The sequence below is a fragment of the Salvelinus sp. IW2-2015 genome, linkage group LG4q.1:29 (genome assembly GCF_002910315.2).
Source record: "Salvelinus sp. IW2-2015 linkage group LG4q.1:29, ASM291031v2, whole genome shotgun sequence".
NCBI lineage: Eukaryota > Metazoa > Chordata > Actinopteri > Salmoniformes > Salmonidae > Salvelinus > Salvelinus sp. IW2-2015.
The window spans coordinates 37,005,049-37,072,755 of record NC_036842.1 but is presented as its reverse complement, the minus strand read 5'-3'; the positions used below and the strand labels follow the sequence as shown (position 1 = coordinate 37,072,755).

Sequence of the window (67,707 nt, the reverse complement as noted above, 5' to 3'; positions counted from 1 at the left end):
CACCTGCAAATACTTCACTCATCTTACCTTGTAAAAAGTCAAGTAATAATACCATTGTTCATTCTTCTGTATGTATGGGGCTTGTGTGGGCAGAGGACATCAGTAGGTCCATAAGTCTCATGGTACATTTGTCCAACACCTTTCTGGTGGGTGATATCCAGGATTTGTGGGCCAAAATGGACTGAATTGGACTGGTCTTCCAGGAATGACTAACCAACGCTTGTCCCTTCGGCCTGCTGTCAAATAAGTCATGCTCACTCTTGCTTTTCTGAGACGGTGTTGCAAAGTGGTTGACCATCGGCCTCGTGGCTTGACTCTGCCCACAGCACTCTGGGAGATGGCCAAAACAAAGACGTGCCCAGATTGATGGGCGGAAGACTTTGCGTCCGTATAGGAGGCAGTCCCTTGTAGTCCTTCGCCGTCCCGATGTCGAGTGGATTGAGTTTCTGCGCTGCTTCGACCGAAGGCCGTTTCCTGACTTTGGAGCGTTCGTTTTCAAGCTCCTGGCCGAAGAGGAGTCAGCCAGACAATCGAACATGGTGATGATGTCATCCATCCTCTGAGGTCTCCTCCCTCAGGTGTCCGCGCCCAGCTCTCTTTGGCGGGCGTAGTGCTCCTTCCTCTTGCAGGAGAAGATCTGGTTGAGCATGCGGAACTTGCCCTCCTTCTTCTGGGACGGGTCACTCCCATGAGAAGGCAGCTGGGATGGACACTCTGGAAGGCAGCTGGATGATCACTGCCAGAAGACAGCTGGGATGGATCACTGCCAAGAAGGCAGCTGGATGGATTCACTGCCCTGAGAAGGCAGCTGGGATGGATCACTGCCCTGAGAACAGTGGGATGGATCACTGCCATGAGAAGACAGCTGGGATGGAATCACTCCCTGAGAAGCAGCTGGGATGGATCACTGCCCTTAGAAGACAGCTGGATGGATCACTGCCCTGAGAGGCCAGCTGGGATGGATCACTGCCATGAGAAGAGCAGCTGGGATGGATTCACTGCCCTCAGAAGACAGCTGGGATGGATCACTGCCCTGAGAAGACAGCTGGATGGATCACTGCCCTGAGAAGACAGCTGGGATGGATCACTGCCCTGGAAGGCAGCTTTCTGGCTGAATTGCTCGTAGCGAATCCATCAATGAGAGCATGGAGTCTTATTCACAACTCTGGTTTAAAATGGATGGTAGGCATTTTCTTTTCCAAGAGATTTGGCTTTACTAATCTGCAAATAATCGATGTCCGACTGCACACAGAATTATTGCATGGCCATTTCCACTTGAATTAATGGAAACTCACACACACACACACACACCACACACACACACACACACACACACACACACACACAACACACACACACACACACACCACACCCACACACACACACACACACCACACACACACACACACACACACACAACCACACACACACACCACACACACCACACACACACGGAATGCAGCGGGTATGTCAACCTGTTGTCAGCTGAGAGGAGCTTGATGCATGCTGTGGCCACAGTACATTGCATATGTGACGGTGTGTTCTCGTTGATATCCCTGGTCCCGTCTCCACCCCTAGTTGCCCAGTAAGGCCTGGACACAGTCCTCCTTCCCCGCTGCTGCCGCCCAATGAAGAGGGGTTCGTGAGAAAGACAGATCTTATTCTATACTGAATGAAGTTATTCATGATAAGTTCGATGAATTTACCAACCAGTAATGGAAATTCCATGGTAACAGAAGACGGCACACAAACAGCACAAACCACATTTTGCATCTTGCACGTTCTTCAAGTAAATGCCTTGCTAAATGTTCAGTGGGAAATTGTTAAAAGTAGTCCTTGTGTGGAGATTTATGGTTTGTTTGACTTTACAATCAATGTTTTTTGTTTGAAAAACAGAGGACTAGAAACATAGACTGTGGCATGCAATTTCAAAGAAAACAATGTGCTGCCATTCTTTGTTACCGTTCGTCCACACTCCAGGGCCTGCAGGTTGGTCTCGGCAAAGCGCGCCAACTCATAGAGGGATGTCGCTGTATCCAGCGGCAGCGGCGATGTGCACGCAGGTCTTGCCGTTTTCGTCGTCGTAGTTGTATGACCGAGGAGCCCAGGCGGTGCTCCAGGATGATGAGAACACATGAATCTGCTGCCACTTGCAGAGTTGAGAGAGGAAAGAATAGGGGAAGATGAGAGAGGAGAGATGAGAGAGAGGGAGAGAGAGAGAGGAGAAGGAAGCGAGAGGCAGAGAGAGAGAGAGAGAGAGAGAGAGAGAGAGAGAGAGAAGAGAGAGATGACGAGAGAGAGAGAGAGAGAGAGAGAGAGAGAAGAGAGAGAGAGAGAGAGAGAGAGAGAGAGAGAGAACAAGAGAGAGAGAGAGAGAGAGAGTGAGAGACAGAGACAGAGACAGAGACAGAGACAGACAGAGACAGAGACAGAGACAGAGACGAGAGACAGAGAGAGACAGAGACAGAGACAGAGACAGAGACAGAGACAGAGACATGAGACTGAGAGAGACAGAGACAGAGACTAGAAGACAGAGATCAGAGACAGAGACAGAGACAGAGACAGAGACAGAGACAGAGACAGAACAACAGAGACAGAGACAGAGACAGAGACAGAGAGAGAGACAGAACAGAGACACGCAGGCACAGAAGACAGAGACAGAGACAGAGAGAGACAGAGACAGAGACAGAGACATGAGACAGAGAACAGAGACAGAACAAGAGACAGAGAGGGCAGAGCAGAGGCAGAGGCAGAGGCAGAGCAGAGCAGAGAGGCAGAGGCAGAGAGCAGAGAGAGAGACGCAAGAGAAGAGATCGAAGAAGAAGAGTAAAAGAGAGTTAGATGTATAATTAAATAATATATATATGTGTGATATATATATACGTTTATAAATTTTTTTTCGATATGTATACTTGACAATGTAAGTAAAAAAACTTGCCATGTCAATTGATACATGAATTGAAATGAATTTGATGGACAGAGAGAGAGACAGAGACAGAAGCAGAGAAAGAATGATTAGACAGGCAGGTTTTAAATCCATTGAATACGACTGTGTTAGCTGCAGGGAGCTAAGGCAAGTCTTCAGGTCTCAGTCAAGGTTACTCTTCAACGCAAGCATGTGTCACGAACCACCTCTGTTTCATACAAAGCCGGATTTGCACTCAACACAAAAATCGAATGACCTAGTGTGTATGGAGTGTTTTTATGAAGATATGAATATGGTTTCTTTAATGCAACAGGCAGGGGAAGTTACAGTAGATGTGTGCTGACTGAGAATAGGTCCCCGCAGTCCATTTTAATCTTATTCATGATTGTGATCAAAAAGGGCAAAACTACACTCATCCTAGATCAGCACTTCAACTTTATAGAACACTTGATATATACAGCCTCTGACCGCATCACTGCTATGGAATAATTGTTTTGCAGACTGACCACTTACGTAACAACCTAAATTAGTGTGGCAAATTGACAAAGCTGACTTAAGACAAGACTCTCCACATAATGAAGTATGTTGCAGGGTTCTGTCCCAGCCAAGACAGGACTTCTTGCATTTCAGAACTTTCTGGGACTTGCACATTCCTAGCAATAGGGCCACCTGGTGGCGGCACTAGTATCCTCAATGGGAAAAATGACATAAAAACAGAACCTAATGCCATATACTGATGGTTGCTCAGATGTGTGGAGTTTAAAGTGGAGTTTATCTTCAATGCATAGTATGTAATGCACATGTACCTGCAAAGTTTTCAAACTCTTACTCGTGTAGAAGCGATTAAAGAGCGTGAGAAGTAATAGCGTGCGTAAATCTAATGCTTTTATATCCACGTTTCAATTATGCGGATTCATGCAACAACACAGTAATGAGGGCTCTGAATAAATTCATATCAGACAGTCTACGAAACTTACCTAGGCTCAAACAAATTAAACATAATAACTCACGAGTGACCAGGCGAAGCTCAAGCATTACTGACATCAGTTAGTGGACACCTTCTTTGTGAGTGAGAGTTCTTTATGGAAGATCAGTTACCCAATGGACAGTTTCACAAGCTGCAGTACTGGCAGCTATTGAATTTCAGTGAGTCTCGGTACTTTGTTCATCCATAATCGTTAACCGTTTAGAATACTTACAGCACTTTTTGTTACCTTTACCTTCTATGGTGGGCGCAAGCTATTGGTACCAATCGCACACCTTCACGTTGTAATGTGTATCACAATAGTAAAAGAATTCATTCTATGGTTGCCCAAATTCCTAACACACAATAAGTGCATTCATAGCCTTAGGACTCTAACACACTTAGATGCACTTTGCTGGCGTGTCTACTTGCTTTAAGTTAGTGTCTCCGATATTTGGAGAGAGTGAAGAGATAGAATGTACTTCAACACTTTACCAGTATATGTGGCATTTGCATACCATGATTATGATAGTCCTGGAATGAATCTTGAATAATGATACGTGAGTAAACTATTGCAACATGGCACCACTAAATATCATACCCACCTATATAAACATATGACTAACCTCCCACTAGTTATTGTAATGGTGAGAGGTTAGCAGCATTCTTCTTTGATGATATAAAATGCCTGCTAACCTTCCCCTGTATTGTAATGGGAGAGGTAGCATCCATACCATTCATCTCCCGCCTCGTCAGCAGCTCCTCCCTATTGGCCGTCCGGGCAGCGTCAGGCCCTGCCTCCTAGCGGCATCTGCTCCTCTTTACCCCTCGCCACCAATTCCCTGCGTTAAATCATGATCATCTATAAACCACCGAGACTCTTCCCACCAAGTTGCTTCGTATCATCTTTGGGCTATGATATAAAAATGCTAACTCCCCTGTTATTTAATGGGGAGAGGTAGCATTTCTGGTATGATTTTTGTTTGTTTTTGGGCCGATGCTGATCTTTATCTATAGCGCCATACTCAACATTTACCAGACGCCCTTTCTAGCAGCCAACTTACAGTTAGTAAGGCATGCTCAATGACAATCTTCTATGTGAAATTCAATGCTCTCTATTTGGTGTCTGGGAATCTCGGCCTCCTGTAAAGGCCTTTGCGTTCAAAATCACAGTCATCGGCAGTAAGTTTCCCCTTTCTGCACTGCCCAATGAGGCTGTCTCCTACCTGCTACTGCCCAGGAAGGGCTGTTCTCCTACCTGCCATCCTGATCCCATATGAGGGCTCCTACTCATTGCAGCTGCTCTCTCTATATACGCGTCTACCGTTGCGCCAATGGAGGTGTCTTGCCTCACCTTCACTACTTTGCACACAATATAGCTGTTCTTTCCCTGCATGCTCAATGGAGGGCTGTCTAAGTATCTACCTGCACTGCCCAATGCGGAGGCTGCGCTCCCTGCACGCTGCAATGGGCTGTCTTCTTACCGTGCAAATGCCCAATGGGAGGCCGGTGTCGTGCGCTGCTACTGCCCAATGGCAGGCTGTCTCCTTACCGCACGCCCAATGAGAGCGTGTCCTGCGCGCCATGCACTGCCAATTGGCAGGCTGTCTACCTACTCTGCGCACTGCCCAATGGAGGCTGTCTCCTACCTGCACTGCCAATGGTGGCTGTCTTCACCTGCACTGCCCATGGAGGGCTGGCTTCTACTGCACTGCCAATGGTGGGCTGTCTCCTACCGGCACGTGCCCCCAATGGAGCTGTCTCTTTACCTGCGACTGCCCAGATGGAGGCATTGTCATTCCTATCTATCTGCCACAATGGAGGCGGTTTCTACCCTGCCCAATGGAGGGCTGTCTTCTTACCTGCAACTGCCCAATGGAGGGCTTTCTTCTAACTGCACTGCCCAATGGAGGCTGTCTCCTACCTGCACTTGCTCCAACTGGAGGCTGTCTTCTACCTGCACTGCCCAATGGAGGCGCTGCACTTCCTACCTTCACTGCTCAATGGAGGCTGTCTCCTACCTCACTAGCCCAATGGAGGGCTGTCTCTTACCCTCACTACCCCAATGAGGGCTGTCTCTTACCTGCACTGCCCCAAGAAGGGCTTGTCTTGAAGTCCTTGTCCACGAGTCGGCTGGATCCGCCCTTCCTGCAGAGAGACCGTTGCACGCACTGTCAGGACGGTTGGTGAAGATGGCCAATGGAAGACGCCAGGTCAGACACACGAGAGAGACCATATTGAAAAATTGGTCCAATGCAAACTAAGACATAGATTCTCTAGAACCACTGAATAGTAGCATCTCTTAGTTTATCACTCCTTACTGAGTCTTTAACCTGAACACATTCAACTTTAAAACTAGGGCGCCTGGGCCTCTTACTTTTCTATCTGTCAGAAAAACTCAAGCCCTACTTATGGTACAGAAAGTGTGGAGATGGTAATTCATTCTCCAATTTAGTCATTCATCCATGTTTCCCTCTCACGAGCTGTTATGTTGATAGATGCGATTACATCAGAGAAGCTCGTATATGCTATATATTCGCCCATCCTGCTCCTCCCATTGCCATACTGTGGTATTCCCAGTTACTATGTGATCGTCACTGATCACATACGCTCTCGTTGTCTTGTGAGTCTGATTTCACACGACAAGGCTCACAGATGCTGCAGCAGACTGCCGATGATGTCTGCAATAGTCGAGAAGTCAGATGTGATGTTTTTCCAAAACTCTGTTTCAAGCGTATATCAAGGTGATTTGCGTTTTGGGATATGTGACTACATTGCAGTTCGAGGGAGGGCTCGCACGGGACATCACAGATGCGTGCGCGCGAGCGAGGCGAGCCAACCAGACCCAGGTTATATTATTCATTATTGAATCAAGAATATTAGATTCTCTGCGCCTCGCCTTCAAACGCTGATCCTCTGAAACATTGCTGTTATTCCCGCACAATGAACCCCTTGTAAACATGTGCTGTTATTCTGCACTAACTGAGTCCTGCTGAAACATTGCTGTTAGTTCCGCCGACTTGAAACTGATCCCCTGAAACATGCTGTTATTCCGCACTACTGATCCCGCTGAACACATAGCTGTTATGTCTGCAGCTAACTGATCCCCTTATATATCTCCTATGCGTGCGAGCTAACTTTATCACACCTGCAAGACATCCTGTTTCTGCCACTATCTTATCCCCTGAAAAACATGCTGTTCATTCTTGCTGAGACTGATCCCCTGACATGCTCTATTTCGGCACTCAACTTATTCTCTGTATATACATTCCTTTGTATTCGTGACACTAACGGCTCACTGATAGGGGGGATGTCCAAACATACCGGAGGTGAACTCACATAGAGTGTACTCTATACAGACTTATATTTTGTTCGCGAGTCCGCTGTGGTAGTGTGTATGGTATTACTAAGCCGACACCTGCTGCAAGTTCAGACGAAGTTCAAACCGATGAAACCCCTCCATTTAGCCCCTCACTGTTATCAAGTCCGCAGCTCATATGATGCTTTGGCTCAGATGGCTTGGGGAGAGAAAGAAGCAGTGAAGAGAGAAAGTGGGCCTCTTGTTGTTGTATCGACCAGATCAGCACTGGCCTGCTGAATCCAAAGCGACAGACCCTTCTTCCCACATTCAGAGGAGATGATGAGGCGAGATCACGAGGGAAGAAGAGAGAGATGGGAGAGCGGAGCGGGATAAGAGAGAAAGTAGGAGAGAGGAGAGGAGGGAGGGAGGAGGGGAGGGAGGAGGGGAGGGAGGAGGAGGGAGGGAGGGAGGGAGAGGAGGAAGGAGGAAAGAGAGTGGGGGAGGAGTGAGAGAAAGAGAGAGAAGCAGAGAGTGGGGAGGGATGAGAGAAAGAGAAGAAATTAGGAGGGAGAGAAAGAGGAGGGGGAGGAGGAGGAGAGAGAGAGAAAGAGGGGAGGAGGGAGGGAGGAAAGAAGCAGAGTGGGGAGGAGTGGAGAGAAAGAGAGAGGAAACGAGAGTGGGGGAGGCAGTGCAGAGAAAGAGAGAGAGAGAAGAGAGGAGGGAGAGAAAGAGAGAGAGAGAGAGAGAGGAGGGAGGTAGGGAGGGAGATGAGAAGAGGAGGGAGAGGGAAAGAGAGGCAGTGGAGGGATGGAGGAGAGAAGAAAGATCCAGAGAGAGAGACGAGAGAGGGACGGACGGAGGAGGCGATATACGGGACAGCGGAAAGCGAGAGAAGTGCAGAGGATCCGAGGAGAGGTGAGCAGAGAGTGAGTAGCGAGGACGAGAAAAGAGAGAGAGGAGAGAAACACGCTGGAGCAGCTGCCGTCCTTAGGCATATCACAAAGGTGCTGTGTCGCTATGGACTACACCACACATACAACCGCCCTGGTAACCAGGCTTTCCGCTGTTCCCAGAAGATAAAGCTACTTAAACTTGCGCAGCACTGAGCCATAGCCTTCTTTTATGTATTACAAACATGTTCCAGTGTTAACATGGAACTGGCAGTGCTTCTCTGCAACAGTCGTGTGGGTAATTTTAGTCAGACGTGTCTTTCTATATTCGCTGAACTATGACATGCTAACGCACTTGTTGTTCCGTTCATACTATTATGCTATTAATGCCTATGACCTCATTTCTCCAATGTTCTTTTCATACACCATTGTTACCACATTGTCGCCTACAGAATGTAGGATCTAATTTGTTCTGAGACGTCTCTATACTAACACTCTATATATAGGCAAAGTACAAACTTATCGTCTGTATGTGAGCTTTATCGATTCGTGAGAGTTACTCTGGTACATTTGCAGCGTGATCATTAGTCTTGCACTTCATTATTCCCATAACGGAAAGAGAGCTGCTACCTCCGCCACACAAATATCATAATTATAAGTCACATCACAATAATTCACACTTTCCTGTTGCTTGCAGGAATCATTTTCCTGCGCTGTAAACAATATGACTGAGATCTTAAATTAATCATTATAACTTCCTAGTACTCTAGTCAGATAATAGCTACACATTGAAACAGTCATTAATCCATGATTATTTGTCTTAATGCTCTCACCTTGAAGGTCACTCAGCCTGGTTCCTGCTGTATATGCAAGCGACGCGTTTTTATTTCGGGGAATCCGTTTCTTCCTTGGTCTCTCTATATCGCTCTAGCAAACACACACAGCCTTCGCAAGCCACCACCTTCAAAAGACAAAAAAAAAAAAAATGGATGTTATCAAGTCACTTCTGTTTTTTTACGCAAAACATTTAATGTTGCTGTTGAAAGTGCGACTCAAAGACAGTGCACAAAGGAATTTCGTTTTAAAAAGAAAACAATTGTTTCTGTACAATTTGCAAGCACTCTAAAAGCTTCAACAAACTTTGGATGCTGTTGTTCAGTACAGTTAGACTCAACCTCACGCGGAATATGAACCATACTCCTGACTATTAGGACCGGCAACATAGGGTTCCCGCTTCAAACCTTGAACAATAGTCCTTCCCTTTAAGTAATCATATCACTGATGTGATGGATTTCTTTCCTAGTCACACTTTTCATGTTAGATTGCTGACGGAGGAAAAAAAGAGGAAAGAAGAGAGGCCGTTTCAAAGCATTCAACGGGCCTCAATGTAAAGTTCTCTACCGATTATGTCAGGTGCTGAAACAGCCATAATGATTGAGCCGAGATGAATTGGAATGTCAGTATAATGTTTTGGACACAGAATTAAATAAAACACTTGCTATATCTATATAATAATAATAAAGTAATAATAATTAAACATTCAACTTTACATTATTGTAGAAACTAACAAAAAATAGGATTCAAAACAAAACGACCGTGAGCACAGGGTGTTTGTGTTTGGTGTTGTGTGTTGGGTGTGGTTTGGGTTTTTGTGGTGTTGTTGTGTGGTGTGTGTTTGTGTTGTTTGTTGTGTTGTGTTGTGTTTGGGTGTCTGAGTTGTCTTGTGTTTTGTTTGTCTTGTGTTGTGTGTTTGTTGTACGACCAATATTGTCGGCTAGCAGAGCGAAGTCCTTCCACAGGCATCCTGTGTATCTGATGGAGTACCATCTTCAGCAGGAGTTTACCTGTCACCTGGCCTCCCCGCACCGCATGCATCAAAGGGTGGAGCCTACAGCCGAGAAATGGACTGATGGACATTAAAAATAGAGGTGGCCAGCTTTTAAAACTAACTTCCTCTCCTTGACTCCGTCCTGTATCAGTATGATGTGACTGCATCCCAATTCTCCACCCTTCTCCAAAAGGTACACTGGCCACATTTTCGCTATTGCATTTAATAATGTTGAAGTTCTGAACTCACTTCAGCATACCTGATGTGTAATTACTTACACCTAATCATAATCGTTAAAAAAAAATGTCTGATCAGTGCATCTGTCAAGAAGGATGGGACACAATGGAAATGATGGCCAGGATTACTAGAGCTACTTGAACCAGATCCCAGAACAAGGCTCTATAGCCATGCTGTACTGCTACATCAAGAAGACAGTTCCTGATTCTTGACTAAGAGATGATATCTGTTTCATTGAAAGCCAAGTCCCTTCTTAGTTAATACAATCAGCTTCATATCCTTACTGCATGGACAGATTGATCAGTGGGCCGTTGGGAGCTTGTCACTAGTACATCTTTGACATACTTTAGCCAAGTGAACTAATACAAACTAATATACAGTAACATATTATATAAATGGCTTCATAACATTACATTACAGGCTTCATAAGCACACTACAGCTTCATAAGTACTACAGTACATACAGGCTCATAAGCACTTCATACCAACTTTTTTCCAATTGGAGTTGGGGATTCACGATATCCTGCAATCCACCTTGATATTCTCCTCAGATGAGTTAAGTATTTCACAAGGTGAGATGAGTTAAGTATTTCACAAGGTAAGATGAGTAAGTATTTCACAAGGTAAGATGGGTTGAGTTTTTCACAAAAGGAGAGGATAACTTAGCAGAGGGGATGTGTGACTTACTGAAACATAGAAACTTGTGGTGCATTCTCATGAGTTATCAAGTGAGTCATCTCACTGTCCTTTCACCAGAGCTAAGCAGCAGTTAGCAAAAAAGCCACATCCTGCTAAGATAATATACTGTAGATAGCTACACTTGACTTCACTGTTCACACCTTGAGTCCGCTTCGATTCAAAACCAGTAGCCCTAACCATTTTTCTTGCCTGTCTAAAATAGCATGGCAGTGACGCATGAGAAAACGTGTGAACTWCTATGCAGTTGAGTTTTGATGATTCTTCTCAACAAGGGAACGTAACTTCTGCTTTACATCACCACAATGTATGCATCCAAGTGCATGCTAATAACATTATGTACTTCTCTTCACCAAAGCTCCAAATACACACCTGCTAACACTGGACAGGTTAAACATGAGGGAGACTGCCCTAACACGGAACTGCTTGGCCCCCATTCGTGACCACTGTACCCACCGGTGTAAGTACTTTTTTTCATGACTATGTAGCCTTGAAAACTTCAGAGCTCTGAATGCATGCATGAATTCGTTTACTTTCTGTGCTATAACTACAAMGCTTGATGTTATATTCTGTAAGGGAAACATCCTTGGCGATTTATTGTCATATCTTAGTATCACTGTCAGCATCGCAATCTATACAACATGTTCCACTACAATTTCAGTATAGCCAGCCTAGTGGTACTAGAGGTTASACATAGCGTTTGTGACGCTCTGGGTCAAGTCTTGAGGCAGTGTCTGTAGACGGTGGCTGTAGTGTTTCCCTCCAGAGCGGCAGAGTCACATTCAGTGCACAGGTAGGTATGTACAAATGTTGAGAGGTGGAGGTGCGTCCTCTTACTATAGAAAGCAAATTGAGGATGCAAAGAAGCTTATTCTTGGCCTTCTTGTAGACATGATTGCCAACACAACACCAAACACTTTACAAGCTTTTCCCTCTGCAGTCTCCTTGCCACCAGACCAAGTCTCTAAAGGGGTGAAGAAGTCCAAGTCCCTGCCTCTCAACACCCTGGGTCGGGGACAAGGGGGTCTCCCGYCGCCACTGACCTCCAAGTCCCAGAGGCCAGGGATCCCCCAAAGCCCGTCCTTGTGCTCCTTCCTGCCCATGCTGAATGGAGACCCTCTGAGGAGCGTGCAGGTGCTCCCTGCCATCCCATCCCAGAGGAAATACAGCCCCACTGTGGGCCAACCCAAAATGGACACCCTCAGTAAACTGGACAACAGAACCTGATGCAACCGCATTGCTCATTGGAGGCTTGGGGAGATATGTGGTGGAGTGGACCTGATCGGAACTGGACTTGGCTGGGTTAGCTAATTCTGTGGAATTTTGTCAGGTCTGAATGAAATTTGTCCCTAAGTGTAAAAAATGTATTTAAAAAATTGTCCCTGAGTGTAAAAACTGACTAAACTCATCAAGAGGAACTCTACTGTACGCCACAGTAAATTGCTCAAGACTTTGCAAACATTTGTTAATAAACAGCATCCTATTTTTACACGTTTATACTGTACTTGGTGGTGGAAACTCCACAATTCAAGGCATGCACTGTGTACTGTTTGATTTTCTTGCACTTTGAAATTGAGACTTTATGTTTAGGTTGTCATGTGACTGTTCCACTAAATGAATAAAAATATATTAAATTTTTGTTATTTTTGGCTGCGTTAGGATATTTTTCAGTTGTGTGAAGGAGACGAGGCACAGATACATTTGCCTATGCATGATCAACTTATTGATCCATTCCTGATCATCATACAGGAAATGTCCACGATCCTCCACTATTACTGGTCTGACTGCACCTCTTTTAATATGTTTTTAATTTATTCCCCTTTCATGTATGTTTTCTCCAAGCCGTCCTGGCGCTAGKGCAGAGATCTATGTTGACCGTTATCACTACTTTAACCACTCGGGAGGTCTGAGTATGTGGGAGTGGAAGGGGATGGGGCAGGACTTGCATTTTTTTGTCCAAAGAAAATCAAGCATGTTCACAGTGGTAGTGTAGTGACATACACTTACTACTGAGACCTGAAGACTTGAGTTAGCTCCCCCCAAGCTTATAGCCATAGGCTTTAGCTCAGTGGGCTGCTACAGTGTTGTTGTGGCAGGAGACCTGAGCACACAGTAGTTGGTCCCTGGTCACATTCATGGTGCTTTTAAGACAACTGGGTACTCGGAGGTCAAATCATGACATCAGTGATCTTCAGGTCGGATAGCCGACGGGRGGGGGGGGGGACATTACAAAAAAAGTTCATTAAAACCTGTAGTATTATTAATGAATATGATTTGTTTGTGTAGGATTCCTGCCAATGTAAAAMRTTTGTATGTATGCTGTTTTGTATGTGACTWTTCCTCTTTTGTTTGTTGATGTTTGTTGTTTGTTAAGGGGAAAAAAAGGAAAAAGGTTTGAAACCACTTAATGTATTAAATGTTCCATAGTATAACTTCCTCTGTTCTCTGTTAGGATAGTCATTAAACAAAGCAACATAYAGTGCTTGTTGTGGAGCTTGTAGTGTCAGGTAGCCTACATAAGATTCAGCCACAGACAAACAAGTCAAGCTAGGCTCCGTGGGTGGTCATGTCCTGGGGTATAACTAAGCAATAAGGCCCGAGGGGGTGTGGTATATGGCCAATATACCACCGCTAAGAGCTGTTCTTAWGCACGACACAACACGGAGTGCTAGGACACACACACCTTAGCCGTGGTATATTGGCCATATATCACAAACCCCTGAGGTGCCTTATTGCTATTATAACCTGGTTACCAACCCAATTAGAGCAGTAAAAATAAATGTTTTGTCATACCCATGGTATACTGTCTGATATACCACGGATTTCAGSCATTCAGCATTCAGGGCTCGAACCATCCAACCAATAATCACAGATTGAACAATGAGCCAGATATTTCACCTGATGTATAAAGRTGCATTCGTAAATTCACTCTGACTATCGACTCCGATTTCATAGCACTCTCGTCTGAGTGTGCCAAAGCGCAGAATAACCGATGAATTTACGAACGCCCGACACCCGTTGAATATGGCCGGTGTCARTAAAACTGAGAGCGAATCGCTCTGAATTGATGAACGGACAATCTGACAATCTGAATTTACGAACTCTATTTCTTGAACTGCATTGTTGGTTCAGGGCTTGTAAGTAAGCATTTCACGGTAAAGTCTACTCCTCCTGTTGTATTCGGCGCTTGTGACAAATAACATTTGATTAGATTTGATGAGAGGAAGCCCAATATGAGAAAATGGAGCAAAGATGGATTTTGGCTGAAATTATGATACTTTTCGCATTGATGAAACATTTGATTTCAATACAGTTTTCTGTTTCCAAAACTAAAATCTGTTACGAACAGAGTGGACTACATTTGATCAATTTTACCCTGTACCAACAAACATTTMAAAAAGTGTTGGTTAGGAGTGCAAGGGCGAATTTAGTTATTGGACACGCGCACTTCACAGTATAGGCGTTTCCTAACGGAAATATGCAAATATATGCGAGAACGGCGCCAATTGGATATCGCTATCTCGTGCTGTCTCTGCCGCCCTYCTTGCTTGTTGTGCCCACTATGACTCATTTGTTCCCATTGGGTTAGTTTATACAAATCTTTGGTGTAATCATTAGCCAAACAGTTGCATATGTTACAACTAAAACTAGGGTTTCTATTGGACAAATTCAAGTAGATCCAGCCCCGTTTAAGAAACGTTTTTCAACAGAATTGGCGTAATGAATACGCCCCTTGCATATCGTGGCGCATTTAGGGAAAGTGGGTGGATACTAACTGGAAAACAGTAACTTAATGTCTGCGTTTTGATTGGTAAGTATTTATGAGACAGACAATTCTTCTGGCAAATCACAAGGGAAACCATTCCGCGCAGTTAGTTTGCACARATCTCTAGACAAGTATTTGTCAAACTGGACACATACTTAGCTCAATGGTTATGTTTATATATSTGTATTATTTGCGCTGCTACCCGAAGTATTATAACTCGTGATGGTTATGCAATGTACTGCTGGTAGTGGCGACAGTAAAGTAAGGTAGCCCCAGAAGAGGTATCTTRTGGTTTTAGCTMAAATATGTTACATCTACATACTTTTATGTAGCTAAGTAAGCGTTACAAAAAAAGGAGGAACCAAACAAGAAAAGTACATAAAAGGTGAGTATTTTTGTTGTTGTCATATCTTGTCTGGGTYTTCTAGTTGGCTACGCTAGCTAACGTCGTTCTGACCCTATAGAACAATACATCCTTGTAACGCCAAACAACCCAATTATTTATATTTAGCTTGCTAGGTATATGCTAACGTTACTTCGCTAACGTTTATGTTGCTCGCTACTGTTTGCTCCCGAGTGGCGCAACGGTCTAAGGCACTRCATCTCGGTGCAAGAGGMGTCACTACAGTACCTGGTTCGAATCCAGGCTGTATCACATCCGGCCGTGATATGGAGGCCCATAGGGCGGYGCACAATTGGCCCTGCGTCGTCCGGGTTTGGCCGGAGTAGGCCGTCGTTGTAAATAATAATTTGATCTTAACTGACTTGCCTAGCTACATTTGATCAAGGCGTCAAATAGAACCACATCTAAAGCTGAGAGGTTTCTGGACATTGAGCAGCAAACACAATCAGCATTCTGGTATTTTCCTAGCTASCTAGTTATCTAAAATAATCACGTTTACAACCTTATTGATAACTCTTTCATATGATGGAGTTACTGTTACAAGTAACGTTAGCAGGCAGAGCAAGATAATATTGTATTTCTTTTGAAGCTGTCATATTATTGTCTGCCAAGAGTAAGTTAGCTAGCTACTGTTTGTTCCTAATAATATTGMTAGCTACAGTACCTATCCATGCTTTTGTGGTTTTAGCTATACCTAGCTGGCTTCATCATTTGTTTCATTCGCTAAAGGCCCTCGTTAGAGGGAAGGCCTCATAAAATTTAACTGTGACTTATTGGTAAAGTACTCAATATAAAATAAGGTGCCTAACCCATGTACCAGTGATGGGATAAAATGTAGGTTAGTCTTAGTGAGTCTGAATTTGTGAATCTTCCCTCAGGCATCATGGACCAGTCATCATACCGTTTGCTGCAGATCCTGTCCTTAGCATGTCTGGCCTGTAGGCTCACTTCTAGTAAGTGTACCACTACATTTTAAATTATATTTTTTGTAATTAAGCACTGCTCAGAAKGCGCTCTTATCCAGAGCGACTCAGTCTGATATGTTTGAATAAACCTCTACTGCACATAAACCCTTTAAAGTTTCTGTGCTTAAATGAAAGTGAGCTTTGTACTCTTACTTTTCCGTCGGTGTAAAATTCWCCGTACATTGTGCGCTCTGGTGTTTTTCAAGGTTCTTTCACAAACTACGGAACAATAATCCCACAATCTCCAACAGTGGAAATTGGGAAGGAATTCACCGCTACCTGTGTAGTCTATGGAGCTGCTAAAGCCACAGTGGACGACATCTACTGGACGAGTGGTGGCGTCACAGTGCCCAAAGAGCAGTACACCAAGATAAACGACTCAGCTGTTAACGTAACCATTCCTATCACCAAGGAAACTGGAAAATGGTTACTTTGTAAAAAGAATGAATCTCCCTCGTTCTTTAACAATAGTACAACAATCCATGGGATTCAATTGACCAAAGGGTGTAAGTATGCCAGGGATTTCACATCAATAAAGGGTTATTTCATGTAAAAATKTAACATAATGTCCACGTAATGTAAGTATTTGCCTGTAATTTAGGTTTGAATTTAGGTGTTCATTTGGTAAATATCTCTATTTCAATCTAATTTCTGAGTAATTCAAATGCTAACATTTAGATAAAAATGCTAACATTTAGTACAGAAATAAAATCCAAATTCCTCCAAAGGAATATTTAATGTGCAATTTTCTTTCATATTCACATTGAAGGACCCTAAAGCTTTCTCTGTGTCAGGGTTGGGGTCAGTTCAGTTTCAAATGACTTCCTGAATTGAAATGAATTGATCCCAACCTGCTCAGTGCAGTAGGTCAGTGGCTGTTGGTTTTGTTTCTCTYGCATGAAATAACAGCAGCTGTTTGGTTTCTTGGTCAGATCCTCCTGAGAAGCCWGAGAATTTGTCCTGCATGGCTGTCCAGTCTGACCGACAGATTTCCTCTAATGTGACGTGCACATGGCAGCCTGGGAAAATGGACGAGACGATAAGCACAACATTCACCTTGTTTGGAAGTGTAATGTAAGAGTCCCTATACACGTGTTTTATGTTGTTTTACCAGGTTGGTCTCATTGAGATAAACAAATCTATTTTACAACAAAGTACTACAGTTTTAAAAACATACATTTACACATTGAGCAGACATGAAGCATTGGGGAGGTATGGTGGATCTAGGGTCAACACATTGACAGCTCTCTCTTATACACATCTAGATGTGTACTGTGAACTCGTTCAGAGACAAGCTCTTGTAATTTCATGTCCTTTTGTAGCTCGTTCCAAGTGGATGGGGCAGAGAACTGGAGTGCTTTTTTTAACGCTGGTCAGTACGGGCCTTAGGCACAGTCAACAAGATACGGTCATGTGAGCGTAGCCGATATTTGTCATTTGTCTGCAGGACAATGTAGGTACTCAGGTAAAATGAGAGCTGTCTCCGTGTGGCCTTATGAATGAAAACGTACCAATGACTTAGTCTACGAAGAGCTAAGGAAGGCCAGCCAAGTCATATAGAGGCTACAGTGATGGGTGAGAAAGTTAAATGGGGTTAGATACATGATTGATATCAACATTTAGTTGTCAATAGCTCTCAATAATCAGTGAATGGAAAACCTGGCTCCAGTTTTGAGAACCCCATTTAAAAGTGTATGTGTCTTGTGTAAATTGCTGATATTCTAATTGTTTAAAAATGTACATCATTATTGTGATTATGTACCTTTTTTTTTCTTTCAAAATGGTGTGTGAAGATTTGTTTGTGTTCTTCTGCAGTGCCATAAACCAGAACTACAGCACAAAAGCTCAGAGAAGCAGTGGATGCATCTACTTCGGTACCTTTCCAAGCTATATGGAACTGGATATATGGGTAGACGTGGAAAACAATTTGGGGAARGTTCGATCGGACATTCTGTTCATAACTGATCCTAATGAAATGGGTAAGTGGAGGCAAACGGACATTCCAAATGCCCTTTTAAGTTRCATTGATTATCTTCCTCCAGTGTTTAATGGTGTGTGTGTGTGTGTGACCTTTTTTGCAGTGAAAACGAATCCCCCATCAGACGTCAATATTATTTCAGAGAATAACTTTTCCAGGACTCTCTTAGTGAGCTGGAAGCACCCTATCCATGAAACTGTTGTCAAACTGAAATACAACATCAGGTTTTGCACTGTGGGTGCTGGAGTCTGGACTGAGGTAAATAGCAACAATCTCAGTGCAAGTTAAAGGGATGATTCACTGCAAATTCAGTTTGTTCAATGTTTTTTAAACTTCAGAAGTTGACTAATGTCGAGATAAGTCTACGTCCATCTGTGTAGTCTTATCAAAATGAATGGAAAGGATACGTGCCATTAACAAAATGCCCATGAGGGGTTAGTTCAGGGGTACTCCGGGCAGAGCAAAAAAGTTTGCTGCAATTCTACACATTTTGCCATTGGGTGAAGACAAATGTTTGCAGTTTTTAATATATCATCTGATGATCAATGGGGACTCCCGATCAGTAATTCAACCATGCTTACTACAAGTTTAGATAGCTGGCTGCTAGACTAACTTACCAATCTTAAACAATTTAGCTGACATGGGCTAATTGAGTGACTATTAGTGACTGACATACCAAGAGAGAAACTCTGCTATTCTAACTCTCAACAGGAAGTTGAGACCCCGACTCAGTCTCCCCCCCCCAAAATTTATTTGGGGAAATTGATCAGCGGGCTAATAAATATATTTTCAGTAACAAAAATGTATTCTTTTCAGTTGTTTGAAGCTGGTGTTCAAAACCGAAAGTAAAAAGACGCAAAAGCGGAACACGGGGACAGGAAGAATAAAAATAGCGCACATCGTACRGTTCTACTGCTTATCAGAGTTGCTTTCATGAGAATCTATAGCTCACATTTCTATGTTAATTTGGTCAGGTCGCCCACAAAGATCCATACTGGGCCTTTATTAAGTCATCTATTCTCATTCTTAGGTGTTCTCAACAGTGAATCAAACATGTTACTCTCATCTGTGTTGTTGGCGCTGTTTCAAGTCAGCGTTCTGTACGCACAAGTTTGTTKCCCCCTCATGTCCGTCAGTTGTCATATCCATTTAATTTACTCTTTTAGGTACCCCCAAATGACACTGAAAGTAGCAAGGAGTCTTTCCGTCTCCAATACCTTAAGCCAGACATGGAGCACGTAGTGCAGGTCCGCTGTATGCATCACACGGGCTACGGCTACTGGAGTGACTGGAGCACTAACACTACCGCCAGGACCCCAGAGGACAGTGAGTAACCATGACAACAAGCAAATGTCATACTATCATCTTTCATTTAGCATTGTGGTCAACCATGTAAAGCTGTAGAACTGAAGTGGTGACAGTGTGTGTGTGTGTGTGTGTGTGATTTAAGTGCAATAATATTGAGTGTGATCCAGGTAGGTAGTCTATATGGACTGCCCACGTTGTATCATTATGTCTGAAATTGGTGAGTGATTTCCTGTTGTCTTCTTTACCCAGAGCCTACAAGTAAACCAGACCTATGGAGAGTGGTCATTCCCAGTCAAGGCAAAAGTGAGCGGCGAGTGGAAGTGATATGTAAGGTAATGAAGGCCATGCTGACCATACTACTGATTTATCACTAGCTATATGGCTTGAATAATTACTGGTGCAGGGCTCTACAGTGCAACCATTTTACTAGTATATGAACCTAAATATTTTGCTGTGCGACTTGGAATTTTAATTTAGGAGCGCCAGTATGCCTAGAAAAATGAAGGATTCTAGTTTTAATACCTCAAATATTTTGAATTATGCTCCTACATTTCTTTGTGTGCGCCTACATTTTTCATCTTGGGCGCACACGTSCTCCTTGTAACAAAGGTCAGCGTAGAACCCTGTGGTGACTTGATCGTTGCCGCCTTCCCATCATAGGATCCAGTGGAGTCCAATGGAAGGATACGAGGCTACAACATCAAGATCCAAGATGGAGCCTGGGAGGCTGTGCCGGTCAATGGYTCTGAGCTGAACTCCAGGTCGCAGGAGAGGAAAATTATCCCCCTTTACCAGATTCCACTGTCTGACAAGAGAAGAGGCTCCATTGAATTGAAGGCCTGGAATTCTGTTGGCGAGTCTCCCCGAGCTTCTTTGGGCATTCCTAAATTGGCCCACGGTGTGTGACCTTGTCAGCTATATGTTTTCTCATTTTTCCTTTGTAAAATGTTACCAATAATAATGAATGATATTGGGTAATATATTATATTAACGTTTTATGTTATTACAATTCTCAAAGCAACAACTGAATGTTGGTCAAAAGAGACAATAGTGACGTCATGTGTTCTGCATGTTAACACTGCCTTTGAGATGCTCCTATCATGATGTCATGTTGTWTCTGTGTGTGTGCTSTGTATTTCAGAGCCCCCTCCAGTGGCATCGCTCAGTTGTTTTAACCAGGACAGGAGGCTGTGGGTGGAGTGGCAGCCGCCCAATGGGGAGACGACAGGGGTGACTGAGTATGTCCTGGAGTGGGTTTCGGTCAGCGATGGCGTGATTGACTGGCAGAGAGAACCTAGACACAACAGRAAGGCACCCATTAAAGGTAAGACTGAGACACATGCTGATGGGTAGTAACTTCTAAATGTGAAATATCCTTATTCATGTTACCATATTAGAACTGAGGTTATGGAAATCTACTGAGTGAGAAAGGGGAGTGCAGGAAGAGCATGTTATTGAAGGGCCACAGTCTGATTTCAGTCAACAGATAAGGTAGGAAGCCGTGAGTTGGGGAGGAGTGAGGAATTTGTGCYGAGGTCAGGTAAGAGGAAGTGAGAAAGAACAGGCATTACTAAAGTCTTGTCTAGCAACAGAGATGTATTGGCTGTCCAGATGTGTAAGGAGCGACTCGGCATAGAAGGAAGGAATAAGTGCTGGTGTAAACATGTCTTTGTCGTTGCAGCTGTTTGAACCAGTGGGTGAATAAACTTGGTTGGGGCTTTTCCTAGTCCGTTAGTTTTTACTCTGTTTAGTTAGAACCTAACAATGCCATGTTTTAACTGATGATTATCTTGTAGTTTGGCTACTCCGTGTATGTCTTTCTACAGATTTTGATGGTTATCATGTTGACTAGGGATGAGTTAGATTAAAATAACAAGTTAAATCAAACCCATCAACTAATTGATTATGAAAAACTTGTTGATCAATCAAAACTGTGATGAAATAAATCCAAGCGTTATTGTACTGTTCCCCATCAAGGTAACCTTCAGAGATTCAAGCTCTACAATATATCTGTGTATCCYATGTACTCTGGGTGGACTGGGAAACCATTAACCACTGCATCCTTTCTGGAACAAGGAGGTAAGAAACCGAACTAGTACTAGTCACTACAGTATACACAGTGTAGTATCTATAGGAGTGCTTTCAGACACAGATTAGGAGTAATCCTGGTTTTACAGACAGATTAAAACTAGTCCTGGACTAAAAAGCATGCTCAATGGAGATTCTCCACTGAAATAGCTCWTCAGTCCAGGACTAGGCTTTATCTGTGTCTCTGAAATCGCCACATACATTTCAATCATTGATATACCAGTGTTATGATATTTGCTACAGTAGCTGGTGGCAAACATGTAAATGTTGAAATAATGTTCACTGCTGTTTTCCCCACCGGTTCTGGTTGATGCAGCTCCACTGGAGGGTCCCTCTGTGAAAGTGAGGMGAACAGGGAAGAGCAACGCCGAGGTGGAATGGACGGAGATTCCACTGGACAAACAGCGAGGCTTCATCACAMACTACACAATATTCTACAGCACGGGAGGCAAGGAGCACTGTAAGGAAGCCCACCTTGTAGATGTATTACTATATAGTACACTGAACAAAAATATAAACGCAACATTTCAACGATTTTACCGAGTTACAGTTCATATAAGGAAATCAATCCAAATGAAATGCATGTATTAGGCTCTAATACAGATATGCATATGTTGGTCACAGGTGCCTTTAAAAAATGGATCAGTAGACCAGAAAACCAGTCAGTATCTGGTGTGACCACCATTTGCCTCATCCAGCACGACACATCTCCTTCGCATAGAGCTGATCAGGCTGTTGATTGTGGCCTGTGGGAATATTGTCTCACTCCTCTTCAATGGCTGTGCGAAATTGCTGTATATTGGCGGGAACTGAACATGCTGGCCGTACACACATTTTTCAGCTTCCAGGAAATGTGTTTACAGATCCTTGCAAACATGGGGTCGTGCATTATCATGTGAAACATGAGGTGTTGAGACGGTGGATGAATGTCACGAGCAATGGGCTCAGGGATCTCATCCCAGTATTCTTGTGGCGGATTCAAAATTGCCATGATTGATAATAATACAAATTATGTTCGTTGTCTGTTAGCATTATGCCTGCACAATACCCATAATCCCACCGCCACCATTGGGCACTCTGTTCACAACCGTTGACGTCAGCAAACCACTCACCCACCACGACTTCCATTGAAATCATTTTTTTATTGGTTCACCATTTAACACATTGGTTAGGCAGATGTTAATGCGAGTTGTAGCGAAATGCTTTGCTTCTAGTTCCGGACCGTGTAGTAATATCTAACAAGTAATCTAACAATTCCACAACAACTACCTTATTACACACAATGTGTAAAGGAATTAATATGTACATATAAATATATGGATTGCGCCGATTGCAGTAAGATGGTACAGTATATACATATGAGATGAGTAATGTTAGGGTATGTAAACATATATAAAGTGGCATTGTTTAAGTGACTAGTGATACCATTATTAACATCAATTTTTTTATTATTAAAGTTGGCTAGAGATTTGAGTCAGTATGTGGCAGCAGCCACTCTATGTAGTGATGGCTGTTTAACAGTGTGCATGGCCTTAAGATAGAAGCTGTTTTTTCAGTTCTCTCGGTCCCCGCTTTTGATGCACCTGTACTGACCTCACCTTCTGTGATGGAAGCGCGGTGAACATGGCAGTTGGCTCGGGTGGTTGTTTTGCCCTATGATGATCTTTTGGCCTTTTCCTGTTGACATCGGGTGCGTGTAGGTGTCCTGGAGCGGCAGGTTAATTTTTTCCCCCGGTGATGCGTTGTGCAGCCTCACTAAACCTCTGGAGAGCCTTACGGTTGTGGGCGACGCAGTTGCCGTACCCAGGCGGTGATACAGGCCCGACAGGATGCTCTCGATTGTGCATCCGTAAAAGTTTGTGTGTTTTCGGTGACAAGCCAMATTTCTTCAGCCTCCTGAGGTTGAAGAGGTGCTGTTGCGCCTTCTTCACCACCCTGTCTGTGTGGGTGGACCATTTCAGTTTGTGTCCGTGATGTGTACGCCGAGGAACTTTCCATCTTCTCCACTACTGTCCCGTCGATGTGGAAAGGGGGCTGCTCCCTCTGCTGTTTCCTGTCCACGATCATCTCCTTTGTTTTGTTGACAATGAGTGTGAGGTTATTTTCCTGACACCACACTCCGAGGGCCCTCACGTCCTCCCTGTAGGCCATCTCGTCGTTGTTGGTAATCAAGTCTACCACTGTAGTGTCGTCTGCAAACTTGATGATTGAGTTGGAGGYGTGCATGGCCACGCAGTCATGGGTGAACAGGGAGTACAGGAGAGTGCTGAGAACGCACCGTTGTGGGGCCCCAGTGTTGAGGATCAGCGGGGTGGAGATGTTGTTTCCTACCCTCACCACCTGGGGGCGGCCCATCAAAGTCCAGGACCCAGTTGCACAGGGTGGGGTCAAGACCCAGGGTCTCAAGCTTAATGACGAGTTTGGAGGGTACCATGGTGTTAAATGCTGCCCAATACAGTTGAAACCRGGATTCATCCGTGAAGTGCGCACTTCTCCAGCGTGCCAGTGGCCATCRAAGGTGAGCATTTGCCCACTGAAGTCGGTTAGGATGCCGAACTGTAGTCCGGTCAAGACCCTGGTGAGGACGACGAGTGCGCAGATTAGCTTCCCTGAGACGGTTTCATTTTGTGCAGAAATTCTTAGGTTGTGCAAACCCACAGTTTCATCAGGTGGCTGGTCTCAGATGATCCCGCAGGTAAAGATGCCGGATGTGGAGGTCCTGGGCTGGCGTGGTTACACGTGGTCTGCGGTTGTGAGGCCGGTTGGACGTACTGCCAAATTCTCTGAAACGACATTGGAGGCAACGGCTCAGGCGCACATTCCTGCAGTCAGCATGCTAATTACACGCTCCCTCAACTTGAGACATCTGTGGCATTTTGTTTGACACAACTGCACATTTTAGTGACCTTTTATTGTCCCCGGCACAAGGTGCACCTGTGTAATGATCATGCTGTTTAAATCAACCTGTTGATATGKCACACCTGTCAGGTGGATGGATTATCTTGGCAAAGGAGAAATGCTCACTAACAGGGATGTTAATACGTTTAGAGAAATATGCTTTGTTGTGCGTATGAAACTTTTCTGGGATCTTTTTATTTCAGCTCATTAAACATGGGACCAACACTACATGTTGGATTTTTATATTTTTGTTCAGTAAATGAATAGAAAACCAAAAGGCTGTAACTCCTTCCCCCTTAAGATAACAAATATATCCTATATTTTTGTTGGACAAGTTTGCTCACAACCAACCAGAAAATAACTTCCATCTCACTGCATGATCAATTTAAAGGCGTCCCTACTTAAAGGTGTCGCCTTCTCCAATATAAACATGGTGTACTTAAAGGAATACCTCGGGATTTTGGCAATGAAGCCCTTTATCTACTTCCCCAGTCAGATTAACTCGTGGATACCATTTTTATGTCTCTGCGTGCAGTTTGAAGGAAGTTCAAGTAGATAAAAGGCTTCATTGCCAAAATCCTGAAGTATCCCTTTAATCATACCTTTTTATGAAATATGTTGTTCTGTCTATGGATCTCCTTTACTGTTATTAGATATACCAGGAAGTACTGATATTTGTAAGTACAGTTAGTGCTGGTATTTGTCCAACTTAAACATTTACATCTGCGATTCAGGAAAAACAACATGAGTTTGTATGAATTTCTTTGTTCAGCAATAGTTGTCTCCCCGGACACCTACTCTTACACAGTGGAGGGCCTGGCCAGTAACAGTAAGCAGGTGGTGCGGATCATGGCCTCTACAGTACAAGGCTCTACAAATGGATCGGACCTGTCATTCAATACTCTGATGTATGGTGAGTGAAGCATTGTTTAACGGACACTTCATGATATATACAGTGTATTCAGATCCCTTGACTTTTTCCACATTTTGTTATTTTGTAGATTGAGGAAAATCCTTTTTAGAATTGTATTCCTTTTTTAGAATAAGGCTGTAACGTACCAAAATGTGGAAAAAGGGAAGGGGTCTGAATACTTTCCGAATGTTCCATTCCAGTACTGTTCTATATATTTTGTATCCCGATAATGCTTTGTCTATGTAACATCCTGACATTGACTCAATCTGCAATATGTCTAGTTAAGACCTCCAGTCCTCAACACTTTTTAAGGTGCAAATACATTTMATAGTCACTACTTGATTCTATTCAGTGTGTCCTCCTGGCTCTTTTCCCTGCAGTAGTTGTACTAGATCTTCAATCTGTGTTTGTCCACAGTTTTTTGAAGGATTGTTTTCCTGACCAAGATGGTTGTCCGTTCTACTGTTCTTGTTATGTAACTCTATGTGTTTGTCCCTCAGCTCCCGGGCAGATGGAAGCCAYCGTGGTGGCTGTGTGCTTCGGCTTCCTGTTTGTCATAGTGCTAACTGTGTCCCTCTGCATGTACAAAATTGACTTGTAAGTCACAACCACATACTGGTGAATTGTTTGAAATAGAATGTACTACTCTACATTTTACATTTGAATGTGTACAATTGCTTCAGTGTGATGTTGAGTTGTAAGAGCATTGACTCAGGGTTGTGAACACACATTCATTGTAAACCCACCCCCCCCCCCCCCCCCGAGTCAGACATATTTGAATATTCTGGGCACGATTGCACTTTTGACTTCAGGTACTCAACAAACAATGTTTATTGAAACTTGTGTGTCAGAAATTCTACAGGAAGAGAGACCGCAGATTCTTTCAAACAACTTTTTTATCAGATTTGCAAAAATGAATCGATCAACCATCACTAAGAATAGTTCAGAGTTGAAAGATTCACGAATCAAGTTTCCTTTYATGGAAAGTACATCCTTTTATTTTCGACAGTATGCAGATGTGCAGAAACAGGCCCTGGGAACACGTAAAAAAGTAATTTAGCRCGTCTGTGTAGATCAAGATAGCTGRTATCGCCACAATTCTCTGTTCCTCCCTGCACTTCCCACATAGCTAAATTCYTGCCGATCGTAAACACATACTGCGGTCACACCCAAACGGCTCATAAATCTATACGCTCAGATTTTATGACTAAGTCACACAAGACAAGTTTGTATCAGTAAAAAATACTATCATATAACAATGGMCAATTCTTTAAGTCAAAAAACAGCATAGTATGTCATGAATATTAATTTCCTCCGCACTTAATAGCAGATTAGTTCAACCATGCTCTCTTGCTGACGCGTTACTGCTGGGACAAAAACACTTCATACCACACACATCAGCGTGTGTTTTAACAAGTAAACACTCCCAAGGAAAAACATAGGAATGTGTATGGAGAGACTCTCTTATTCATAGCGCCCTTGTCCATTGGTCAAGAGCCTTCACTCATGTTAATACAAGGCTAGTGTGTGATACTAAATCTGCATCCCAAATGGCACCCATTCCCTATATAGAGTACTACTTTAGACCAGAGCCCTATTCCCTATATAGTGTACTACTTTAGACCAGAGCCCATAGGGAATATGGTGCCATTTGGGATGAGTCCTATACAACATGTTCTAATGAAGCTCTGTCCTTTTCCTCTGTAGGATAACAAAGATCTGGCCACCAGTTCCAGATCCGTCCAACAGCACTATCGCTAACTGGTCGCCTGATTTCCCCTCCAAAGTAAGTGGTAGTGCCTCCTGTGCAGATCTATGGGAGAGTGCTGTATTTTCAAACTTTATAGAACATCACACTGGCTGAGTCACTTGTGACTTACAGTACCCTCTGTAATTTTTTGGGACAGGGAAGTGTTCTTCCTTTAGCTCTATGCTTCAACAGTTTGGATTTGAAACCAAACAATGATTACGAGGTTAAATTTCAGACTGTCAGCTTAAATTTGAGGGTATTCTCATCCATATCAGRTGAACTGTTGTCATTGTATTGTGTCATTTTGGAGTCACTTTTATTGAAAATAAGAATTTTATTGTTTTTTAACACTTCTGCATGAATGTGGATGCTACAATGATTACGGAAAATTTTAATTGAATTGTGAATAATGACAAGTGTGAAATTTACAGAAGCACAAACATCATACCCCTCCAAAAATGCTAACCTCCCCTGTTATTGTAATGGTGAGCGGGTAGCATGTCTTGGCGGTATGATATGAAATGCTTTTTTTAAACATTTTATTTCACCTTTATTTAACCAGGTAGGCAAGTTGAGAACAAGTTCTCATTTACAATTGCGACCTGGCCAAGATAAAGCAAAGCAGTTCAACACATACAACAACACAGAGTTACACATGGAGTAAAACAAACATGCAGTAGAAAAATAAGTCTATATACAATGTGAGCAAATKAATGAATAGAAAGGCATAGTAATTAGGGCTGGGAATTGCCAGGGACCTCACGATACGATATTATCACCATACTAAGGGACCTCACGATACGATATTATCACCATACTAAGGGACCTCACGATACGATATTATCACCATACTAGGGACCTCACGATAACGATATTCCATCACCATACTACAGGGACCTCACGATACGATATCATCACCAACTAACTACAGTTTAGCCCATACGGACCTCACGATACGATCACATCAAGGACCCCGAGCAATATCACCCTAAATGGCGCTCGAGTACGATACAATCAACGGACCTACACGATATTCACCACCATACTAAGGACCATTCACGACTACCGATATATCACCATAGCTAAGGGACTCACGATACGATATTATCACCATACTAAGGGACCTCGCCTCCGCTGTGGCGCCCAGTCGGGCTAAGGCAAGTAAAACACTGGCAATGCTAAGATTATGGCAATGGAAGAATGTGCGAAATAGAAATTAATGGGGTGTAAAATAAATAAATTTAGCAGTAGAAGAAGGATAGAGGTGTTAGTTTTGGGCTAAATTAATAGATGGCTATGTAACAGGATGCAGTAATGCTGTGAAGTATTAGAGTATGGCCGAGCTCCCTTAGTATGTTTATTTGTTTTTTGGGGGGGGGGGTTTAACCCCTTTTTCCCCCCGATTTTGTGGTATCCAATTGATAATTAGTTACAGTCTTGTCTCCTCGCTGCAACTCCCGTACGGACTCGGGAGAGGCGAAGGTCGAGAGCCGTGCGTCCTCCGAAACACAGCCAAGCCCGCACTGCTTCTTGACAAAACTGCCCACTTAAAACCGGAAGCCAGCCGCAGCAATGTGTTGGAGGAAACACCGTACACCTGGCGACCGTGTCAGCGTGCACTGCGCCCGGCCCGCCACAGGAGTCGCTAGTGCGCGATGGGACAAGGACATCCCTGCTGCGCAAACCATCCCCTAACCCGGACAAACACTGGGCCAATTGAGCCTGACTCGAACCAGGATCTCTAGTGGCACAGCTAGCACTGCGATGCAGTGCTTAGCCACTGCGCCACACCGGGAGGCGAGTCCCTTAGTTATGGTGATAATATCGTATCGTGAGTCCCTGGCAATTCCCAGCCCTAATTACTATGCTTTCTATTCACTAAGCACAATGTTGCTAGATGCAGATGTGCATCCATTTCAGTCATTTGACAAAAACAATTCTCAGTGTTAATAACGATGGATGTGAAATATACTTTACATAGAACTTGACTTAACCCTCCTTTTCAATCTCAGGCTGTCAGTCCCAAGGAGATGTGTGCTGGGCGATGTTGAGTGTGGTGGAGGTGGACGTATTCGACAGGAAGTCGCTGTGCGAAGAGGATAAGGCGGGCCTGCCTCTCAAGAAGGACAAGTACCTGTCTGGAGGAGCACAGCAGCGGCATTGGCGGCTCCTCTTGCATGTCGACACCACGCCAGAGTGTCTCGGACAGCGAGGAAGGAGCGTGACTCGGGCCAGACCACGACCAGCCACTGTCCAGTACTCGTCGGTGGTGGCATCCAACGGCTACAAGGCCAGTCCCCCTGCACTCTCCCCAGTTCCCCTGCACTCTCCCCAGTCCCCCTGCCTCCTTCCTCCCAGTCCCCCTGCACTCTGCTCCAGACCCCCAGTGCGCTCCTCACAGTCCCAGACGCCCAGTTCGCCGCTCCGAGTCCACCAACCCCTGCTGGACAGCGAGGAGAGCCAGGAGGGTAGTTGGGCAAGTCCCACCAGGCGCACTACCCCTATTCAGTCGTTCACGCTGGGGCTAGCGAAAGCAGAGACCGCGGGGACAGAACCAGCTGGAGATGGAGGAGCAGGGGTTGGCTTCACTCCGGTTCTGCCCCTGGAGGAGGTCACAGCAGACCACGCCCCACGATGAGGGACAGTCCCCTGACGGACAGCCAGGCCCCGGTCCTAGCTACATGCCTCAGCTGAAGGCCACAAGCAACAGTGTTAGGAGAGGAGAACAAATGGTGACTTTAGTTCGAAGTCATCTCACTTTATTCATTTACTCCCTCCATTGTGCCTTGGTTTCATTTCAGACATCTCATATTTATCCCTCCTTTGTGCCTTGGTTCATTTTCAGCACCATTTCATATCTACTTTTTCCGCCTTTGTGCCTTGGTTCATTTCAGACATTCATTTATCCCGCCTTTGTGCCTTGGTTCATTTCAGACATTCATTTCAAGCTTTCAAATGATGGATTACGTCGGCATATTATTTTTGCACCCATCATGAACTTCCTACAAACATCCTAACTTGCCTCATTAAATCTCTTTTTAAGTGGATGACAGTTTGGCTCCAAGCCTTCAGCTTGTATGTGGAGTTTTTGTTTTAACATTCTAAGAAGCAAATAGACCACTTTTTCATGTTATCATCATAGTGTAATTCATGTGATTCTGATTGAGACGTTATATCCTATAGTTAAGACTAGACGGGCAGTGTATAACGTCTTTTCTCTTAGCAACCACCATCTCAATCAGTTCACATGACAGACAGGAGTTTATAGACACAGGTCAGGCATTACTAATCAATGATGAACATCTGATTGTCATCATTACAACACATATGCTTTACATGAATGTAATCAACAGATCTTGTCGGTCTCAAACAGCAATGTCCCAGAGGCGCTAGGGACCAAACCRTAGAAAACAGGGAGGAGCTACATCAACCTGTCCAATAAGAAATGCTCATTTTCGCTAGTCGGCCCTAATGACTGTGTTCCCAGGATGGTAGTGTTCCAGTCTGGCATTTTTTTCTTCATACTAACTAGGACGATGTCTATGGACTGAAGTAATGCCTCACAATGAAAAGTTAACTCAATTTTAAAAGCCTCTTCAGTAGCTAGTGAGCTTTGTACTGTTTATCATTCGTTGTGTTAGCCTCACCTGTCGTCTGAAGRGCATAGTCTAGAAGTGGGTGCTAATCTCTACAAACTGGCCAAGTTGAATTTATAGTGCATTTGGAAAGTACTCGGACCCCTTTTACTTTTTCAACATTTTGCTATGAGACTCAAATTGAGCTCAGGTGCATCCTGTTTCCATTGATCATCCTTGAGATGTTTCTACAACTTGATTGGAGTCCACCTGTGGTAAATTCAATTGATTGGACATCATTTGGAAAGGCGTGGGAAAAGTCCAGGGGTCTGAATTCTTTCCGAATGCAGTGTAGAATAGAAAGAGGACTTAAAGGAAGCCAACATGTGACACTAACCAATACAACAGSACCCCTTGAAATATGCTACACTAGTCAGTATATGACTGGTGACATGGTGTCATTTCAGGTAGGGAATCGGTAGAAAAACTGTTTGACWAATGTATRTTTGCCTTTTTACAATGCCTTATGAATTTTTATTCAAAGTCTGCTTGACATGCCGTTATGAATTCTGCTCCAAGTCATCTTTAGACTTGATCTGTTGCCAAAGACCTTAATACCCTGGGAATTACACAATGTTTCATGTTAATTTCAAAATTCTATGAATTACTACATTTAAAAAAATATATATTGTATTTTATATTGATCCGTTAATAAGGACATTGTGACTTGTGGTTAAATTTAACTATAAGTAAAGCAGTGCTATGCAAGTTCCCTGCCCACCTGGTTCCAGGTCAGATTTATAGAGATTACTGGGACAGTATTATATGTACTGAAAAGGAAGATTTGTGTATTATTTCTTACAGGTATATGTTTTTTCTATATGAATTTTTGTGTTGTCATGAGTTTTAAGATGTGTTTGTTTGGAATGTACAGATCTCAACTGGACCTCCAAATTAGTTTCTACATCCAGGAGTTTGCTCAGAGAAATTAATGTACATTTACTGACATTTGAATGTTGTTACTTATGAAAACAACTATTCTGACATCCCTCAGTTAACACTACGGTTTCCATGTATACAGAAAACAGCCTCGTGTTTCACTGCATGCCACCATAACATGCACCCTTTTCGGAGAAGTTTTAAGTATGAAATAAACTAGTTTAAATGCCAGATTTTTTTTTTTGTCTTCATTATTTCACAAAGTCAACATTGTTATCCATGTGAAGGAATCCACAGTGTTGTGTGTTATCCATATGAAGGAATCCACAGTGTTGTGTGTTACCAATGAAGAATCCACAGTGTTGTTGTTAGCCATGTGAAAATCCACAGTGTTGTGTGTATCCCATATTGAAGGAATCCACAGTGTTGTGTGTTATCCATGTTGAAGGAATCCACAGTGTTGTGTGTTATCCATGTGAAGGAATCCACAGTGTTTGTGTTATCCATTATAAGATCCACAGTGTTGTGTGTTATCCATGTGAAGGAATCCACAGTTGTGTGTGTGTTACCATGTGAAGGAATCCACATTGTGTGTGTTATCCATGTGAAGGAATGATTATTACGCTTCTTGTAAAGCAGCATACAGGTAACTGCCAAAATAAAGGAAACCCCAACATAGTGTCTTAATAGGGTGTTGGGCCACCACGAGCCAGAACTGATTCAATGCGTCTTGGCATAGATTCTACAAGTGTCTGGAACTCTATTGGAGGGATGCGACACCATTGTTACGTGAGAAATTCCGTAATTTAGTGTTTTGTTGGTGATGGAAAACGCTCTCAGGCGGAACTCCAGAATCTCTCATAAGTGTTCAATTGGGTTGAAATGTGGTGACTGAGACACACACACACACACACACACACACACACACACACACACTTTAATCCCATATTGTCCTGTGAGACCCCTCTTTCAAAGTCTCTTAGATCTCTTCTAGCCATGGTAGCCAAAATAATGGGAAACAGAGTTTTTATACATGACCCTAAGTGTGATGGGATGTTAATTGCTTAATTCAGGAACCGCRCCTGCTTTGTATCCCTCATTTACTCAAATGTTTCCTTCATTTTGGCAGTTACCTGCATCTTTAGAGTTATTTTTTTTTCAACGAGAACACTAATAGAATAGAACCGAATATATTAWTAAGTCAGAAATTCTAATTTTGTTATGCAACAAAATGTCATCAGGCAGACCATGGACTTGGAGTGAGGACTCAGTGAATKATCTTTTTTTGTTGTAAAGAACAGTATAGCATCAAAACAAGGGTGAGCTTCATGCCTCTAATCACTGGCTACGTAGGGTAACCCTAACCCAGAATGSACCCTAATCCTTATATAATGCACTACTTCTGACTAGAGCCATGTACACTGAGTGGACAAAAGATTAGGACACCTGCTCTTTCCATGACATAGACTGATAAGGTGAAAGCTATGATCCCTTATTGATGTTACCTGTTAAACCCACTTCAATCTGTGTAGATGAAGGGGAGGAGACAGGTTAAAGAAGGATTTTTATGCCTTGGGACAATTGAGACATGGATTGTGTATGTGTGCCATTCAGAGRGTGAATGGGCAGGACAAAAGAGTTAAGTGCTTTTGAACGGGGTATGGTAGTAGGTGCCAGGCGCACCAGTTTGTCTCAAGAACTGCAACGGTTCTGGGTTTTTCCACACTCAACATGTGTATCAAGAATGGTCCACCACCCAAAGGATATCCAGCCAACTTGACAACTGTGGGAAGCACTGGAGTCAACATGGGCCAGCATCCCTGTGGAACTGAGGCTGTTCTGAGGGCAAAAGGGGGTGCAACTCAATATTAGAAAGGTGTTCCTAATGTTTTGTACACTCAGTGTATACTGAAAAGTTTGTATAATTTGTTACTTTGCTAAATTGTTATGAAAAACAAATGAAATGCCTCCCTCTTGTGTCTGCATCATTTTACAAAGTGAAGAGTGCTTTACATTCAGTGAGACATTCAACATTAATAGAACAGAATATATTAGTCCGTCAGAGACTAAACGTGTGATTTTGCTTGGCTCCCAATCCTAACATTATTTTTTAAAATAAGTTATGATTCATCAGATTCATCAGGCAGATCATAGACTTGGAGTGATTTTGTTTTTTCTTTCCCATGACTCAGTGAATTATATTTTTTATAAAGAGCAGTACAGGGTCAAATCAAGGATGGGCTTCATGTCTCTCTAGTCACTGTYTGTGTCCCAAATGGCACCCTAAATAATTATATAGAGCACTACTTCTRACCAGAGACCTACGAGCCCTAGTCAAAAGTAATGTATTTTATATGGAATAGGGTGTAATTTAGGACGCAAACATTTACATTCTACATTTGAGTCATTTAGCAGATGCTCTTATCCAGAACAACTTACAGGAGCAATTCGGGTTAAGTGCCTTGCTCAAGGGCACATCCACAGATTTTACCTAGTCGGCTCTGGGATTTGAACCAGCAAACTTTTGGTTACTTGCCCAACTTCTTAACCGCTAGGCTACCACCCAGCCAGTAACTCGGAGACATGTCCTGCCTCGCTTTGACCCTGTTACTGAAGTATTTCCATCTTGGCACACTCGCTTTCAGTTCTGAGGAAGTGGTGCTGCAACACCCCTCCCCCCAAACCAAACGGCGTACTGGTAATGGACGGGAAGGGGAAGCGCTTCAGTTGTACCAACAGCAGTCCTTCTCAACGACAAGAAACTAAAACATTTGATGAGATATAGTCTACCACATACAACAGTATAGATTGATATTTATGAGTCAAATTTAAAGAACTGATATCTATCCACCTTTACAATCTACAAATACACATACTGTACAAATTGTCACTAAAGTATAATTACAAAATKGATATTTCGAAGTACCACTAACACAAAAACGCAATAGCATATATGAGACATTAAAACTGAATGAATAAAGGTACAGGAAAGACAGAAGTCCACTGGATTCAGGAGTGTGTTCATGTCCRTTTACTTTCCCTCAACCTGGGTTCAAACATGTCCAGAGTGACGTACGCAGTGAGAGGAGCTGTGCTGCTATGCTGCTGCGTGTCCAACAGGCTTCTACTCTCCTCTGTGGCCCCCGACGTCGCCTCGCCTCCCCCCAGCCCCAACTTCACAGGGCATTCCCCTGGCGTCTGCAGCCTGTAGGGGTTGACGGGACAGCTCTCGGAGGCCTGGAGGTCTGATGGCTCTGATGATGAGTCCTCAGAGGTGGTTGACTCCAGCAGGTTGATTTCTCCGTCTTGTTGAGCCAGTAAAGGGAGGCGGGTTGGGGCCAGGCCCAGGTTACTGCTCTCCTCTCTGGGTTGGCTGTCACAGAAGGTCCTGCTACCGAAGCCAGAGCTCCATCTCTCTGTCTGGTCACAGACTGTCTCTTTGCCCATGTCCTGTATGTCCTCGTCTTCTGTAGAGGTTGACCCCATGATGTCGTCCATTATGGTGTTCACCTCACAGGGGTAGATCATCTCACAGTAGGTCTCGAGTTCAGACGAGTTGTTAAAGGGTTGGATCTGTGGGGTGACAAGGACATGTTTCCAAAAAGGAATGGTGAAGACAGTAGGGACGATGGAAACTGTAGCCTATTGAGCCAACATGAAGACCAACATTTTATGTATTTCACCAGGTATGTTGACTGAGAACATGGGGACTAGTTACAGGGGAGAGAGGAAGGGGGTTGAATGAGCCAATTGGAACACAAACAGTTTAATCCATAAGTAATAGTCATAAAGTGAAGGATTTGTGTTGAAATGTAAAGATTTAAATGTATATCATATCCCTTTTCTTCAAACTAGTGAAATGGAAGCACATGTTCAATACAGTATCCATTGTCTATACTATAGGATAGGGCTAAATGGAATGTGTTTTGTGTTTGGGGTTTTAGGCTGTGTTTCTGTATAGCACTTTGTGACATCGGCTGATGTAAAAAGGGCTTTATAAATAAATTTGATTGATACAATATAAAAAGATGATCATGTCATTATCATGTTTACCTTATGACAATCCTGTGAAGACCAGAATTCCAGAGAGCTGAGACCGGGGTTGGGCACTATCTTCTCCTTAAATCTTTTCCACCTAGGGATCAGTTAACCAATGTTACATAGAACATCCAATCATCTGACTTGTCTGACATAATTGACTTGAAGTGAGTGATGGGCAGTGCACTAAATAGGGAGCCATTTGGAACACAACCATTTACTGTCTGGACATATACAGGGAAGAACATATGCAGCTTTAAAAAGGTTCTGAGATCTACGGCAGAACATACTGAATGACACAGAAGAGTCCAGTGACTAGGACGATGATGACGCCGAAACCACCGAAGACACAGGACATTATGATGAAGGTCCTGCCTGATGGGACAGACACAGAGACGTTATGATGAAGGAATAAAACAGTAAATACTGTTTTTGGACAATTGAGCGGTAGTGTATGCATGGGGCAAAATGCTTTGTTAGAATATGTCAGAGAACCACAGAATTAAAACCACTGGTACAGACGAGTGCACGCAAGATGGCCTCAGGTCCAGCCTGCACGGAAGTTCGACTTGAATGTCCATTCTAGTAACTGTAATTCTATGGTTAGAACATTTGCTACTATAACCCTGTGTGGATACATGGAATGAATATGTAGCACGATAAAGAGACTTTTAAAGTGTCAATCTGTGTTACCATGAGTTACTATCAGATGGTGGGTGAAGCCTACAGACATGACCTTACTGTATCTGCTCGTTGTGAAGTGAATGACGCTGCTATTGGTTGCCCCAGTAACAGCGCTGGCCATGACATGGACACTGTATCTGGTGTCTGGTTGGAGAGGCTCCAAAGTCACTCCCTGTTTCCAGCTATTTACCGTCACATCTGAGAGGGGAKGAAAAATAACCGGAAATGACACTGGGTACAGTTGACGTGCCGTTATAACAAAGTTTAAACAATGTTTCAGGAGACTTACTCAGCTCTGGTTGTGTTTCAGTCTTGTAGAACACAGAGTAGTTGACGACATCACCGCTACATTGGCTCTGAGGCACAGCAGTCCAGTTGACCTGAGCACTTTTGTCTTGAACRTGTACATCAACGGAGGAGATATTCCCTGGAGCTGAGTTGATCAAGAAAATATGATTTAGTAATCCATTTATTTGGGACAGATACAATTAAAACATTTAAATAATTTGAATAAATAAGAATATGAAGATACATAGCCATTACCCCAAAGGACCAATAGAAAGAGAGGAAAATGTGAACGGTACCTCTTTGTACTGAGCAGATCTGAATGACTTTTTCGAGTCCTGTCTTGTCATCGTAGAGTGGAGTTACTGTGATGTTGTAGAGTTTAAAAGGCTGCAGGCCTATGAGAGGGAGGGAGAAAATGTCTTGTCATCGTAGAGTGGAGTTACTGTGATGTTGTATAGTTTAAAAGGCTGCAGGCCTATGAGAGGGAGGGAGAAAATGAAAACTTCCCAAAGTAGATTCCTCCAATAGTTTACCGGGATAACAGGAGGAGTGGTGTTCATTTAATCTGGGATGTATACACACAATATTACCAGTTGATGTAATAATGTTTACATACTGTTTTACCCACTTTATATGTATATAATGTATTCTAGTCATGGCTCATCATATAAAAACAAAAATATTGATAGGTGTAATACCTAATTGTAGCTAGAAATACAAGCATTTCGCTGRCCCTGCGATAACATCTGCAAATCTGTGTACTCGACCAATAAACATTGACTAGATTTTTGATCCATCTAAAAGCTTTCTGCTTATCTTTCACCTAACCACATCAACGATAAGCTCAATGGATCTTCCTCTAATGCACATTGTATGAGTCTATTCAAACCCATAGAGAAACCACACCAAAACAATTAAAATAATTCCTAATGACCACAGTAGAAAATGAAACTCAAACCTCGAGTCATGTCAAGCACTCCAATGTCAATGTAAAGTTACATAAAGTAACATAATCAGGATCCAACTATACATCCACCCATTAACTCACCCACCCGTCCATCAACCTACCCACCCGTCCATCAACCTACCCACCCGTCCATCAACCTACCCACCCGTCCATCAACCTACCCACCCGTCCATCAACCTACCCATCCGTCCATCCATTCTTTAGAATCCAAGCTCACCAGTCAATGTGATGTGAGTGTCTTGGCTCTGTAGCCAGGTGTATGTATCTCCATCGGTGGTCCAGTCTATGATGTAGCCATGGACAGGGTAGAGAGGAGGAACAGCCCAGCTGACCTGGATGTTACCGTCATGGGCAGAGGCCTGGGCGCCCCTAACCTGGGGGAGACCTGACACACATAAACTCATATGAATGTGACACTGTAGTACACAGAGGCTTAAAACCACTTCTAAATAACACTTACTGTAAATAACAAACGAGGACAGGTACTTTTTCTACAGGAAAAAACTGTGCCTTTCTTCAGCTGTCCATAAGTATTTTTTATCAAAGTAGAAGAAGTTTAGTAGCTTAAAATGGTTAGAGGCTTTTGTTGAAACATTGAGTTTAGTGTAGCAGTAGTGTCTGTATTATAAAGACTAGTGAGATAGTATGATACATTTATACTACTAGATAGATATATCATGATAGATATGACTCATATCTGCTAGCTAATAGCTTTGCAATGAGTCACATGAAACTAAATAGGATAACTGGCAATTCATATTGAATATGTGTCAAATATAGCAACTTACTTTGTCCAACGGCCGGTACATAGATTGACTGTTCAGAAAATGTGGTGTCACCGCGATAGGCAGCGAGGGTGACTCTGTATGGCCGCTGGTCCACAGTGATAGAAGCCTTATCCACAACAGTGTCCAAATGTCTGTCAGGTATGTGCTTTTCATCAGCCATGTACGTCAGCCTGTATCCATCGATGGCCTTGCATGCAGGGGAGATGCTCTGTACAAAGTAGAAAAGTGGAAGTTAGAAAATACGTCAYACCCAGTCAGAATCATCCCCATTTAGAACAAATTAATATTTTGAGTAAGGTTTGAGATTTACTCATATTTTTTAGTAGGGTTACAGGGGGGGTATTACTGGTACCTTTCGAAGTTAAATCAGTAAGCTACTAGGCTTTTGGTAAAGTTAAAGTATTTGATGGAATTTATCACACGTAGATAATAGGCAGAATCTACCGCAAACCCAGAGCTGATTAGTGAATGTGGTGGAGGCAAAACTTGAGAAACAGGAAAAAGCCTCTGCACACTTCCTGTCAGATGCAAATGTATTTAATTGTAGCTGAGCTTTCAGTCAGTCGACCTTCATCAGGTTGCCCGAAAGCTGAGCTTTAAAATACATTTGCATTTGACTGCATCTTTTTCCTGTTTCTCAAGGAATTTATCACACGACATGTAGTGGCCTTTATGAGTACTTCAGATTATATATTCTTAATTAAACTTACCTAGTTAAATAAAGGTTAAATAAATAAAATACAAAAGTAGTATGTCTTTGTTGTAAATGTTCTGGTGTCAAACTGGTGACAATTATGAAAAAAGTCAATAGTTGGAAGAGTTGCAGAGTTCATTGAAAATAATGCTAATGTTGATTAGATGCGTTTTTCATTAATTAGGCTATTTCCTCTAGAACCATATGGTCTATCCACTAGAAAGCAATGGACAAGATATAAACAAATTAATACTATAGATGAATACATAATTTAGAGTATAAATTACCATAAATTATCTGTATAAGGTGAATGCACCAATTTGTAAGTCGCTCTGGATAAGAGCGTCTGCTAAATGACTTAAATGTAAATGTTAATTACCAAAATTACAACAACAAAAAAATAGTTAACTTTTTGTAAATTAGCGGTAGTTTTGCAACCCTAGTTTTGAGGAAGGAAACTTTTGGTAGAGTTATACAGCTTTGAAAGGCTTTAGACCAAGGGTCTCCAACTGTGGTGTTGGGGAGATACTGGGTGAGGAGGTTGTAGTTTCAGCCCACCACTAACACACCTCCTTCAAGGTTTCAAGGATATTTTTATTTGTAGAATCAGATGTGTTGGTGGTGGGTTGGAACAACAGCCTGGGTACACTGTAGCTACCCAGGACCAGAGCTGGAGACCCTTGGTAGTGACTAACCAATACAGAACCAGAACACTGCCTATTTAAGCAATAAGGCCAGAGGGGCTGTGGTATATCACCAATATACCACGGCTAAGGACTGTTCTTTAGCACAATGCAACGCAGAGTGCATGTATACAGCCCTTAACCGTGCTATACTGACCATATACCACAAACCCCAGGAGGTGCCTTATTGCTATTATAAACTGGTTACCAACGTAAATTAGAACATCCGTGGTATACAATCTATTATAAACTGGGTGGTTCGAGCCCTGAATGCTGATTGGCTGAGAGCCGTGGTATATCACAGTATACCACGGGTATGACAAAACATTTATTTTTACTGCTCTAATTACATTGGTCACCAGTTTATAATAGCAATAAGGCACCAATATACCACGGCTAAGGGCTGTGTCCTAGCACTCCRCCTTGCCTGTGAACAGCCCTTAGCCGTGGAATATTGGCCATATACCACACCCCCTTGTGCCTTATKGCTTAAATATACCACGGCTGTCAGCCGATCAGCATTCAGGGCTCGAACCACCCAGTTTATAATGTTGATTATGTAAAGTGCTATACATGAGCTTCCTTCCATAGGCTCCCTACCTTCCACATCATGTGCACTGTTCTTGTCCCAGTGTTGTCTGGTGCATCCATCTTCCTCCACAGGTCCAACTGTACTGTGCTCCCTGTTGACATAGAAATAATAGAGTTTAGCCTAGTTTGAATAAACACATGTTCCAATTTAAAGTTTAATTTTGAATGTAGGCCTCTTTCAAAAAGCCTCACAATGTTACAAGTCATTTTGTGATGTACTGTCGGAGAATGTGAAGTAACATTCAATACTAAAACTGAAACTGAAACATAGCATTTAATATTAAGACAAACTGAAAGCATACTGTGGCTGACTGATGTGTTCCAGAAAACATAATGGGTGATTAGTTCACAATGTTTCTCACCACAATCCATTTCCCAAACCCTACGCCACCAACTAGACCCACAGCTCTGTTTAAAATACTTTCAAAATGCATCCTTCCTATTAATTCTCATCGAATGAGACAACTGGGTTGGTGAAATTGTTTCAGCCACATTGCTTATCTCTATCAAACCATGCCAGATTATAATGTGGGGAAGCTTACAGCAGAAAAAAATAACATGATAAGGTTTGATAASGTTTGATAAGGGTGCATGACAAACACACAGACCGTGCGTGCTATTCAATCAAGGTCTAATGCCTCATTCTTCAAGCACAGCAAAACATGTGCATTCAAATTCATGTCTACAACAACCTCAAAATGTTAACAGTGAAAAACAAAACAGATGGCAGAGACATCATAGCCTCTCAGAGTAGGATAGCTGATCCTAGATGACATTTAGCCTTTTAGAGCATAATTAATAAGATTACATGGACAAGGGGGAGCTGATCCTAGATCAGTACTCTGAGACATATACCTATCATCTCAAACATGCCTTCTGAAAGGGTATATTTTTTATTTTACTTCTCCTGGAAACCTGTATAGCGATTGTGATTTACTGGGGCTTTATGTTTTCTTACCGTTGAGAGAGGAGAGAACTGTCACCTGCCTGCTCCATTCACTCCAGGGGGCCTTGTCTAAAGCACAGCGGACAGACACTGTGTGGTTGGTGCATGGCTCCACTTCAACAGAAGTGACAGAGGCTGTCTTGGCCGTTGTGTTCATAGATGTATCCATTACATGCTGGACATTTACACAGGGACAAGAAACAAAGATATGAGTGGCAAAAAAACAAACAGTCACGTTAACTTCGACTAGTCTGGGAAAATAGCACATTGCACTAAGCAACAAACAAATCACAGACAACGTAACATTGAATAAATGAGCGGTGTACCTTGGCATATTTGACTTGACAGTGTATGACCTGGTCAGGAAAGTCTGTGCCTCCTGGTCTTTCCCATTCAACCCTTAGATGAGCAGGGAGAGGAACCACCCGCACATTCTTTGGAGGGTCAATTTTCACTTGAAAAACAGGGTAAGTAATGTCAGGTTGGGCGAGTCATGTCAGGTTGGGCGAGTCATGTCAGGTTGGGCGAGTCATGTCAGGTTGGGTTAGGTAAGTAATGTCAGGTTGGGTGAGTATTGTCAGGTTGGGTGATTAATGTCAGAACTCAATTACACAAACAAGACAATAGATAAACAAGAAATACTGGTGTAAGGATATTGAGCTTTACGATGGACGACAATCCAATTGTCCACTGGTATGACTGGTCATTTAATTTGCTTTGAACGGTGTATACACACACAACTAACTTACAGTGCCAGTCAAAAGTTTGGACACACCTAGTCATTCCATATTTTTACTATTTTCTACATTGTAGAATAATAGTGAAGACATCAAAACTATGAAATAACACATATGGAATCATGTAGTAACCAAAAAAAGTGTCCAACAAATCAAAAAATATTTTAGATTTTAGATTCTTCAAAGTAGCCACCCTTTGCCTTGATGACAGCTTTGCACACTCTTAGCATTCTCTCAACCAGCTTCATGAGGTAGTCACCTTAAATTCATTTCAATGAACAGGTGTGCCTTTTAAAAGTTACGTTGTGGATTGTCTTTCCTTCTTAACGCATTTGAGCCAAGATATACAGAAGATAGCCCTATTTGGTAATAGACCAAGTCCATAATATGGCAAGAACAGCTCAAATACGCAAAGAGAAACAACAGTCCATCATTACTTTAAGACATGAAGGTCAGTCAATCCGGAAAGTTTCAAGAACTTTGAAAGTTTCTTYAAGTGCAGTCGTAAAAACCATCAAGCGCTATGATGAAACTAGCTCTCATGAGGACCGCCACAGGAAAGGAAAACCCAGAGTTACCTCTGCTGCAGAGGATAAGTTCATTAGAGTTACCAGCCTCAGAAATTGCAGCCCAAATAAATGCTTCACAGAGTTCAAGTAATAGACACATCTCAACATCAACTGTTCAGAGGAGACTGTGTGAATCAGGCCTTCATGGTCGAATTGCTGCAAAGAAACCACTACTAAAGGACACCAATAAGAAGAGACTTGCTTGGGCCAAGAAACACGAGCAATCAACATTAGAGCGGTGGAAATCTGTCCTTTGGGCTGATGAGTCCAACTTTGAGATTTTTGGTCCAAACCGCCGTTTGTTTGTGAGACGCAGAGTAGGTGAACGGATGATCTACGTATGTGTGGTTCCCACCATGAAGCATGGAGGGGGAGGTGTTATGGTGTGGGGGTGCTCTGCTGGTGACACTGGCGGTGATTTATTTAGAATTCAAGGCACACTTAACAAGCATGGCTCACACAGCATTCTGCAGCAATACGCCATCCCATCTGGTTTGCACTTAATGGGACTATCATTTGTTTTTCAAAAGGACAATGACCAAACACATCTCCAGGCTGTGTAAGGGCTATTTGACCAAGAAGGAGAGTGATGAGTGCTGCATCAGATGACCTGGCCTCAACAATCACCCGACCTCAACCCAATTGAGATGGTTTGGGATGAGTTGGACCGCAGATTGAAGGAAAAGCAGCAACTGCTCAGCATTTGTGGGAACTCCTTCAAGACTGTTGGAAAAGCATTCCAGGTGAAGCTGGTTAAGAGAATGCTAAGAGTGTGCAAAGCTGTTATCAAGGCAAAGGGTGGCTTCTTTGAAGAATTTTWAATATATTTTGATTTATTGAACACTTTTTGGTTTACTACATGATTCCATATGTTATTTCATAGTTTATTTCTTCACTATTATTCTACAATGTAGAAAATAGTAAAAAAATAAAGAAAAACCCTTGAATAAGTAGGTGTGTCCAAACTTTAGACTGGTACTGTATATAAAACATCATTATTTGATTGCAAACTTCTCCAGAGTCAAAGCTGTGCGTTCTGATTACATACCTGTATCCCAAGGATCCAATTCCAGTGTGTCCGAGATTGTCTCCCAAACTGTGCTTTCAGCTCGCACAGTGATGTAATTTAGCTTTGAAAGCWTCGGCAGGCTCTTATTAAAAGTGCATGACATGCTTCCAGAACTACAATGATCACTCTCCCATGCATCTTGTGTACTCTCCCTACACAAAAAGAGACGAGAAAACAGAAACTTTGATTACGTCCCAAAATGAAGACATTTGGTTACATACCCTGAAGAAGACAGCTTGTCTGTCGATACGTTGGTTATTAAATTATTGCATCTCAGCTGTGGGGCTCTCTTTTTCTTTTTCATATGTCCCAAATGGCACCTTATTCCCTACATAGCGCACTCMTTTTGTGCGTTATTCCATATGACAAGGGAATCTTGCAGTCTACGTTGCTATACTAAGAGGAAGCTAGATTTTGAGTCAGAACTCACCATTTCCTATAAACGGTATATGTTATTTTCGATGTGGGTTTGATCTTGTGCTCCCAGTGACATGTAAAATCTTGTTGTGAGATATACGTGACACATGATATGTTTCTGGGTTTCCCTGTTGAAAAAATTAAAGGACATGATTTATTCTATCGTAAAAACCATTCCCCAGATGCCATGATAATAACGTTAACGTATTGAAAGTAACGCACACCAACAATGTAAGTAGGTACGTACAGTATGTTTGTATGATGGTACCACCCAAGACTTGCTGAGTTAAATGGCTGTGACATTGTACTATTGCTTTTGGAAGGGATAGATTGTAGATGGTCACCGCGGCAAAGGAGGTGTTGGTTTCATAGCAGCTTTCATCTATGCTCTTGTTGTTGATCGTCCAATAGATCTTGCCGTGGCTGTCTGAGATTGTCTTGTTGCATGTCTTCTTGAACTTAATCTTAATATTGGAGCCAAATTCAATGTATGGGTCTTTTGGGATAACTTCACATCTTTGTCCATATTGTCCTGTTGATAACAAAACGTGAAACTTTGTAATAAACAAACCATGGCAAAGAACTTGAGAGATGACAGTGCGGAGATGACAGTACAAAAGCCTGCACTAAGACCAACATTCAGCACAGAAAAGTAAATAGAGAATGAGCGATGACCGCCAACTCCCCAACTTCTAACCACTCAATATGCAATTCAAACAAAGTGGTAATTCCGCGGCTATTCTGGTAAACAACTGAGGGATGGGGCTGGAGATCTGTGACCATTCAAATGAAAACAGAGCTATGTATGTAGGGACTGACGATCTACAATATAAAAATTATAGTATTGACCATGTTTTGATGCTAYAGTGTTTGATTACAATTGCATTGTTTACAAACATTAGAGTTAAACCATATATTTGGGTTCTGATATGGTACSAGAGTTGAACTAAGCTCATACACTGTACAAAACATTAGGAACATGTTCCTAGTAAGTTGCACCCCTTTTGTCCTCAGGACAACCTCAATTCGTCAGGGCATGGAATACGTGTCACAAAATACGTCCCACAGTTAAATTGGCTGGAGGTCCTTTGGATGGTGGACCATTCTTGATACACACAGGAAACGTTTGAACTTGAAAAACCCAGCAGTGTTGCAGTTCTTAACACAAACCAGTGCATCTGGCTGGTTCAGACAAAATAATGCTTGCCCATTCACCCTCTGAATGGCGCACACACACAATCCATGTCTCAAGGCTTTAAAAATCCTTCTTTAACCCATCTCCTCCCCTTCGACATTCATTTAAGTGGATTTAACAGGGGTCGTCAATTTGGGTTTATAGCCTTCACCTGGTCAGTCTATCATGGAAGAACATGTTCCGTTTTAACCTTCTCAATAATCAACGGTATATCAATTTGAAAGTCAAATAAAAAATGTAAGTTGCAATCACAGATTGCCCCTTTAATTAATTACTATCAAATAGGAACTCACCTTCAGAAATTGCTGGGAGCAAAAGGAAGATTGACAGGACTAGCGGAGTTGCCATCCTTCTCAGACCCTTGGCAGACAAGAATGGCATGTCATGTCTTTCAAGTAATACAATTCCCTCTCCAGCAAGTGGAKAAACAATTTCACTACATCTAAACCTCATTTATAAGCAACGGGTTCTAATAGCACAAATGGTTATTAATGCCGCATCTACAACTAGGAGAACGGAAACATCATGACGTCTGATCTAGCAAAAGGTCAGTTGGATGACTGTTCAATCGATTKTATTCGCATTCGGACTGCGTTTCTTCTGAGTTCAGTTGTTTGAAAGCACTGAAGTCAGATTTACGAGTTGCCAAATTGTTTTAAACGCGGCTACCGGTCAGGTTTAAAAAGTTAAATTCGGGTACTCCATTATAAACCTTATCATACCTTCATACTCAATGTCCTGTGGAAAGTTGGTAGTCGTGCCTTCAATTCACAACCCCTAAGAACAAGGACTGGATGGGTGTGCTGGCCRTTGCACAACAAAAGTTTACTGACAGGAAATGAGGAAACAGGATGAATGCCAGGGGACCGAATTTAAGCACTCAGCTAGATTTTACAAGTGAAACTTAACTCAGAGCTTTAATCGCCAATAGMGCAAACAAAATAAACAAGCCAGGCAAATTATCCAAGACATTCTTTATTTTGAATAAAATCTGCCTTCATCCATATTTCAAATGTCTGCATGAATAAACCAAGTAAATCAAATGTATTTGCTAATTTTGCCTGGCACAAAATGCCATGAATATTTTATACAACATAAGCACTCTTGTACATCAGTTACAACAAGCGATCGAAAACGTGGGTCAACTCAGACTGGTTAACAGAACCAGTTAGATCTAAATGCAGAATCCTTACAGAAATACAATGCTTTACAGGTATTATTTGGGGACAGACACGCATTACTCAATAGTTCAGTTCAAAACACACGAGGGTGTAAATGGCACATATTCAACGAGGTAAAACATTTGGGTGAAAGAGGAAAATAATAAGTTCAAAGTGATGCGTCACAATTCAAACCACAAGAACCAGAAGCACTAATAATAGCTAGAACATTAATTTGTGAAGTTTCACCTCAAGCACACAGATTTTAACCAGTGGTTGACTAATCGGTTTCCCATATCCAGGACTATACACATTTCCAGAAATATCAAGCAGCGCAAAATTATTTTCTTTAAACAAGATAAGAAACACTAAAAGAAAAGTTACATTTGAACCAAAACATGACTTAGTTTGAAAACACAAAAACGAAAAGAATTGCAGATGTGCCTCATCACTCCCACTCGTCGTCATCTGCGCCACTGCTCAGGGCAGCAGCTAGATGACTTGCCCCATCTCTCTGGAAAGAGCCACCCTGTGGTCAAGAGATTAATCTTGTGTCAACAATGACAACACTAAACATGTAGCCAGCCACTAAACAGTGTTCAATGGAAAATAACAGCACTCAACCTATTCCAGATCCATACCTTTCTGCTATCCGTGGAGGCAAAGATTCTCCCACCTGGGTTGAACCCTGTAGTGCCATGAGCACTGAAGGCAGCTTCCTCCAGCCATTTGGGCACCTCCTGCTGGGCCTGTGAAAAGTAATTGCAGTGAGAATACATTTTTTATTTATTTTAGTTCAAAGTCAGCTTTGCCTTACTTGCTAGCAGGCCTTAAARCTGGAATCCTTAATGGTGAAAATTCCCGTCCTTTCAGGATTTTACAACAAAGTAACTGCAAACACATTATCCCCTCTCAGACAACATTGCACGCACACTAGAACAGCAGAATATGTACTTCATTTTTTTATATTTTTTTTATTATAAAACACTTTCATCCACAAAACAATAACAAATGTGTTGGGACGGACAGTGGCGCCGATCCATCTTTAAAGGCTGCTTTTGACCAGGGAGTGTGAAATCACTTACCCCAGACAGGACTTTGACCAGGGAGTGTGAAATCACTTACCCCAGACAGGACTTTGACCAGGGAGCGTGCCAGGTTGCCGTCAGCCTCCGGGTCAAAGAAACACACAGCTCTCCCGGTGTTCCCACAGCGACCTGTTCTCCCGATGCGGTGGACGTACTCATCAATGTTGTTGGGGAGGTCAAAGTTGACTATGTGTTGGACATCCTTGATGTCCAGTCCACGGGCAGCAACAGAGGTGGCCACCAGGACAGGACACTTTCCTGAGCGGAAGTCACCGAGCGCCTGTTCACGCTCCCTCTGCTCACGGTCACTGATAACACAATAAATACCAACTAACAATTCATACAACTGGACAAAGACTAACAAGACACAAGGTAATCTGGGGCCCAACTAGCAATGACTATGGGTTAAATCACTTGAAGACAGTCCCTTACCCGTGAATACTAGTAGTATTAACCTTCTCCTGACACAGGAACGTCGCGATAAAGTCAGCCTGCCTCTTGGTTTCCACAAAGACCATAGTGCGTTCAGACCCTGTGAAGGCAGAATATCCCCTTCAACATGAAGACAATTCGGTGTACTGGAAAGTGGTTGAAGCGTTTGCATGAGAGGTGCTGACAGTTATATAGCGAGGTGCTGATGGGTACCTGTAGTCTTCAGGACCTCCAGTAGTTGGTCTCTTTTGGAGAACTTGGTCACCTGAACCACGACCTGCTCCACATCACTGCAGGCTCCGCCCACCACGCCCACAGCAAGGAACAGATAGTCCTTCTTCAGGAAGTCACCAGCCAGTCTTAACACCACAGGACAACAAGGCACCAGGTGACCACCCTTCTCATTTAAAAAACACAACTACCATTTAGAAATTGTGCCATAACTCTTTCTACTGCATTATCCTTTACATTAGCTGCACAAATAATTCAACGTTCATTTTAAAAGCATTGTTTATCTCAGTTATCTGTGGCGGAGTGTGGGAGACAGACTTTTGGATGTCCTCGGGGTAGGTAGCGCTGAACATAAGGGTCTGGCGGTCCTCTTTAGCTGGCATGCCTGGGGACCCCACCAGCTTGCGCATCGCAGGCTCAAAGCCCATGTCCAGCATCCTGTCAGCCTCATCCAGCACCAGGTAACGCAGCTTGCTCAAGCCAATCTGGGGGAAGTAGACAGAAGAGGCCGTATATTCATTTGCTAAAAACGACTATGTTAACAGATGGCTTCAACCGGCTGCCAACTACAAGGTTGGATTCAAATATGCGTTTGTTATTGAAGCACCGATTACCTTTCCTCTGCCAATAATGTCCATCAGTCTTCCTGGAGTCCCACACAGCACATTGCAGCCCTTCAGTATCTCGCGAATGGTGTGACCGGTGCTTATRCCACCGTAAACCACCACTGGACGCACACAAGTACTACAAAAGACAGTGGAAAAGTCTCCAGAATCAGTGTCCATTGGATCCCCCCCCTAACATACCAATCTTGAAAAAAATGTACCTTAACTTTTGCCATAATAAGAACAAGTTAGATTTGCATCTARCTCCATTTTCACTATTACTATTGAGAAGTGCAGGTGGGGTGAAAGGGGTTGAACATACTGCCTTTCGAATATGCAGTGAACATAACTTCATACCCATGGGCAAACTTCCTGGCTTCCATGTAGATCTGGTTGATCAGCTCCCTGGTTGGGGCCACTATAATAACCTCTGGCTCCTGGACCTCGCTGAACTTACTAGCTGCCACGCCGTCCACCATCAGCTGCTGCAGGATGGGCAGTAGGAATGCAGCCTGGGGGACAACAACAAAAGTTAAAATACTTTGTCTACCCACAGGCTTACCAGACCTGCCAACCCTGTCCAACTTTTTAGAGTACCAGACACGCACAGCAAATTGGAGATTCAACTCGCAAAAATCTAGTGCAAAGGCATTTTAGAAGCATTGCCTCAATAGCTAATAACAGACATTCATTCTTCATCGCGCAGTCTTCTAAACTCTCGACTCCATTTAATGCCAAGATGTTTATATTTATGTTYGATTATACTTAGGTAATGCTTTTTGTGACATGTATCAAATCACAGTCTCAGGTTGCGTGATCCTCGTAAGGTTAAGTGGAAAATACAACTAATGGGACGCAGAATTAAATGTATATCACACTCGCACAAATGCAACCAGTCATTTTTCGTAATTGCATTTAATTTCTTTCACTAGCAAATACGAGTGAACTGCTGGCAATTTAGAGCCCACTGAATGTCCATCTTATGTTCGCTTGAAACAATTAGTGTTTACCTTTCCATAACAGTCGAAAAGGGATTTGTTCATGTTTTTACATACAGCTGACAGACGGCAAACTCAGCATCACAACGAACAGGAGGGGCACAGTGCAGCTACGTCGAATAATGATGTATTAATCTCCATGTCCATTTACACAAACTCTGTACATGTCTGTGTTGACGCTCGAGAATCGCGATGTTAGATTTACTCAGTGGATTTATTATTGTAAAAAAAAAAATGCTTTTATAAGTTCAGGCCCTATTAATTTTCGCGTACTTTTAACTCAGATCTYGTACATGGACAGAGAACTGCGTAGTTGGTACACAAGGCAGTTCTGGCTTACACATGGCGGCCAACACAAGCGCTATTGATTTATACCAGAGTAGGTTAACCTGGGTGACAGATACGACCGGAGCTCCATTTCACATGCTAGTATTTGAACTACAAGAAAAAGGGGATTAACACTGCTTGCTAAATAAGGAATTTTAATTAGATTCAGTTCAGTTCAGCTCACTGTTTTCCCAGATCCAGTCTGGGCACAGGCCATGAGGTCCCGGCCAGCAGCGATAATGGGAATGCCATGCTTCTGTACTGGGGTGGGCTTCTTATAGCCAGACTTACTGACGTTCCTGTTCAGAGATTCACACAGGGCAGCCTCTTCAAAACCCTGAGAGGATAATAGCTTAGTCAGTTTCAAAATCACAGCAACATTGCCATTTACCAATACATAAATACAACAACCAGTATACAATAATCCATCTGTTTATTTGACAAACCAGCATTTATGTTGCAAGTGCAACTCTGGGGCCATCCCAACATCTTAACCTTTTCCTTGTTCATTCTAACAATGCAACCAATATTGGGTAAGTTCATTCAGTTGTGAAGGTAAAGAGATTAATAAAATTACCCATTAACACTTTAAGGACACAGCCACCAGTAAGGCACTCACCATGATGGCCTTTGGCGGATTGCTGCCACTGACATCGACCAAGATGTCGTCGTACTTATCAAAGTTGATGCCCGACTCATAATGAGCAAAAATAGACTCCTCCTCCTCACAAAGGGCTTCAGGTATGTAGGTCACCTTTGGGGGACCTGGTGGTAGAGTGAGGTTATGAAAACGGGATCACCTTCTGAAGTATTTAATTAAAGAATCCACTGAAAGAACATCTCGGATGCAACTGAATGTTGTTAAGAGAAGAGCAGCAGCCTTCTTGTCGTCAAACGAGGCCGAAGTAGTTGTAGCACCACTCAAAGAGGATGTTTAATTACATTAATAAGTTACATGGAACAAAAACAATACGCAATGGTTCCCTTTAAGTATTGTTTAGAAAAACATGGAAGTTATGTTTTATTAGTCTTCTGTAAGGGATACATCAGGGTTCCCCAACTGGAGGCGCAGGCCTGGTTTTATTTGCCCCCCCCCAGCTGAATCTAGTTGATGATCACTGGTATACATAGTCAAACAAAACACTTACTTGCATAACATACAAACCTGGATTGCCACCATCTCCACCACCTTCCCCATCCGTGGTTGATCCTAAAATATGTGAAAATCTCACATAAAGACATTTTCAAATGTAAAAGTATTCATCAGGTCAAGGAAATGAATTAGTAACAAATGAAAACACGGAACCTTTAGAGAAAACTTCCTCATCTCGTCCACGATAACCTGGAATGATAAGACATGGGAAGTTTCACAATAAGGCTCGCTGTGACTCAATCTCGTAAATGCAAGGCCAATTACTACGGCTCTATAATCTCCGCAATGCAAAAATTACACTGATGGAATAACAGAATCCAGACCAAAACAGAATGCAACAATATGAAACAAAGTAATGAATCTAATGTAATTAACTATAACAAACAAAAATAAAACGCAACACGTAATGCGTTGGCCCAATATTTCACGAGCTGAAAATAAATTCTGAAATTTTCCATATGCACGAAACGCTAATTTCTCTCAAATTATGCACAAACTGGTTTACTTCTCTTTTCTCCCTTTGCCAAGATATGCCACACACCTGTCAGATGGATGGATTATCAACCGGCTGATTAAACAGCATAATCATTACACAGGTGCTGGGGACAATAAAAAGCCACTAAGAAGTGTTTTGTCACAACACAATGCAACAGATGTCTCATGTTTTGAGGGAGTGTGCAATTGGCATACTGACTGCAGTTTTATCCACCAGAGCTGTTATCAAATAACGAAATGTTCATTTCTCCACCATATGCCACCTTCGTCATTTTAGAGAATATGGCAGTACGTCCAACCAGCCTCACAACCGCAGACCAAGTGTAACCATGCCAGCCCAGGACCTCCACATCACCATGCAGACTGATGACAATTTTTTTCTGTAATAAAGCCCTTAGGTGGATAAACTATTTCTGATTGGCTGGGTCTGGCGCCCCAGTGGCTTGTCCTGGGTCCCAAGTGGGCGGGCCGATGCCCTCCTATGCAAAATCCATAGGTTAGGCCCAAATTAATTTATTTCCCTAAGAACTGTAACTCTGTAAAATCATTGAAATGGTTTGTTACATTTATACCGAACAAAAATGTATTTGCTGAAGTTAAATCAGAAGACATGAACAGAATGAGTCAGTGATTTGCATTTCCTGCAACTTTCTGAAGAAGCAACAATAATTCCCCGTCTGCGGTGCACACATCTATCTCTGTGTAGGCGTTAGTGATGACGCTAATGAATTATTATTATTTAGTCATTTGTATTGATGCTAATGAAAAGTCTTCTGGTAGATGGAAAGGCTTTCTTAAACTACAAAGTAGCCTATGCTTACCTGGCATATGATTTTAATCAAGCCACTGAGTTTTTATTTTGCAAACTCCATTGGTGTGTTTTCAAAAACAGTGCCTCTTGCTAGGTGCACACTGGAATATAAGGGTAATTATACCCAAATATAAACATCAAATTTGTCCTAGACCTCCTGATGTGGTTTAGGCATTATGGACTTATAAAAATGACTATTTGATGTTCTATTTAAAGTGAATGAGTGAGAAAACCTGAAGGGGAAGTGAGAAAACAGAATTTGGGAAAAGTAAAATGTATAGGGCCCTAAATTACCTCCTCCGCCAAATCCTCCTCCATCACCACCACCTGAAACAAACCATAGTTAGCAACAACTTTCCCTCAAGCATTTCAACTGATTTGAAGCATGAAGAAAATACAGACTTGACAACCTTGAATATTTTTGAGTGCCATGTCAGCAACACTGCTCAAATCATAGGCAAATCCCACTTTGCCTAATGTTGGCAAAAGGCTGCCTCAGAAGGAATGATAGGTGATATGGGTAACTTGGCTGCTCTTCAGTAGCTAACTAGAAAAAAGTTTAAATGTACAAACAAGGGATAAGGTTGGGTAGGAGGGGAATTCCAGAGTCATTTTGAAGCAGTTGTCTTTTTTCCCCCTACAGCTACCATTTTCTGAAACCTAGTCTTCAATAATATCAAACAATGCAGCCAACAAAGAAATCTTGTTTGAGCCTAAATGGAATTGTGGTCAAAATCCTACAATGTACCAACTAGAAGCCCATTTTATGGTCGTTTTTCACACCAGCATACTTACACCTCAAATTGCGTGCAAGTACGCAAAATGCGTGCATGTTGAAAAATATTTTTGCATTGCCATAAACTAGGCATCTTTGAATGATACTCACTGGTAAAAGACTGAGGATAGATTTCAAGTCAGTATTTGATGGAATATTTTAGAATTTCCGTTAGTGAGGTGCTGATTTACCTGATCGGAAGCCTCCCCGGCTACCTCCAAACCCTGAAAAGTGAAGGATTTGAGCAAAAAAAAGGCCATAAAACAGCATGATAGATTTCATTAGCTTATCACCATTTCAATAATGAGAACTAGAACTTAGTCTAGACACCATCCACAAAAATGTTAACACTCCATATTTATATTTTAGCACACGTATTCAGAGCAATTAGGTTTAAGTGCCTTGCTCAAGGGTACATAGATTGTTTTACCTAGTCGGCTCTGGGATTTGAACCAGCAACCTTTAAATTGGCCCGCTCTTAACTGATAGTCTACCTGACCTTTTTGTCACTAATATTGGACAAGAGCATGTTCAATTTATTTGAATGCAAAAAGACATGCAGAAACACTTGGGAGGACAACGAGAGCGTTCAAACTGAGCCAACCATCTAGAATAATTCAATTTTCTTGCGTGTAGAGAATATGAAAACCAACATACCACCATCATTGCCATCATCCCCTGTCAAAAGTAGATTTCACAAAAACCATGTGTAAACCATTACATTCAATAGCTAGATGGATAAGACAATATTCAAGAAACATTTCAAAATCAGGGGCATGTTTATTAAGACTCTGCTCATCAAGAGAAATGACAATGTGGGGCATAAGAACAGCTCCTATTACCGTTTCGGATGCCTCCTCCCCTTGATCCTCTGCCGCCCCCTGTTGAGACAACAATTTGATGCATTTAGGGAGAATAAATCACAATTAAGAGTCATGCAATTACCCAAATTGTTCCAGAAAGTTAATTGTCCAGAAAATATTTTTTCTAATTTGTTTATTTCAGAAGGAACCACAAGTCTCACCTCTGCCTCTTCCCCTGAAGCCTCCTTCACCACTGTTCCAGGAGCTGCCTTTATCTGTACAGAACAGTTCCAATTCAAAGAACATCAATGATAATACAGTTTGAGGTATGATTTAATAAAGTCATGCCGAAGACATTTCAAGAACCTCAAAATGCCAGCGGCACCAGCATAATACATTTTGGAACTCTGAAATCGATCAAATACCCTGAACAGTATTATGCCTCTATTCTATTTTTAGTGCTATCCCCATGACAGTAAATATTCTGAGCTGTGCATTCTATCCCAAAATTCATTGATCGCAGTGTGACAATTTGCTCAAACGCAGTCTTGAGCTGCAATATCAAGTCAGTCACCTACCTTCATTCCCATTCTTATCAGCTCCTGTTGACAGAGGGCAATATACATAAAAAAAAWATATATATATAATTATATATTACCTGTAAAACAATTTTTYCCAAGATGCCTTAGGCATACGTCTTGAGTAAATACTCAATTTTACACAGCAAGAATTACATCAAATAAAATGTAAATGAAATAATTATGAGACTATGCACCTGAAGAGAAACTCTTGAAATCTCCACCACCTCCCCTGGACCCTCGGCCTGCAAGTAAAAATCGCAAGAATTTCAAGTCAGTATAGTAATAACTCAGACCAGTGATATTTCCCCCCCAATAAGAACCAAGAAACATTTATTTTTAAAGAACTTGCCTCTGCCGCTACCAAAGCCACCATCACCTCCACTGTTCCAGGAGCTGACTTTATCTGTAAGTAAAAATTGTTAGAATTTCAAGTCAGTACAGTAATAACTCAGACCAGTGATATTTCCCCCCCAATAAGAACCAAGAAACATTTATTTTAAAGAACTTTCCTCTGCCACCACCAAAGCCACCATCACCTCCACTGTTCCAGGAGCTGACTTTATTATCTGAAGAGATCACAAATCTTATTAACATTTTTTCAATTCTTGCAAGTTAGCTAATGGATATAATGGCACAATCCTACCAGTCGGTCTCCCAAAACTGGAACTTTGGCCACCACTGGTCCACGAGCTCATTCCACTTTCTACAAAAACCCATTCAAGCTCAGCCATTAATAGATTATTTTGTTTAAAGGCTTTCCCAACAACACCCGTGAAAAAGCACGTTGCATCCAAGTGACAGGATGCTACCTGGCTATTAGAGAAAACATGTGTCCATTTTGCAATGGGAATCCAGCTAGTCCACAAACAAATTACATGAACCTACCATTACTTGTGGTAACCTGCAAAGTAAAAAAATAATATATATATTTATATATATATATGAAAACGTTTCATTCCCATATGCTGATAGAAGCCAATATTACACATACATTTCACACCAAGTAGTGACAATATAAGCTTTGGTTCACTATTGACTCCACTAATATGTAAAGCATAACAGCTCAAATGACTGGTTTAGAGTAATTTACCTCATCCCAGTTGTCCATGATCTACAAATGTGGTTCTGAAATTAAGAAAAGCCAAAAGTCAATTAACTGCACCTGGGTATCTATTACCTAGCTTGCTACATTTTAGGGTGTGTCGGTAAATTACATTTCACAGAACTTCGAGTATGCATAATAACTGATGTACAAATACCCAACACCTGTTAAATATAACCGTGTTGCTATCAGCAACGTTCTGGATAACATGAAAACAGCCTAACCAGCTCTATTTGGTCGAGTAAAATGGTATGCGTTAAGTGTTCTCTCATTTGTGTCTGGAACAAGTTAGCTTGGTTTCTTGACTGCAGTTGTGAGGTCAGAACGCTCGGATCAATCCAACCCCTCACCCAGAGCGTCCAGTGTCCGCTCTGAACGCTCCGAGAGCGAAACCGCTGAACCGTCGCTCTGAACGCTCCGAGAGCGAAACCGCCGCTCTGAACGCTCCGAGAACGAAACAGCTGAACGGTCGCTCTGAACGCTCCGAGAGCCAAACCTCTGAACCGTCGCTCTGAACGCTCCGAGAGCCAAACCACTGAATTTACAAACGCCCAAGATCGCACTCAGACACTCAATGTAAAATTTACAAACACACCTTTAGTAGTCAATGTTTCAGAACGCTTCTAGGAGGTTCTCTAGTTAGCTAGCGATACTAGAGTATTTTCCATCAAAACAAGTGACCACTGACTAACTAGCTACTGTACTTTGTTGAAAGTAAAATCAAAGCACAGAACGGCATTGCAAGACATTAGCTAGGTTGTTATACAGCCACCAGAAAGCACGTATTTTTTCCAATACTGTACAATGGCATCAAATGAACCTTGGAAGATGACTTWAGTCATGAATAAGCAGTGATATCAGTAAATCAGCTCCCATCTAGGCCGCTAGTAAGTAACGCTAGTTAACTACTTTTCATGCCATTTGTCTGCGGTCATTAACTCACCAAGTTCGCCCAACACGTGCAGCCATTGATTTCGAAATGTAAAGACATTACCTAGCTARCATAAGCATGCCTAACAAAGTTCAGTAATGTTCGTGAGCTAGATAACATTTAAAGTTAGTTACACAAATAACTGACCATTTAGTTCTTTAAAATTTAGCCAGTCATGTACAAAATGTAGCTAGTTAGCAAGCTAATGTTAACCTAGTTAACTAGTTGAACAAGCTAATCAGTCTCGGGAAAAAAAGCGAAATACCCGCCATCTTGACTAGGTAACGTTAGTTAGATAGCATTATGTAGAGATTTTTAAATAAGTAATCTGTAAAATGTTCCAAACGGCAACAAAAACAAAATGAGAATGGTTGTATGATGTATATAGTAATAACTTCGTCTAACTGCAAAGTCTTTTTTAGTTAACACCAAAATGGCTTACACAAAGTGGCTGCAATTCCTATGGCGCTAATTACCTAGCCAACACGAACCTAACGGTCTTTTACCTAACCCATAAAGAAGATAACTAGTTAAACGGATAATCAACTTAAGATATGTCTGCAATCATTACAAACATGAAAGCATTTTGATGCACTGAGAAAAAGTAATATTTAAACTCCGTACATTGTCGAAACGCTTTCCCGCAGCGTCTTGATGTTCTTCCACGTGGCAGAAGGTTGTGGATCGTCAAAAAGAGAGCGCGCTTGTCGCGGACTCATAAAAACCCAGCTGGACGGCGCGAGGGCATCAAGGAAGAAAAGGGGTGTTACTTTTTATTAAAACATTTTATAAAACCACTGTTCGGGATTTATTTACTTATCATTGAAAGGTCATATCAAATGAAATGTTGATTTACAAATATWATTTTTTATATAAAACTGGAAAGCTTTTTATGGCCGAGTAAGTGAGTAATTACTATTTAATGTGACCTCCCATCTTTCTCATTTACATGTGGCTAATCCATATTAGTAATTATTTCGCCCTGGTATTTTTTTATTGAAACGGGGGGACTGTGAAAATATCTTTGTTTCAACAACTCAGACAAAATGTGTAAATAAGAAGCGCTATAAAATCGACGTAGTCCATGTTGTGATTGGCAATTAGGGTAATTGCTCCGGTCACGTTGTGTGTTAGGTCATGTCAATCACCTGGAGGAACGTTCAGATAGAAAAATGTAATGTAGAACAAACATGCCTCTCTAACATGTACAATAAGGAATCATGTCGGCTCTAGTGATACAATTTATATCTGCAACATTTGAGACCATCTGGCAACTGAACATGGTGCAGAGGAAACACAAGGGTCCAAAATCAGCTTAATTGTTTGATTCTTGGTGATTGAGGTCATCTCTGGGCMGAGGAGAGCTTATCCCTGATCAGTTGTTCACTTGGGCAAATATTTTAGTGTGACCAGTGGTGCGTTCAGCAAGACACAGCGTTTYGGAAAGTTCTGATAGAAATATCAATGTAGAACGAACATGCTTGTCTGACATAAAGACCAAGAAATCATGTTGGCTCTATTCATGGCATTTCTATCTGCAACTGAAGGTKGCCCTGAGTTCCTATCCCCACCTATCTTTTCTTCTGTACCTAACATTATTTTCCCACTAGAGGGCAGGAGCCTCATCTGACAGAAAATTCCCAGATTGTAGTCTTATAAGAATGAAACTACAATATAGATTCACACTGTTAGATGTGATAATTTAGCCTGGTTGCTAGTCTCTGTAACATTCCACTCCTTGTACTCTGTGTCATGTATCAAAGAAGCATGTATGTGAACTATTTATGATTGAAAAATGTGGAAAACTTAATGATTAATTTTAAAGTTACAATATGTAACTTTTTGGGGACCCTACTGTCATTCTCAGTGAAAGCAAGTCTAAGAAGCGGTATATCTGTTCTATGTGTGCTATTCCTATAATTCCATCTCTTAAGTTTTGTTTTAATCTTTTACATTTGGTTTTGTACACCAAATTCAAACAGCTGAAAATACAATATTTTTGGTTATTGAAAAGTTATTTCACAGCGGTTAAGATGGTACAATGATTCTCTACACTATGAATTACTTGTTTTGTCACATAAACTGAAATTAGGGGAACTAGAAATTTAGCAACCAGGAAATGGCGAAGTGATTTCTGCATATTGTACCTTTAAGCGAAGAGTGGATTATCAGGTGGCGTTCGTTTTGCATGGCCAAGTGCCCCTGGTGGGTGAAGATTTCACTTAAAGGAATAATCCACTCAAAACCACAAATTCTTATGATTTATGTTGTTAAATAATGCAAATATGTGAGAACAATATATGCTGTGAAATGTTTTTGCATTTAATTGTTATAATAAGGTAGGAAGCAACATGTGTATCATCACTATTGGTGAGTCCAGATGGGAGGAGTCTACAGTTACATGCGGCATCCCACAGGGGTCAGTCAGTGTTGGGGCATATCCTGTTTTTAATTTACATGCTTCATCAACTTCCACTAATTTATAACATCATCTTCCATCTTCCACTGACGATAGGTCTACATTAACACGGTAACACCAAACCGGACACCCTCTCTGCCCGAGCAAAACTCAGCAGCTGCCTAGAGRACATCAGGGCATGGATGACAGAGACCTTCCTCCAGTTGAACAGTAGCAAGACTGAGGCTATGCTTATTGGGACACCCAAGCAGGTCATCAGTGCTGGAAACATCTGTCCTACAATCAACTGCCAGATCATCCACCTGTCCTCTGTCACCTCCAACCAAGGAGTCAAGTTTGATCCTTCTCTGTCCTTCGAAGCCCACATAARACAAATATGTAAAACATCMTTTTTCCATCTTATAAACATCGTCTGGGTCATACCRTCACTCTAGATGCAGAGAAACTGTGAGGATTGGATTATGTTGAGCTGCGGGGCACCGGTCTGAGGCACCTGACGTGAACGGGAAAAAGCGGTTAGGGAGGAGCACCCTTCTTAAACCGAACAGTAATCTGCGGCACTTGGTCATGTTGTCAACAAGGCAGTATGGAGCATCATCCAGAAACATACATCTGTTTTCCATAAAATATATGTTTGAATTTTCAAACTAGTGTTCATTGGGAATGCAGTTAAGCTTTTTATATCAAAAGCAATCACTTTTACATGTGAAAAGACAGAATCCTACTCATTACTCCACATGCTAATTATGTCACTTTTGTTTCGCCGTGGGCTTTGAACGGGTCACCTGGCTCACACCCGGGAGGCAGCCCGGTTTCCAAAACAAATGCAATCAACTTTCCTGGTGCAAAACACGCCTACCCGTGCGCCCGGGCCAGATGAATCAAATCCCCTCACTCATCCACGCCTTTAATCTTCTCTAGGATCAACTACGGCAAAGCTCTGTTTGGGGGCCTCCCAGCCAAATCACTACAGAGGCTCCAACTAATCCATAACAATGCTGCCAAAGTCAGACCATAWCACCCCAATCCTGGCTCAACTTCACTGGCTACCAGTCAATTACAGCAGGGTTTTCCAATCTCGGTCATGGGCCCCCCCCCCTGGGTGCACATTTTGGTCAAATCAAATCAAATCAAATTTTATTGGTCACATACACATGGTTAGCAGATGTTAATGTGAGTGTAGCGAAATGCTTGTGCTTCTAGTTCTGACAGTGCAGTAATATCTAACAAGTAATCTAACAATTCCCCAACAACTACCTAATACACACAAATCTAAAGTGGTGAATGAGAATATTATACATATAAATATATGGATGAGCGATGGCCGAGCGGCATAGGCAAGGTGCAGTAGATGGTATAAAATACAGTATATACATATGATATGAGTAATGTAAGATATGTATACATTATTAAAGTGGCATTATTTAATTAAAGCGCCATTGTTTAAAGTGAYTAGTGATCCATTTATTAAAGTGGCCAGTGATTGGGTCTCAATGTAGGCAGCAGCCTCTCTGAGTTAGTGATTGCTRTTTATCAGTCTGATGGCCATRAGATAGAAGCTGTTTTTGAGTCTCTTGGTCCCAGCTTTGATRCACCTGTACTGACCTCGCMTTCTTGATAGTAGCGRTGTGAACAKGCTCAGTTGGTTGTTACCTTGATYATCTTGTTGGCCTTCCTGTGACATCCGGTGCTGTATGTGTCATGGAGGGCAGGTAGTTTGCCCCGGTGATGAGTTGTGCAGACTTCACCACCCTCTGGAGAGCCTTGCGGTTGAGGGCGGTGCAGTTGCCGTACYAGGCTGTGATACAGCACGACAGGACGCTCTCGATTGTGCATCTGTAAAACTTTGTCAGGGTTCTGGGTGACAAGCCAAACTTCTTCAGCCTCCTGAGGTTGAAGAGGCTGTGTGAGTGGACCATTTCAGTTTGTCTGTGATGTGTACMCCGAGGAACTTAAAACTTTCCACCTTCTCCACTGCTGTCCCTTCGATGTGGATAGGGGGGTGCTCCCTCTGCTGTTTCCTGAAGTCCACGATCATCTCCTTTGTTTTGTTGATGTTGAGTGAGAGGTTGTTTTCCTGACACCACAGTTTGAGTGCAAACTTGATGATTGAGTTGGAGGCGTGCATGGCCACACAGTCATRGGTGAACWGGGAGTACAGGATGGGGCTGAGCACGCACCCTTGTGGGGCCCCAGTGTTGAGGGTCAGCGAAGTGGAGATGTTGTTTCCTACATTCACCACCTRRGGGCTGCMCRTCAGAAAGTCCAGTTTTGTGCCCCAGCACTACACAGCTGATTCAAATAATCAAAGCTTGATGATGAGTTGGTTATTTGAATCAGCTGTGTAATGATAGGGCAAAAAACTAAACGTGCACCCAGGGCCGGAGGGCTGAGGTTGGGGAACCCTGAACTACATCACTTCTAAATTGTTACGCTTGCCAGCCAACCAGAAAAGCAAGGCGAACCAATTCAGGCATTCTTGAAAGTGAGGCCAATCCTTGTCCTGCAAATAAACATTATTTGTATAGTTGATTTTAGATTTTTTTGCAAGCAGTAGGAATTTATAATGAAATGTGGAGTGGGGTTCATAGTTACGTGATGACATCACATACCCTGCGTACCTTCAAAAGTATTCAGCAATCATCATTTATTTGAAAAACACAGTTTCCAACATAATTTGTTGCAATAAGGAAGTTCTACAAAGGAATAATTCAGTGATAACTGGGGTGGCGTTAAGTGTGGAGGAAGATCAACTGTATGTAAGATTCCCAGTGTCTGTGACGCCCGCTGTTTGGTGCGATGATGACCCGGTGGAGAGTGTGATGAAATGGAGAGGACACTATCTGTCCTGCTGAGTTTTGATGCAGAGTCTTTGCTTGACAAGGTCAAGTAAGGATATGTCATTTATCCCATGAGAGCTTTTGTCCCAAACCATTATGGTGTTTTAGGTGCCAWGTTTATGGTCATGTTGCAGGAGTGTGTAGGAGGAGGTTCCTATGCAYACCACGTTAGAAGTGTGGACTGTGTAGTATCGGTGGAAAAAGTTGTGCGTGTAAGCTGTGGGGGATGCCCATTGTGCTGCAGATCGGAGGTGTCCGGTTAAAGAAAGGCAGGTTGAGGTTGACAGGATCAGAGTAGTACAGAAGGTGTCGTATGGTGAGGCAGTGAAGAGAGTAGTAGAGGAAGATGGGTAGATGGCGAGGGATCCTGAAAGGATTCCTGTGAGTAGGCCAAGGCCAACAGAGTGATGGGAATAATATACTGTATGTTTCAGGAAGGGGGTTTCTTAGAGTTTATAGCCAGTCACAGAAAATAGAGGTTGTGGTGGGAGCTTCAGAGAAGTACTTGGGATTGTGCAATTCTACTGCAGAAGTTGTAGGCAGTGGAGGCTCCTCAGAGGACCATCCTCCTCAGTGAATTTCAGAGGGAAAAATATTTCTGAAACATTAAAAAAGTAAACATTTTTAGATAAAACTATATTAAATATATTCACGTCACCAAATAATTGTTTAAAACACACTGTTTTGCAATGAAGGTCTACAGTAGCCTCAAAAGCATTCTGTAAGGTAGCACCATGGWGTAGCCGGAGGACAGCTAGTTTCCGTCCTCATCTGGGTACATTGACTTCAATACAAAACCTTGGAGGCTCATGGTTCTCAATCCCTTCCATAGACTTACACAGTAAGTCTTCTGGAGGACTTCTGGAGGACGCCTTCCAACCGTTCAGAGCTCTTGCAGCATGAATTGACATATTGTCCACCCAATCAAAGGATCAGATAATGAATCTAGCAGTGGCGTGTATTCATGGATGCCAAAGGAAGCCAGGCTTCCCCAAATATTTGACCAATAATACCAAAAATTATATATAAAATAATTTATCGTTCGTCTTTCTCTGTGTTTTCATAATTTTTCGTCAATTCGCAAGTGGATGAATTTCACCTGAGAAATCATCCGAGCAAGGGAAACAGCGCCCCTCTGTCTCAATATGTGTAGCCCATGTATCTGATGCTGTCTGGACCAAAAGAGTATAAGATTTTGGTCTAGCTGCTATTTATGAAATAATTAGCCAATCAACTTTGAGCTGAGCTCAACTGTGGGCTGTCCTGGCGCATCAAATCCATACTGGAAGCCAGAATGGATTTGGCTTCAGACCAATCAAATCACTTTCATTGTCACACACACACACACACACACACACACACACACACACACACACACACACACACACACACATGATATTTAGCAACATTGATTGGACTAAATAGTTGTTGGTATTTTTATTTTATTTCACCTTTATTTAACCAGGTAGGCCAGTTGTAAACAAGATCTCATTTACAACTGCGACCTGTCGTTAAATAAAGGTGAAATAAAATAAAAATACCAACATTGATTGGACTAAATAGTTGTTGGTATTTTTTTTTTATTTCACCTTTATTTAACCAGGTAGGCCAGTTGAGAACAAGTTCTCATTTACAACTGCGACCTGGCCAGGATAAAGCAAAGCAGTGTGACACAAACAACACAGAGTTTCACATGGAATAAAGAAACGTACAGTCAATAACACAATAGAAAAAGTCTATATACAGTGTGTGCAAATGGCGTGAGGAGGTAAGGCAATACATAGGCCATAGCAGCGAAGTAATTACAATATAGCTAATTAACACTGGAGTGATAGATGTGCAGCTGATGATGTGCAAGTAGAAATACTGGTGTGCAAAAGAGCAAAAAAGTAAATAAAAACAATATGAGGATGAGGTAGGTAGATTGGTATCTTTAAGTTTGTTTCAGTCTATTAAATTAAGCATAGCGTTGAAGTCGGAAGTTTACATACACCTTAGCCAAATACATCTAAACTCAGTTTTTTCGCAATTCCTGACATTTAATCCCAGTAAAAATTCCCTGTGGTAGGTCAGGTAGGATCAACACTTTATTTTAAGAATGTGAAATGTCAGAATTATAGTAGAATGATTTATTTCAGCTTTTATTTCTTTCATCACATTCCCAGTGGGTCAGACGTTTACATACACTCAATTAGTATTTGGTAGCATTGCCTTTAAATTGTTTAATTCGGGTCAAACGTTTCAGGTAGCCTTCCACAAGCTTCCCACAAAATGTTGGGTGAATTTTGGCCCATTCCTCCTGACAGAGCTGGTGTAACTGAATCAGGTTTGTAGGMCTCCTTGCTCGCACACGCTTTTTCAATTCTGCCCACAAATGTTCTATAGGGTTGAGGTCAGGGCTTTGTGATGGCCACTCCAATACCTTGACTTTGTTGTCCTTAAGCAATTTTGCCACAACTTTGGAAGTATGCTTGGGGTCATTGTCCATTTGGAAGACCCATTTGCTACCAAGCTTTAACTTCCTGACTGATGTCTTGAAATGTTGCTTCAATATATGCACATAATTTTCCTACCTCATGATGCCATCWATTTTGTGAAGTGCACCAGTCCCTCCWGCAGCAAAGTACCCCCACAACATGATGCTGCCACCCCCGTGCTTCACAGTTGGGATGGTGTTCTTCGGCTTGCAAGCTTCCCCCTTTTTCCTCCAAACATAACGATGGTCATCATGGCCAAACAGTTCTATTTTTTGTTTTATCAGACCAGAGGACATTTCTCAGTCTATTAAATTAAGCATAGCGTTGAAGTCGGAAGTTTACATACACCTTAACCAAATAATCTAAACTCAGTTTTTCGCAATTCCTGACATTTAATCCCAGTAAAAATTCCCTGTGGTAGGTCAGGTAGGATCAACACTTTATTTTAAAGAATGTGAAATGTCAGAATATAGTAGAATGATTTATTTCAGCTTTTATTCTTTCATCACATTCCCAGTGGGTCAGACGTTTACATACACTCAATTAGTATTTGTAGCATTGGCTTTAAATTGTTTAATTCGGGTCAAACGTTCAGGTAGCCTTCCACAAGCTTCCCACAAAATGTTGGGTGAATTTTGGCCCATTCCTCCTGACAGAGCTGGTGAACTGAATCAGGTTTGTAGGACTCCTTGCTCGCACACGCTTTTTCAATTCTGCCCACAAATGTTCTATAGGGTTGAGGTCGGGCTTTGTGATGGCCACTCCAATACCTTGACTTTGTTCCTTAAGCAATTTTGCCACAACTTTGGAAGTATGCTTGGGGTCATTGTCCATTTGGAAGACCCATTTGCTACCAAGCTTTAACTTCCTGACTGATGTCTTGAATGTTGCTTCAATATATGCACATAATTTTCCTACCTCATGATGCCATCATATTTTGTGAAGTGCACCAGTCCCTCCAGCAGCAAAGTACCCCCACAACATGATGCTGCCACCCCCGTGCTTCACAGTTGGGATGGTGTTCTTCGGCTTGCAAGCTTCCCCCTTTTTCCTCCAAACATAACGATGGTCATCATGGCCACAAGTTCTATTTTTTGTTTATCAGACCAGAGGAACATTTCTTCAAAAAGTACGATCTTGTTCCCCATGTGCAGTTGCAAACCGTAGTCTGGCTTTTTTATGGCGGTGTTTTGGAGCAGTGGCTTCTTCCTTGCTGAGCGGCCTTTCAGTTATGTCGATATAGGACTCGTTTTACTGTGGATATAGATACTTTGTACCTTTTTCCTCCAGCATCTTCACAAGGTCCTTTGTTGTTGTTCTGGGATTGATTCGCACTTTTTGCACCAAAGTACGTTCATCTCTAGGAGACAGAACGCGTCTCCTTCCTGAGCGGTATGACAGCTGCGTGTTATACTTGTGAACTACTTTTGTACAGATGAACGTGGTACCTTCATGCATTTGGAAAATGCTCCTAAGGATGAACCTTGTGGAGGTCAACAATTTTTTTCTGAGTCTTGGTTGATTCTTTTGATTTTCCCATGATGTCAAGCAAAGAGGCACTGCGTTTGAAGGTAGGCCTTGAAATACATCCACAGGTACACCTCCAATTGACTCAAATTATGTCAATTAGCCTATCAGAAGCTTCTAAAGCCATGACATCATTTTCTGGTTTTTTCCAAGCTGTTTAAAGCACAGTCAACTTAGTGTTATAAACTTCTGACCCACTGGAATTGTGATACAGTGAATTATAAGTGAAATAATCTGTCTGTAAACAATTGTTGGAAAAGTTACTTGTGTCATGCACAAAGTAGATGTCCTAACCGACTTGCCAAAACTATAGTTTGTTAACAAGAAATTTGTGTGTGGTTTGAAAACGAGTTTTAATGACTCAACCTAACTGTATGTAAACTTCCGACTTCAACTGTATATAGCCTTGTTGATTTGATGATGTTTAAATGTTTAAGTGTAAATGGTGCTGGAATAGCGGAGGCAGTGCTCCTGTTGTCTTTGTGCTGACTTACAGTACTCCCTGGTTCTAAATCATATTTGTTTTAGTAAACTGTCGAAAACATTAACTTGCTTGACCATGCTGCAGGTGATAACTGTTTGTATGCAATATTTGATTTGTTGATTTCACCAGACAGATGTTGCTGATAAAACAAACGTATGTGTAGTTGAATTTATTCGGCCACTGTGTGACTGTTGTCTTTTTGTTGTCACGGCCTATTGTTTATACGGTGGCGTATGAGACATGGGTTATAGAGCAAACAACACAATTTTCACAACATAGGTTGTAATATGGCTTTTTAACTGGCTTGGCTTGGCTTGGTCAGTGATTTTACCCACACACCGCTACGGAATTTAGTATTGAAAGCATAAGCTACAGCTAGCTAGCGCACTGCAGGCATAACTAGTGGCGAGAAGTTGACTCAAGAGAGAGAAAGACAACTAGATGAACAGTTTGATGGATGATTGTATCTAGCGGTTAGTTCTTAGGTAACTATTTGACTATGACGTTAGCTAATTAGTGTGACAACGATGTAGGCTGTGTGTAGCAGTTCGTTGTTTATGATATTAAAGGTTGGCTTGGAAAGGTTTTTTTCACCTGGTCACAGATCAGCTGACGATGTGTCACTGAAGTCCACAAAGTGAAAGGAAAAGGGTGAGAGGGAGGCGTATGGAGATGCGAAAGAATTATACAATCGCAAAGTGATCATGCTGTGTGTAGACTAGCTATGGAAAGTAAACTGTGTTTGCGTGTGATCGGGGTATGTATTCATTCCGCTGATTCTGTTGAAAACTTTTCTTAAACGGAAGCAAACGGAACGAAACAGGGAGTAAACAAGATTGGAATTTGTCCAATAGAAAACTTTGGACTAATGATTGACACCCTATTCAAGCCTCGATGCAGACAAGAGCGTCAGGTTGTATTGAATGTGTTCGCTGTCTGTCACTGGATTGCCTTCAAAAAGGTGTCCTGACGTGCAACCGATTTTTAAACGTTCATTCATAGCTAGTTGGTCGCAACCTCATGAAAAAGAATGAAAAATGAAAATGTGAGTATCATGTAGTAGCCTAAACTAATCGATGGTGTACATTGAGCTGGTCGAATGGAATATGTGAATGACAGTCATCCCATATGCTGCCAATTGAAATAAGGCCATGCCCATTAAAAAAAAATTGTCCTCCCCAGTGCTTGACTTGAGGATGAAATAGGTGCGGACTTAATTTTGGGTGCCACAGTTACTGTTTACATTAGGTGCAGGAGCTCCACAGATAGCTTTTAAGCTAATTGTTTTATAAGAGGACCTGGAGTCAGGCAGTGGACTGGACATTCGTTGCGGTACTCAGCTCTGGTTCAGCCCAAGTCGCAATTGGTCCTCCCTCA

At 42.2% G+C, this 67,707-nt stretch overlaps 3 protein-coding genes and 1 pseudogene across 11 annotated transcripts in view; 2 read left to right on the top strand and 2 right to left on the bottom strand.

Moving 5' to 3' along the window:
• Nucleotides 1-13,045, top strand: part of ankrd55 (ankyrin repeat domain 55) — a 57,220-nt gene extending 44,175 nt beyond the window's left edge. Inside the window, 2 exon segments of the mRNA XM_070442897.1 lie at nucleotides 11,197-11,302; nucleotides 11,783-13,045. Of these exon segments, the coding sequence (XP_070298998.1) occupies nucleotides 11,197-11,302; nucleotides 11,783-12,069 (393 nt within the window). The 3' untranslated portion in view covers nucleotides 12,070-13,045.
• A 1,701-nt stretch (nucleotides 13,046-14,746) lies between these two features.
• LOC111961943 (interleukin-6 receptor subunit beta-like) lies at nucleotides 14,747-31,656 on the top strand (annotated as a pseudogene).
• A 2,566-nt stretch (nucleotides 31,657-34,222) lies between these two features.
• On the bottom strand, nucleotides 34,223-45,899 carry LOC111961942 (interleukin-31 receptor subunit alpha). Of its 2 annotated transcripts, XM_023984647.1 has the most exons (16): nucleotides 45,814-45,899; nucleotides 45,385-45,451; nucleotides 44,144-44,428; nucleotides 43,910-44,024; nucleotides 43,459-43,631; nucleotides 41,431-41,558; nucleotides 41,117-41,279; nucleotides 40,168-40,250; nucleotides 38,191-38,398; nucleotides 37,620-37,787; nucleotides 36,732-36,830; nucleotides 36,437-36,580; nucleotides 36,205-36,345; nucleotides 35,754-35,838; nucleotides 35,479-35,560; nucleotides 34,223-34,998 (listed from the first exon to the last, which is right to left on the bottom strand). In XM_023984647.1, exons 1-16 carry the CDS (start codon nucleotides 45,817-45,819, stop codon nucleotides 34,447-34,449), a joined length of 2,499 nt encoding a protein of 832 aa, XP_023840415.1. In that variant the 5' UTR covers nucleotides 45,820-45,899; the 3' UTR covers nucleotides 34,223-34,446. The 2 variants fall into 2 exon arrangements, with proteins under 2 accessions (XP_023840415.1, XP_023840414.1); XM_023984646.2 differs by having other exon boundaries at nucleotides 45,385-45,899.
• Nucleotides 45,900-46,048: 149 nt separating this feature from the next.
• Nucleotides 46,049-57,324, bottom strand: ddx4 (DEAD (Asp-Glu-Ala-Asp) box polypeptide 4). 8 transcript variants are annotated; one of them, XM_070442888.1, is made up of 25 exons: nucleotides 57,208-57,324; nucleotides 55,641-55,675; nucleotides 55,436-55,451; nucleotides 55,194-55,253; nucleotides 55,062-55,116; nucleotides 54,900-54,955; nucleotides 54,745-54,792; nucleotides 54,548-54,571; nucleotides 54,191-54,244; nucleotides 54,009-54,047; nucleotides 53,824-53,844; nucleotides 53,358-53,390; nucleotides 52,686-52,718; nucleotides 51,239-51,274; nucleotides 51,098-51,142; nucleotides 50,552-50,697; nucleotides 50,117-50,269; nucleotides 48,965-49,119; nucleotides 48,617-48,746; nucleotides 48,321-48,487; nucleotides 47,985-48,130; nucleotides 47,772-47,871; nucleotides 47,377-47,647; nucleotides 46,893-47,000; nucleotides 46,049-46,780 (listed from the first exon to the last, which is right to left on the bottom strand). In XM_070442888.1, exons 2-25 carry the CDS (start codon nucleotides 55,656-55,658, stop codon nucleotides 46,700-46,702), a joined length of 1,995 nt encoding a protein of 664 aa, XP_070298989.1. In that variant the 5' UTR covers nucleotides 55,659-55,675; nucleotides 57,208-57,324; the 3' UTR covers nucleotides 46,049-46,699. The 8 variants fall into 8 exon arrangements, with proteins under 8 accessions (XP_070298989.1, XP_070298990.1, XP_070298991.1 ...); XM_070442889.1 differs by lacking the exon at nucleotides 57,208-57,324 and adding an exon at nucleotides 57,060-57,159; XM_070442890.1 differs by lacking the exon at nucleotides 57,208-57,324 and adding an exon at nucleotides 57,026-57,146.
• Between the last annotated feature and the right edge of the window lie 10,383 nt (nucleotides 57,325-67,707).